This window comes from Poeciliopsis prolifica, unplaced genomic scaffold, assembly GCF_027474105.1.
Source record: "Poeciliopsis prolifica strain line A6 unplaced genomic scaffold, Auburn_PproV2 SCAFFOLD026, whole genome shotgun sequence".
In the NCBI taxonomy this organism is placed as follows: domain Eukaryota; kingdom Metazoa; phylum Chordata; class Actinopteri; order Cyprinodontiformes; family Poeciliidae; genus Poeciliopsis; species Poeciliopsis prolifica.
Window position 1 is genome coordinate 5,848,004 of NW_026562401.1, and position 62,948 is coordinate 5,910,951.

A 62,948-nucleotide genomic window follows, 5' to 3' on the forward strand; every position below is an offset into this window, starting at 1 on the left:
ATATACATCATGGTTGTAATTTGAGCCAAGATTTCTTTGCTGTTATATGATTTTATGCAAACACAAGCAGGAAGTCCTAAATATGATGGAAATCTATTCTAAATTACATCTTTTGATATGTTTAGCCTAAAGAAGTACTAATAATAACAAAGTCGCCAATTTTAGCACAAAAGAGAATGTCTAAAATATATGATGAAACATAAACCTGCAGTCAGAGAGTGGTATGTGCTTTGCTGTTTTACAAAGAAGGAAATGGGCAAAAGTTTCAGTTTTAATACATGCAAAACTGCAAGAAAAATCCCCCCAAGACTTGCAGCTGCAGCTGACGTTCTCAAGCAGCTGACATTTTGATTACAATCTCCAAAGAATCTCTTCAAGAAAACTGATCGTTTATATTTTTAATTTGGTGATTTATCTTCGAAATCATATGTTGCTGTGCTTAGTTGGATAAGTTTCAGTGCGACAAAGGTGGGTAGAGTAGTCAAAAATGTTATTCAAGTAGGAGTAGCACTATTTCAGTATCTGAACATCAATCATTTAAAATGTAAATATCACATCATCAAATGTACCAAAACATGAGCTTATGTGAAAATTTTGGCACAAAATGAAAGTAATTTATTTTTGAAAAATTGCAAAGCAACAAAATCAAGCAAATTAAAATTTTTTACAAATATATTTCTTTCAATATAAAATTTATGAACATTTTACAAAAACTGCAGGTTTGTGTGGTGAATTTGTGTTTGAGACAAGTTTGTTCTTTATTAAGTGAAGTTTCTCACAGAATATTCAGAAATTTTACTCAAATAAGAGTAGCGATACTTCATAAGAAAATTACTCAAGTAAAAATAAAAAAAGCACAGCTTAAAAAACTACTCCTAAAAGTAAATTATTTCCAAGAAGTTGCTCCAGTAAATGAGTAAATACAACTAGTTGCTACCAAACTATGTAATTAAAATGTAAAAAATGAATTAGTAGAACTCTTAGTCTGATATTTATTCCAACTGACAAATGTGAACTGACAAGAAAAACACAACAAAGTAATGGAAAATTGTAAAAAATATCAAAATTTCAAAAGTCAATTAAAACAGCTATTTCTGTTTTGTGAATTTAGATCAGTAGTGACGTCACAAGAGGCACAAGACATAAGCTGGCATTAGTAAACTTTACAGTGGACAATGGACTTTTTTGGTAAAATGACAGATCTGTAAGAAGCAGCAGAAAAAGTTGCTACATGGAAGCAAGTTGTAATTAATCCCTGGTCAACTGGAGGAAATATTCATAGCTGAGATAGTAAAACAGATCAAACGGACAATTAGGCAAGTCACAATCATCATAATTCTTCACCAAATTTATTTTTAGGTTTGATATTTAGAGTTTGGCCACTATATTGGTAAAGCACATTAGTTGTCAATTGCTAGCTACAATTACAGTATTTAAATATTGCAATCTATCTTGCACACATGTAAATAGAAAAAACAGGAAAAGATGATGAACTTGAGAGAAAAAAAAGTTTGCAGTGGAAGAGGGGAACGCTAAGCGTCACCAAAAGAAAACACAAGACCCTTTATTTATCTAAATAATGTAGAACACAAACCCACAGATGGAAATTTCAGTATCCTTTCTTTCGCTGTCTGACAGAGTGGGCTGATGCGGTTTGATCTTCAGACCATATGTTTACATTGTGTTTTAATGTGGGTGGTTCAGTTGAGTAGACCATGGTGAATATCTTAGAGAGGCATTTTCTTTGAAACATTTGTTCCATTTTGCTCCTTTCTTTTCTTTTGAACCTGCTCATGTGAAGGTTTCTGCAGACCACTAATTATCATGAGTAGGCCTACTTATATCACAACTTGTTCTTAATGCACAATATACAAATGGAATTTAGTCATTTACTAAATTGGAGATTGTTTAATTTGTCAGATTTCTTTCACTTATGCTTTACTTAATTTATTATGTTAATGTTGAGAAGATTATTAAAACTAACATTTTGCCCATAGAAAACATAAAATATATCTGAATTAAACTTACATTTTTATTCACCTTGTTTGAACCACACAGGCAACTTACAGACCTTGTTTTGGTTATCAATCTGTCACTCATTTCAAAGAGCTCCCTCTACTGGCAGTAAACCATTTTTTATGCGCAAGGATTTTTCTTTTTCTTTTTGTCTTGCGCCGCTTAAACGATTGTACGGTAGAGCTGCGATGCATTGTGGGACAGAAAATAAAGATGGTAGCGGGCATAGAGAGCATGTCGAAGCGACGATAACATATATTTTTATCATTATATCTTCGACAATAAGTATTTACTTCTGTTGCAAAGTGAGAATCATCTGATGCAGGACTCCTGTTGAGCACGGAAACAGGTACGAGTCTCAACGTCGACCTTTACGGAACGTGTTAGCCGAAGCTAATGCTAAAGCTAAGGGTCAATGTAGATTGAAACGAAGCGACTCAGGAAGCTCAGACTGACGACAAACCGTCACTGGGTTTACACTCTGTATAATCTAACCGTATGATTTATTTTTGTCAGAAGACTGAAGATGTTTGCGCTCGGAGGTTTGTTGAGAGTTGGATCGACCTTCTTTCAGTCTGCGGGAACTCTGCTCCTCCCAGCCAGGACCATTTCTACAGGTCAGGACGGCCCCAGTGAACCCACTGCATCCTTCACCAGTTTCATCTCAGAGCCTGTACCTACAAATGTATTAAATGCATTCAGTCATAAACTAACTATTAAGATTAGAATTTGAAGATATAATCATCACCAATCATTAGTTTTTCCAGTTGCACTATCTTAAAATTGTATCATCCTGTCCTGCATACTGATTGCTATAAAAGGTTTAATTGAAATTGGTGTCTTCTAAGGGCCTCCCTTTATGCACCAGGATAGTCTTCTCTATTTTTATGAAGCGCTCCACCAGAGCAGAGCTTAGTAAAAATGGCAACAAGATGAAGGGGTGAAACAATGTAGTGACTTTTAAAAAAGTTAAATATTAAAGCACACAAAAGTTCTTCATAAACCACAAGTCAAGGCAGCAGAAGATTGGTGCAGAGGTATTATTTCTCAGATAAATGCTCCTTCTGATTGATAATCTATGAATTTCATAGCTCGACAGAGCAAGCAAGGAGCAAATAATGAGTAAAACTATGCTGTCAGATGATAATACATGACTGAAAAACTCATTGTTTACCAATGTTATGTTTATATGTCAGGCCTGATCAGGTATTAGAATCCATAAATAGGAAACTCTTTGGTTCTTTTTTATAAATTTGGCATATTTGTTTATATAAGCATTAAAAATTCTTGACTGTTTTGTTTTTTCATATATAAAACTATAAAATATTAAATCTACCGTAAATTGAGCAAAACTGAGCCCGAAGTGATGCCATGAAATAATAAATCTGTGTTTACATTTCATATTAATAGTACTTATTAAGACAGCAGTTATTTTATTTGAGTGATTCTTATGGTTTATATGTTGAAATAATTATTTTGTTCCTACAACTGCTCTTTTTGTATTCAGTTGGTTGTTGGGATTTTTGTTTATTAGCATTTCTGGTATTACAACTAACACATTTTCTCTAATCATTTTGTCTCTATTTGGTTTCTTAAAATACATTAAACATATTTATTTAACAAATTTTATAAACTTGCATTGCTTATGCTTGTCTTATTAACCTTGAAGACATTAAGGATAGAAATGCAATATTAATCTGTTCTTCTATCAGGTTTTGATGCTGTAAATGTAATCCTTGTGGGAAACTTGGTTCTGAATGCAGTAATCTGTTCTTCAGGGACTTGCTGCCAGTACAGGATGAATGCTATCCCTCAGCCTAAACAAGTGGACAGGTGGAACGAGAAGAGGAGCATGTTTGGAGTTTATGACAACATCGGCATCTTAGGTAAGGGATTAGAATAATCTAGATATATATATATATATATATATGTTCACCATAGATGGATTGTTTTAGTTAGCTAGGTAATCTTTAGCAAAATAAAATCTGAGTCTCAGAAGATACTTTTTTTTCAATAAAAATCATCGGTAACACTTCATTTGAAGCGATAAGACTAATAAGCATGACATAACATCTGACATGAACATGGAGTCTTCATGAATGTCTGTCTGTGGTCATGAAGTGTTATTCAATAAATAAAGACACTTGTGATACAAAGTTGATACTTCAAATGGATTTTTTTATTCATAATTTATCAAATATTGCAAAGTTGACACTTTGCACTTTTAATAAAAATTTAAAAACTAATAAAATTCAATAAAGGTAAAAAAAACAACAAAAAAAAACGTTTTACCGAAAGACACTTAATAACGACAGTCATAAACATTCATAAAATATTCTCTATGTTCATGACAATGTTATATCAGTCTTATGCACACCCCTTCAAATAAAGTGTAACTGTAAGAGAAGATGTGTAAAATAAGCAATTTCTGGTGGTGTAAGCAGTATATATATATATATATATATATATATATATATATATATATATATATATAGTGCAGTAGTCTAATTTTACTTTCCTTGGCTAGGGGACTTCAAAGCCCATCCTAAAGACCTCATTAGGGCCCCCTGCTGGCTGAAAGGTTTCAGAGGTAATGAGCTGCAGCGCTTGAGTAGAAAAAAGAAGATGGTGGGAGACAGGATGATGACTCTGGACAGACACAACTTGGAGAAGAGGATCAGATTCCTCTACAGACGCTTCAACCGCACTGGAAAGCATCGCTAACGCTGCAACAAGCCCAACAAGGACTGCCAGTGAATTCATCATATCACTGTGTTATGCTGATCAAATTAGAAAATAACTTGCAGCCATTGTGTACGTTTAGTTTTTTGACCTAATGAAGATCGTTCAAAAGCCTGGAAGTACACCGAAAATACATCATAAGATGATAATTAAAATGGGTTTTTACACTTGCATTCATTTTAAACTTGATTTAAAACACTGGGTTTGTATTCCTTGAACTGTTTCTGTACCCATTTGTGACTTCATCGGTAATTCTGGCCATTCTGCTCCAAATCAATGAAGAAAAATGGACGCATTTTTCCTGACTCTATAGAAAGTGATAAAATTAGGCTGCTCAAAGACTGTCGGTGTCAGCATTTTTCTTACAATAATTGTACAGAATATTAAATATTTGAACTAATGGGGCCACTGCATAATTCCTGTTGGCCTGAAGTCAAGATGCTGCTCCTTTGCAGGTGATTCGGAGTCATTCACTTGTTGAAAGTATTTTATTTGTAATGAGAAAACTTGTTCTCTGGATGTCCTGACTGGTCTTCAATCTGTCATATTGGTGGATTGACTTAATAGTCTGAGAAATATCCCCATAGCATGATGCATCAGCAGCCATGCTTCACAGTGTAATCTTTGGGGACATGTTGTCTCCAGAGATTAGGACACAGAAAACAATTTATCATTTGTCGATCCATATTTGATAGATGTTGACCTTTTTTGATCAGCCTGAAAACATCTGTTTCTAAAAAAATGTTCTCACTAGGTTTTCTGGCATTTGGCTAATAGCATTAGTTTTGGTAATTTAACTGAGCCAAAGCAATAAAAGTTTGGTCTAATTTAAATTCAGACTGTCAGAAAAAAAAATGTGTCTAAATATTTGTTTTCACGTGTTCATCACACATCCCTGAGATTCTGTCTGCTCTGACGTATAGGACATCCCTACAGTCTCATCATTATTTAGTCTGCATATGTTTAAAGAAATTCTAGTTAAAATCCATTCATAGTGTCTTCACTTCTACCTGGCAACAAAGAAATCACAATAAGCTTCCAAAAACTCCTGAACTCCTGATGTTCAGACATTAAAATACAAATATATAAACTTGGCACAAAATAAAAAAGGCATATTTACATGCATGCACACAAGAAGATAAGCTTGATTGATCTGTTGTATAATCTTTTCTGTTCAGTTAGTTCTCCTTTGCAAAAGACTTCAATGGAGCAAACTTGAGTAAGTGAATGAAGGAATTAAAATCATTTCTTAACATAAAATTAAGGAATAGAAACAGTTTTATTATAAGAACATCAACAAAAGTTTGAATTATTCTTTCATATAAGGTGCATGTTTCAAAACTGCATTGACCCTTCATTCTGCAGCATTTGCTTTAGGACCTCGGTTTTCCACGGCTCATTTAATTGTTACTTTTGTTGAATAAGTGGGTCTGTCGAAGTGCACACGGTGCGGATTTAAACAGGCTGGACTTGAGTCAAACAGAGGCAGTTGCGAAGGGAAATGTGATACAGTAGTCGGTGGGTAATTGGGAGAATCCCGGGCCAGGGAGAGGAAAACAGTCGACTCAACACTCCGGTTGTCCACTATACCGCAGTCTGGTCCCGCCGCCCCATCCAACACGGAGAGCTGCAGCACTGCAAAGCCTGAGAGGAGGGACCGGGAGGGGAGCGCAGGGGAAGGGAGGGGTGCCGCACTGTCGTTGGGAGTCCAAGTGAGGAGACGCAATATTGCAGCTGAAACACTTTGCACGAACCAAAGTACCGCACTTCCCCCCAAGACGCGCAGAGAGAGAGAAAAAGAGGAGGAGGAGACGGGAGTCGACGAGAAACAGCTGGTTTCTCATCACTGCACTTTTCTTTCTCACCGATCTTGAAATTTGTTTGTAGCTCTCAGAAGAGGAAACTACCTGCCAGCCAATCAGCGCTGCGTCCTCGATCAGCATCCAGGAGCAGCTCAGCATCACTTGGAAGAGCCGGACGCAGCAGCACCGCCGGGACCCGAATATCCATGGATCCGTTTCTCGGCTGGATTATAATTTAGAAGCGCTCCTCTCTTCGTGAACTCGCGTTGCTCCCCATCTTTCTCCCCCTGCCACACTGTGAGTTATTGCCCGACCTGTATACGTGGCCCGGTATTGCGGTACTTTTGCTGACGGCTTGCAGTATAAATGCATCGCTAGAAGATCTCCACTGCGCCAAGAAGACTCCCCGCCCTTTTCTGAAGCTACTTAAACCTCTTTACTAATTAAAACCTCAGATTTTTTCCCCCTGGATAAGTGCCTTCACTTCTTTTCGAAGATTTTTATTATTATTATTACTTTGGTGTCCTCCCTCTGCTCCCTCACTTCCACCGCTGAGTCAGTTCAAACAGCTGCATAGAAGATGTGAGTATTAATGCGGATTCTCTTTTGCGTCCTTTATTTTTTACAACAATGCAAAAGAGCGTAAAAGCGGATCCAGATAAATATTTAATCAGCTCTTTATCATTTGTGTTTTTTTAATCAATATTGAATCAAAGCGGTGCTGTTTTATTTCTCTCTGCTGTGTTTTTTTTTTGCTGACGCATGTGAAAATTGTCGTCACATCTCTTAAATGATGTAGTAGAGTTGGACTACTGCCACAGCTAATCCTCCAGGGATTTAAACCCAGTTGGTTTTATGATGTTGCATTCCAAAAATCATCTTGTTAAACTATTTAAATTAGCATTATTTTTTTGTTTGCTTGACTCAGAAGCGGAATTATTGGAAACAATGTACAATAATAATACTACTACTACTAATAAAAAAAAAATACATTCATCTTCTTCCTGGGACCATTTGGACATTTTCAAAGATTTTATTTATTTATTATTCCCTGAGAAGCAGAGACGCTCCTGAGGGGGGCGGATTCCTGGGAAGGCAACGGCCAACCTTGTTAAATTGCTGACCATCCCCACTGGCTCTACAGATTTTCTGTGTCCTTCCACCTTTAAATATATGTCACTATTTTCCGGTTCTGCTCTCCCACCCACTTTCCTGTACTTGTAAATGATAAATGACAACAGCAAAATAAAATTCCTGAAACACAATGTGACTTTTTGGTTTCGATGTCACCCCCCCTGTCTGGCCTGCCCTTTAACCACAACCCTCTGTTTGATCAGTTTCTAATCTTGCTCTTGTTTTTTTTCCTTGCCTTGTTTTTTTCTGCCTTCCTTTTTTTGTTCTCTCTCTTTTTATGAAGAGTGTATCGAAGTTCACTAGAAATCACATTTCGTTCCTCAACTGAACAAATTCTCAAGATTTTTTTTTTAGATAAAAATTTTTTTATTTTATTTTACAATGCAGTTCATAAGACTCTGCTCCTTTTGTTAACATCACTCTCTTTGTTTTCTGGTCCACTTTTTGAGTTATTTTTGTTATGCACTTACCATTTTTCAGGGCTTTTAACATAAAAAACATGACATTTACTATACACTTAGGAAAATGTGACATTTAATGCAATATAATGCATTTATTGCAGAAAAGCCCAAAGCTCACATTCTTCTTCCTGATCTACGGGAGCTTAGCCAATTCATTTTACAGATAAACTGACCAATAATATTACAGGCATCCAGAGTTTTAACACCTAAAATATAACATTCCTCCATCTACTGCTTTGCGGTTCTGATATTGTGGTGATGATTGTGGCTGAGTGCGTTATAGAGTTCAGTCTATTTTGTTGTTCACTGTATTAAATGAGCTGCTGACGGCATTCTGACCTATTTTATAACTCAGATTGATTTTCCAACTGGGTCTATATATTTTAGTGGTTTTCTCTAAACTTTATCTTACATAAAACACACATCACTAATCTAGTTGAAGAGGTAATAACCAGGTTAATAATACATGAACCAAGCAGAACCAAGATGAATGAAAGCTGAGTGATTTCAGTAAATATTGACTTTTCAGGCTCATTCTATGTTCAAACTTGACCAATATGTTGCTTAAAAATAAAGATGAACTTGTTTTTTTATGTTATTGTAGTGGAAAATATATTTATATATATTTATATGACCAGTGGTTGACAAAATAAATAAGAAATGCTCCACTTTCTCAAACATAAATAGTGAAACCAGAAACAAAGCACACATTTTGAAGAAGAGGTCTTAATTTTTATACCTTTAGATTCATTATGTGGTACCTAAATCACATCAGAATTGAGTGATCTAAGTGTTTGTCTTTAATGCAGTCTTTCTTTTGTTTCCAGGTCTGCCCCAGATGCTGCTGCCCCTCCAGCTGCTGGACCTCCAGGCGCTCCTGGCGCCCCCGGGCCAGATGGAGCCCCAGGCGGAGCGCCACCCGGCCCACCCAACACCAGTAGCAACCGCAGGCTTCAGCAGACACAGGCCCAAGTTGAGGAGGTGAGATAAACTGAGGTCCCAAACCAGTGCAGTGTTACTTTTTTAATTAATCTGAAATGTTAAAAGAAATTTAAAAAGCACTCAGTCTATCCTTTGTGATTTATTGGATCAGAGGAACCAATTTTCCTTCCTCTATCAACCGTTTAATCCTTTCTGTTCCTGCCAAATGCTGTCTCATTGTCGGCTCTAGGTGGTGGATATCATGAGGGTGAACGTGGACAAGGTTTTGGAAAGGGACCAGAAGCTTTCAGAGTTGGATGACAGAGCAGACGCTCTCCAGGCCGGAGCCTCCCAGTTCGAAAGCTGCGCAGCCAAGCTAAAAAACAAGTACTGGTGGAAGAATTGCAAGGTGGGTGCATTTAAGTGTCTCATCACAGAGAAACTACTAATGTCTGAGTCAAGCAAATGCGCTCAGCGCTCTGTTTAGAGGAAGACATTGTAATCTGTTAATGAGCTGCTGTTGAGGACGGCAATGACGCCTCAGGGAAAAATGGAGGAAAGACGTCTGCTACTGAAGAGTTTCACTGGAAACTGGATAGATTACATAAGTGAACCATAAAAAATACAAATAGTGTATTGTTTTTCTTTTATTGAGTTGCTCAGGTGGTGTTTTGATCTGTTTTCAATCAAATAACTAAAGAATTTTGTCTTGTTATCCTTTTTAACAGATGATGATCATGATGGGCATCATTGGAGTCATTGTGGTTGGAATAATATTCTGTAAGTACAATATTGTTTTGTTTTGGTAATTTAAGTTAAGAGATTAGTAAAATCTTCCCTTTTTAATTTAAATAACATAATGTATCTTACTAAAGTACTAAACATTTTTACAATTTTATGTTAAAGTTGCACATTTCAATGGATTTTTATTGGGATTTTATGTGACAGACCAACACAAAGTAATGCTTGATTGTTCAGTATCATAAGACAGGAGGATACTGACATGAAGCACATTTTCATGAGAGAACAAAACAAAACAACCCAGGAAACCAAAGTATTTAACTAGTTAAGTGAAACACTGAGTTCCTAAAACCCCACCTGACTGAGATGTTTTTGACCAATAATCACTGGAACATTGACCAACATATTTTATGTGTATTGATTATTTTGATGATGGTACGTGACAAAATGTCATGTTTGTTATTGGTTTCCCAGTTGGTGACTAAATGATGTTTTCATGACGTTTTATTTTTGTGTTTTTTCTGATGTAAAGCACGTTGAGCTGCCTCGTTTCCTTGTAGTGTACTTTATAAGTAAATGTGATTGAATGATACACACAAAACAAAATGGAAAAAAGACAAAAACTTCACACCTTTTAAAGACTGCCTGAGTCTTGGAGGAAGCAGTGAAGAAGCAACTAAGAGAAAACTTTCGACAGATGAATTATGAGCAACAGGCTCCACAAATCTTCTCTTTGTCAAAAAGAAGAAAGCCATGTGAAGTCCTGTTTGCAATTTTTCAAAGCCATGTTGGGGTCACAGCAAACAAGAACCTTTTAATCCACACGCAAAACATGTCATGTGGAAAACCGACAGCTCAATTAACTAAACAGACCACAGCAGTGGCAGCATCAAGCTGGTTGGAGTTGATGAGAAGGTGGAAGGAGAAAAACATTTGGAAAATCTGGATCACAAGCTGCTAAAAGCTCCAAAAGACTTGAGACCACTGTCCTGCAGAATAAGAACCCCAAACATTCAACCAGAGTTACAATGGAAATGTTTTGATTGAAGTATATTCATGGATTAAAAGGGCCCAGTCAAAGTCCAGAGCTAAATCCAACTGAGTTGCTGCGAGATTTAAAAGTGAAACTCAGAGAAGCTCTCCATCCAATCAAACTGAGATAAAAAAAAAAAATCTGAAATACCCTCAAATATCTGTAGCTTTGGCAAAAGATGGTTCTACAAGTGTTAATTCAGACTCAAAAAACACATTTCACATTTTTATGTGTGAAGAAAATTGAAAATCATGTGTCATGTTCATGAGGTGATGTAGCTGTTTGCAGCGTTGGTGGGTTTGAATCCTGTCCAAAGGCTCTTTCTGCATGGAGTTCAGATTTTCTCATGTCCAGCATAACCTGCCTCTGATCAGGTCACACTGAACATACACACCGTCCCCCTCTGACCGTAGAGCTTAGACACATCACTTCACATCACTCTGCGCTGGTCTTTCACTTGAAATCCCAATTAATGCAGTGTGTGAACTTTTGAAGATAATTTATTTTAATTAACGCTACTTCACCTTATTTTGCTTCCTTGATCTATTATCCATCAGACTAATGGCTGCCTCTTCCTCCTTCATTCGCAGTGTACTTCTTCTACTGAGCACCTCCCATCATCAGAGATGAACTCAAACCTAAGGATAATGTTATAGGGGAGAGGAAAAAATGAAACGCCACTCCTCCCTTCTATCAGCCTTTCTTCTCTTCACACAGTCTTCCATTGAACCATCCTGCACTCAGTCATGTTCCTACGTATGTGTTTCTGCTCTCTTCGTGCCCCTTTCCCCACCTTCTTTCTTGCTGCTTTCTCTCGGTCTTTCTCCAGGAGGTCTCACTCACTCTCTCCAGTCTGTGCACCTCATGTATTATTGACGGCTGCAGCGGGCGGACGGAAACAGGGAGGAGAAAAAGAAAGAAGAAGGGAGAACGCAAACAGAGCTCAGAGAAATATAAGTGGAGATTGAACAACAGTTTGCAGTCTTTCTACTCCAGATACGCCAACGCTTGATCATGAAATTTTTGATTTAAAGAGACCTACATTTGTACATTGATACCGACATGCCAAACTAATACCCTCCTTTCATCATAGCGCTTATTACTAACATGTTAGATTAAGAGTCAAATCATTTCTGATGTTTTTCCACCTGTGCAATTGTGATCCGCCACTCTGCAGCTTTTACCCAATTGGATTTCACCAGTAATTTATTCCATTTTCTGTTCAACTTTCTCTCACACTAGTCTCAAACTTCTGCAGGGATGATAAGAACGGAGAAATGCAAAAAAGGGGGGAAAAAAGTCTCTGTGAAACGTTAAGCCAAAAAGAGGTGATTCAGGAAAAAGAAGTAGGAGTTTAGTAGCATATTTTCCTGCATACATACATGCAACTTGAGTCATAACCTCCAGGCAGAAAGTGATGAGTCAGTTTTGGGATTTTTCTATCTTAGGTGATGGCAATAGAGTCATGTACACAGAAAGGCACATGAAGCGGCTACTGACAGACAATCTGCACGCCTAAAGGACACGAGGAAGACCTCTCCACTCTGAATGGACAGAGTCTCAGCCATAGACAGATGAATGTGTAGCGTCGCATTTTGAGCAACCTTCTATTGAGAGCGGAGCAGATGGAGTGTTTGTTGTTTTCAGAGTGGGAGAATGAGAGAGGACAGAATGAGGATCCCCCAGAGCCGCCAGGCTGCTCCCCCTTCACTCACACAAAACCAGACTCATCTGTCACCTGCAGTTCGATAACAGCCAGTAAGAGGCATTTGTTTCTAACCTGCATGGCAAACAGTATCCATATTTGTGTGACCTGTGTATCTGCCATTTCTCAATCTTACTGCCGATTGTATATTTTCTTTCCTTAGTGGTTTCAAGGACCTGTGTATAATGTTTTTCTGATCAGATATGTACTGCTTATGCAATGTGCAATGCAACAATGCTCATGAGTTTGCCAAAATGTGTCACTTGCTTTGAACAGAAAAAAAAAACATAATCCTCAACACTGCAACCTACCGCTACTGTAGTAAATCATTTTAGGAATCACATAGAGCTAATATAGGAGAACCACTGTACATACATACAAGTTTATGCTCCAGAAAATGTGTTTATATCAATAGACTGTTGGTTATTCGTGGAATTCCTTTTCTTTTCTCTGAATTGATTTTGAAAGTTGTGAAAAGAGTAAATAATACAAAGAAATTCATGAGAAATATGGAGCAATGCATAACTGTAGCACCAGTGATCTGCTGATATTGTGCAACAATATTAACAGGTGATCATCATACAAATAGAGATTATGTTTTGTGAATTGAACATAGGATGAGAGATGCAACCAAATTTTGCAAAAAAAAAGTCAAATGCATGTTTACCACTTTTGCTGATGCCAATAAATAAATCATGAACTGAACTGCATCAAACTGTTTCCTGACTCTCCTCATGATTCTTCTAAACACAGAAAAGATTTCAACTCACTGATCAGTATTCACGTGTGAAGTCAGTGAGAAAAAGCAGAAAACGGATCAGTGAGCTCCAGCCTAATGCACCTTTAAATTCATAAAGCTTAGACACAATGATTATGTTCAGTGTTAATGTTTGCAGTTCTCAAAAGCTATTCCTAATTGTACTTGAAATAGTAATTTCAATTAGTAATTATCAATCAATCGACTGCTTGACAACTACAAATATTTTTCTGAAATGAGTAAATTAGCAAGTGAAGATTTTTTTGTCTCAGTAAATAATTTTATTATACTTTCATGCTCTACTACAACTTTTAATTCAAGTTGTAAACAAACAAAAAAAATCTCTTGACAGAGACAAACACCGTTACCAATGTTGAGTCATAAAAACTTTATTTTCAAAGACAAAATAAAGTGGAAAAAGTCAATGTTGACAAACAAAAAGAAAGAAAAACAATGAACAGCTGCAGCATTTAAAACCACAGCATCACAGTGGAAAAACCATAATTGCGCCATTCATTCCTCCTGAAGTGCAAAGAAAAGTTGTAAATAGAAAAAATCCTGTATTTCCTCAGTTTGTACCGCATCTTCTTCCTACTTGTAATTAATTAACATATTTTGTTCCCACAGTGAAACCCAAATGAAGTGGCATCAATCCTGATGTTTTTACCACTTTGTGTTTCATCATTAAATGTTTACTGACTGAGAGACTTTAAATAAAGCTACCGATTCACAGCCTCAGACAACTGAATTAGCTTCTTGGTTGAATAAAATTACTTTAAATCTATTTTGGTCAAAAGCATAAATAATCTATAGAGCAATGCCACAATGGAGCTTAAAAAATACAAAATTTTAAAGGTAATACAGTCAAGTGTCTATAAACGGTATTAAAAACAACCTGATTTCAAAGAGGCTTATTGTAGGCTGTTTTTGTTGGAGTTAAACAGATATTAAGTTTAAGTTTAACCCCAGGAAAGATGTGAAAGGTCAGATTATTTGTCTTGAATGGAAAACTATATTTGAGATTCAGATTGGTCTTCTGGTCAGACAAAAATAATGAAACTTCAGTGGTTCATTTCTGAGAAAATGTGTTTTTCCTGCTGAGATTATCAGTATATCACAACAAAAAGAAATTAAAGATCTGAGGTTGCTCAGTGCATCATGACAAGAAAGAAAATAATAAAAACCATACAGCAACTGTATGAAAATTATTATAAATTAATGTTTCCTACAAATAAAATATTTCAAATTCAGCAGACAACTATAAGACCTGAAAATGTTTACCTTTACAGAAAAAAAAAATAATAATTCAAGGCTCAGCTTCAAGTTAAGATGACCAGAGTTTCTTATTTCATGACCTGATAGAAGAAGAGAACAGTGACAACGAGGAACCCGAGAACCCACCAATAGGAATCTGTGGAGAGAAGACACAGAGTACGAACTGTTTTCAAGACAGAAGACAAATGTGCAAAAATATAAAAGCTTTAATCAATGTTATTGAATTAGGTGGACATTTACTAAGTTTGATTCCTTGGAAATATAATCAAGTGACAAAAAAGTAAAGTTTTTATCTTGGAGAGAAGGTTTGTGAGTTTTTTTCTTGCACTAAAACAATCTGAACAGCCTGTCTGAGAAATCTGACAATTGTTTTACACTTCTATTTTTACTTAAAAAATTTTTTATTTCATTCTTAGGTTTACAAGTTAATGAAATCACATGACATTTTGTTCAAACGTTTTTGTTATTTGGCAAAGAAACATACCTGGTTGGGCATTTTCGACTACTATGCTGATGTAGTGTGGCTCGTCCAGAGCTGGATGGGTCACCCTGCAGGTGATCTTGGTTCCTGGAGAAAAACTCGGGAGAATGGTTACATGAGAGGACAGGGTAAACGTCCCGTCCCCGTGCTGCCGATGGCTGCTCAGAGAGCCCTGGTTCGGAAAGAGTTTTGGCTCAGTTTCCGACGGAGGAAGGAAAAACCACTCCATCTGCAAGGCAAGGAGTACAGAGCAGCAAATTATGACCTGTAATCAGGAAACCACTCTTTTTATTGGCTCACTTGGTGTTCTTTGATGAATGAAATGCAACAAATTACTGGATAAAGAGGATTGTGTGTTCTTATTAGATCTGTACCTGAAACTAAAGTTGGTTTTTTTTCTTGATCTATAAAACATTAAATTTCTTGTGGTCAAGAAAAATCTAGATATTTTAAAGAAAGACTTTTGGAAGTGTTTTCATTCTTCAATCATCATCATCATCAATTTGCCAAGTATATGACAAACTTTTAAAGCAATTTTTTGGGACAAAATACTTAAATATTTATTTTGAAGTGGAAAAAAAAACTCGTTAGTGTCATTGAAAGTGCGAGGATTTGTTTTTTTTAATCCACAAACGTTCCGTAATGTTTTATGTAAATTCCGTAAATTCATGATGATGAACACAAGGGGGCGCCAGGCTTCCATCTACGTCTCTAATTGAGGTCAAAACACAACTAATTAGCACCAAGCTTTAAAATCAAAATGCTGTTATTGTATCAACTCTCACTGGAAAAGAAAAAATCTAACCGTAAAAATGTAATGAAAAATGTATTTATTCAGAACTTATATTTTCCCAAAAGTGAAAATATTGCACACCTAAAATAATTTGTCCACAGATTTCAATGTGGAGCATTGTTTGTTTTTCTTTGTTTGGTCACACTGTTTTTCCTGATGCTGGCCTAACCAGTGAAAGGTTAAATTAAGTTGTAGCTTCATCTCTCTGCAGGAGTTTTGTCTAATAATTAGGGATTTATTTGTGAGATTTTTTTATTGTTTTGAGATGGGGGAAAAAAAATAGCAGCTTTGGTGTATAATGTTTTATATCTATCTGAGCTACTTGATAAGACAACACACAACAAAAAATCTTTGAACAGCAAAAAGACAATTAAAACTGAGCTTTTATTATTTTGTTCTAATTTACATTTAATTATTATCGCTCTCATAAAAGGAAACTCCAGGTTTTTTGCAGGTTTTTTCAAAGGGTGCTAATTAAGCAAATTTAATAATTACGTCTAAAAACAGAGCTACTGACCTGAGCGTCTAATGGATAGTATTTAGCACAATGACAGCTCAGTGTTTGTGGAGAATTTTTATTCAGAACCAGCTTCTCCTCCGACAGAGAAACCTGCGGCGGTTCTAGGAAGAAAATCAACAAGAGGGAAAAGTTATAAAATAATCAAAAGATTGACTTCAATGGATGCTTAAAATAACAGTAAGATCAGAATAGAGGAAAAACGTACGAATGATATGGAGCTGAATGACCTGCTGGGCGTGGAAATGACCCAGATTGACGGTGCAGATGTAGGTTCCTTCATCGACGACCTTCAGCTCAGTCAGAGTCATGGAGACGTTTCCCTCACTGAGGAGCAGAGCAGCGTCCACACTGGAGCCGTTCCTCTCACCGTGAACTGAGCGCAGAAAATCAGACACAGATATGACAACTTCATACAAAGTTATCCTATCAATGTTAAATGGACAAACTTGGATCTGCAGATTTAGGCGGAAATAAATGTTTTATTGTAACTCTGAATAACGTTTTTGTCCTCAAAACTCCCAGATCCTTCCTTTGCTGTGTCATTATCAATGTTTTTGTTTTGTTTTTTAGTCTGCAGTAAGACTCAGTATTTGTACAATATTCATTCATTGGCATTATTTTGCATTTCTATTGAAAGTAAAAGCTTTAAGATTAGTTCAATATTATGTTGTGAGTCTAAAGACGTTTCTAGAAGTCTTTTAAAAAATTTTGCCTTTGCGAAGAGTTGTGTGAGGTGATAGTAATAAATATTCAGGTAGATGCAATATATTGCTTCACCACATTAAAAACTGTGTGCATATCAGAAAACCTTTAAGATTTATGAATGATAACATGTTTCCAGAAGCAGTGGACTGATTTCAATGCACAGACCAGCAAGGCAACATGCAGTTAACTACGCCTTCTTGATATAAATTCATTTCTACAACACTCACTGTAAAATCTGTTGCGTAAAACGTCATGTTAATACGACACAGTGAGTTGTCAGCGAGTTACTAGTCTATACTATCTGTGCTCCTATGTATAATATCTAATATATAATAAAATCTCTAAAAAGCATTTGCATAAAAACAAAAAAAAGTATAAAACACAGAGATATTCTTTTTATAAAGTACATTTAAAAAAAAATATAGAATCCTCCATATTTCACAACATTAACTTATCTTCATCTCACCAGTTCTAGTATTTATACAATTTATGATAAAGTTTTTATAAACAAATCCCTCCTGGGGCCTGTTTATTCTTGTTAATACTCACCTACAGTGGCCTCTTCTGTGTCGTCTAGTTTTGTCTTCATTTCAAGAACTTTCCTGCCTCTCCCTCTGTGCTGCAGACGCCATTCCAGGCCCACTTCTGGCGCTAACGGCGTCTCCTCCTGCTTGAAGCCGCAGTTGAGGAGAACATCTCCTCTCAGAGGAGCAGATACAGAATTTATGTCGGAAAACACCAGGAATATTACTGTGACAAAAAAAAGGCAAAGAAAGCAGGAAAAATATTAAGAAGAAGTTTTGTTTTGTTGTTATTAGATGCAGCCCTGAACCTTGTATTTTACCTTTAGTCAGCAGAGTTCCTGACTGGCTGAGAGGTAAACTGAGTTTGCTTTGTGTCAAGGTTGTCTGATCTTTTTCAACTGGTAATGTTTGAAGAATGAGCGATGTGCTGAAGTCAAGCCCCTCCACACTGAGGGAAACCATGAAATATGCTGGATCAGAGCTTTCCTGAAGTCCTCGAGGAGTGTAGCGACTAATTTCACACATCACCTCCTGCTCATTGCAATCTGCATGGAGCAACATGCCTGCATTGGGGATCTCAGGCGATGACACTGGAAGGAAGGAACAAGAAACGTTGAATACAAACTGAGCTGATTTTACAGTGACTGAGGTTGAGATGTGTAGATAATAAACGGACACCTTTGTTCTCAAAGAGGATGAGGTCTGGATCAGGGACTGAGGGCGGGACAAATGGAGTCAGTGTGTCAAGGGATTCATCGGGTCCCACTGGGACGTCTCGAAGGACGAGAGTGGCTGGAGTTCGGGAGAAGAGAGAGCCGCCTCCCATTCCACCCATTCCGACTCCCTCCTCCACCAGAGAGCAGGAAAGAACGACGTCTGCAACCCCATCAGCTGGAAGACAAACATAAAAAAACAACTTTAAAGCTCAGAAGTGTTTCAGCTTTTATGTAGAGTATTATTTGTTAAAATTATCACTACGTCATGACAGATAATTTGTGAAAATATCTAGGTTCTCTCCCAGTACACCCAGTTTTAACTCCAGAAATACACCAGTCAGTCAGAAACAACCAATCAGAGCCCGGAGGAGAGTTTTAGCGCTGTCAATCATGCATATGTACACCCCTTGCGTTTAGCTACACTACAGCTTATTTACCTCGACATGGCCTGCAACAAATGCTAAGGCTAGTTAGCATGGCAGACAAATGGTCTCATTTGTTTCTTCGCCATTAGTACATTTTGCAGCAAATACATGAGTTTGATTGACAGCATAAAGACATTCCTGCTGGTTCTGATTGGTTATTTTTAACTGGGAGAGGTGCATTTATTCAAACACCAATAGTAGCACAAGAAACTCCCGAGGTTGCATGGCTCATATTATATTGCCACAAGATTGTTTCAGTTTTAAATATGAAAAAAAACAACATATTTTTGGAAAAGTTACATACCAAAAATTTCAAACTAAATGTTGCAAAACCATCCCAGTATGACTTCCACTGGAGACCCTCAGGAGTCTTGTGAATGTTGGAGCCTTCAGGTTATGTAAGCTGCAAGGAGGGGCCTAAATGCATGACCCAACTGTTTCACCCTATTGAAATTTTGGGTCATCTCACCATCATCTCAAACATTTTTTGTTCCCTTAGAAATTTTTCTAAACCAGTTTATCTTTGGGACACAACATCCTTGCTACTGGTCCATTAAAACATAAACGATCTACAACGATGCTTAGCCAGATTGTACATGTCGAAGTGAATAACAGGGCCGAAAGTTTTCCAGCAGCAGATTCTCCAAAACATCTCACTGCCTCAGTTGTTCACATTCTTCCCATAATGGGTGTTGGTGCAAAATGTTTGCCAAGATAAGTGACAAACAAGCACCCAGACCAACCGCCTGGGTGTTGGTCCAAAAATTACACTTTTGGACCACTTTTGTGCTCCACATTTATTTTATTTATATATGTATCCTCTCTTTTAACATTTGCAGACTGGAAACAACCCAAACCCTCAAGATCCTTCTGTTTGAACATTTTTTCTGCTTTCAATACATCAACCTGGAGGATAAAATCTTCATTTGATGTCAAGTATACTCCACCCACTAACAGGTGCCAGGAAGAGCTTCACCCGTCTTACTCCCTGATCAGTGTGTCAACAACCTTGTTCTGTTTAGTATGCACATCTGTATTCTAATTCTTTTAACAAGGTTTTTGTTGTCATGATCAATCTCTTTGCTGCGAGATTGATCGCAGCAAAGATTCATTCCGTAATGAATATTGTTTAATTTTGGAAAAATAAACAAATGAGTTTCTTGCAACACATTTAAACAAAAATAGCACCGTCTTAAAGTTGGGTATGTCCAACAAAATGCAAATGACGAGAAGAAAACCTGTGAGCAGATTCAAGAGAAAGTTTTCTGTTTGCTATTTAAAGTCATTTGTTTGAATAAGAATATGTCTTACCATTAACGAACGTCAAAAACCATCCGATAAATATCACTTCAATCATCTTCATGGAGCAGGAGATCCGTGTTTTGTTAAAAATGAAATAAAAGAACAAGTCACAGCACTTTCACTTTTGATTTCAAAAAGCTACGGACGCGTCATAACGATGGTCCCTTCTTTGAACAGCAGAGAGCTTTTTGACTCCCTCTTCGCCCCATCTGCGATATTCATTAACGAGATATTATTACCGGTAATAAAAAGAAAATAGAAATAAAGTCTTTCTGTCGGGGCGGATGTGCGTTCAGACGACCTAACTTGAGCATGCGCAAATGTGAAAACATGGCACCAAAAGTGAAAGTGGACTCAGAGGCTCGACCAATCAGAAACTATCGCAATTAGAGTCATGGGTTACTATGGTAACAGTGTCCACGGGTCGTTCGTGAGTAAAAAGAACTAAACCGATGAAGACCAAATGAACTCAGTGGCGCCCCCTAGACGGAGCCAGAGGAGGAACATCTATGAGTTTGTGTGTATATTTATATTTAGTGTATTTACATACAATTTTTCTCAATTATTTCAGTTTATTTTTCACAACTCCCCCATTGTCCTTGCCTTCCCTGAATTGAACGACTATTGCGAATCTGATCATATCTAATCATTTATCTGTAAGTATTGCAAAGGTACAATGATGTGGTAAATTGTGTTTAACTGTAGTTAAACTAAATAGCAATCACATCTTGACAAGTGATATGCAAATAAGGTATTTGGTGTAGATTTTGCCATGGTAAACAATATTTAGCTGAAATGTTACTCTCATCAAATGTACTTTTTCTGCCTACATCACCAACAGCATTCCTTTTGTTAAGCTACATACATAAATGAAGAAGAAAAAAAAACATGGCGTCATCAGTGCATGTTTAATTTTTCAATACAGAAATCAGTTGTACAAATGTTCAAAACTTTCTCTTTGGTTTAGAGATTTGCTTCAGCAGAAATGAAGTAACATCTGGGAATATCCTGAACATTAATTTAATTTAACTTCATTTTTTTAAGTAGATAGAGCAGAATCTTTTTGTCAGTGTACTTCAAATCACTGCTGGTCTCATGGCTTATGAGCAGTATTTGGTGTTTTGAACACAGTAAAGATGACAAGATTGTTTTTGTTGTGTGATGAATTAAAAAGATTGGCTCTTAGTACGTAAGCAATTTATTTTCTGAAAACAATTGTATCTTGAACAAACATTTCTTACCTCAATACTATGTAAATTTGTGTAAAGATAATAACTTGAATTTTTATGGTTCACAGATTTCAGTTGTCTTAAATTTATTTCACCATAGATTCGTTTTTCTCTGTGTATATAGCTTAAGTTGTTATAGTGCTTCAATGCTTCAATGAAGCTTCAATAACCGAATGCTTTCAATTTTCCTGCATGATCTTGTTAATCCAGTCTACATAGTTTGCCACTTTGGTATAAAATCCATATGTTCCTTTCTGGCCACATTTGATCCCCCAGCTGACAATCCCAGCAGCCCAGAATCGTCCATTTTCAGATTGCAGAGTGAAGCCACTTCCACTGTCACCTTGGCAAGAGTCCTTCCCGCCATCAGGAGTTCCAGCACAGAACATGTTGTTTGTCAGTTTTGGTGTCTGGCTAGTAGGTTTTCCCCTCAAAGAATTACTGCATCTTTCCTGTCCCACCACTGGAATATGTACATACTTCAGCTTATTTGTTAGATAACGCTGGTGATTGCCTTTGTCTGTAATGCCAAAGCCAGATACCAGCCTGAAAAAAAAATGAAGGGTTCACAGAACAAAAGATCAGTTATGTAAAAGAGATTTGATATTTTTGAAATTATGTTGAAAGCCTACTGTTTCTTTACCCGATCATTCCCGTGTCATATGTGTCATCCGCTGATGGCAAACAGAGTGGCATTATTGCTGCTTGGAATGTGATCGGATCTTTAAGTTTTATCAAAGCAATGTCGTGGTCAAAGTTTAAATCGTTTGGATTATTATATTCAGAGTGAACATAAACTGCAGTTGCATTCAGGGACAAATTTTCAGTAATTTGGTTAACATCTGTAATTCCAAGGTAAATCTACAAAAAACATAAAAGAAAAATAGTTTTTCAAAAAACATGTTAGTGGACAAAATCAGAAGATTACACAGTATTACTTACAGATATAGCCTCAGGAGGTGCTACTTGTTCTTTAGTTACAACCACGTGAGCTGCAGTCAAAATCCAGTGATCTGCTATGATCATACCTCCTCCCCTGTTGCTACCTACATTTATTAAAGCTTGCCATGGGATGGTATGATTTGCAGCATCATTTCCTCCAATAATCCTCTGAAAGTGATTTTCAATTTGTTTTGTCGGTCGACCACAAACTGCATAGGATATAAGTTTGTAGTTATAAAGAAAACATAGTGACATCAAGATGTGCTTTGATGTTTTAAAAGACCAAAAGTGATACCTGGTAGGCATGCTGGTCTTAAAATGACATCATGGTTGGATCTCCACTGTCTATCCGCTTCGCAGGTGAGAGAAACTAAAAAGAATAAAATGTTATATAAGCTTTATAAATACTGAGACTTATTGGTTACTGTTTGCATCTGAAAGTTACTAATTTCATGGAGTCCAACAACCCTCACCCATTATTGAAAAATCAAAAATCCAGCTACTTTGCAACAAACATTTTTTTTGTTTTGTTTTGTTTTTTTTTCTTTTGCGGCAAGATAACAGTGTATGTGGCATTTTTCCCTCTTCAACCTTCAAATATAGCTGCGGTCTTTCAAAATCCTGAAAGATTCTGGCTATAATTTACATAACTATTTATAAATATAGGTTGGCTTTGACCTACATGCATGCAAAATGTCTTTCAGGGGGCCTGGCATCGCTGATGCATGGCAGCCTCGCTTCTGTCTGCTGTGTCAGCAATCTATCTTTATCTTACTGAATGTGGAGTGAAGTGCTTTGTGGTTTGTAAAGGGTTGTACAAGCACCGGCTATTTACCATTTTACCAGCCATGGCAGCTTATTGGAAGCATCTAAATCAGTAAGTTACGACTGTATAGTAAAATCTTACCATTATTGCCACCATATGGTGTATAAAATGGTTCATTGCAGTGATACTGAACAACAGAAAGATATTGGTTCTGGAAGCCAGACAGGAAGTTAACTCCCCCATTCAGCAGGGGTTCAGGTTCTCCACAATCAATTACTGTGGCAGAGAAAAAAAAGATTCAACATTTGTCAGCAAAACATTTATTATGGTTATTCACACTTTCATTGTTGGACATGATAGATGAAGCTGACATACTGTGGCATTCAGGCAGTGGGAGATGCCACTCTCCGTTGCTTTGGCACATGGTAGAGAAACTCTTTATCTCCACACCATTCTGACCAAGAAAAAAGTGACACACATTACATTGAAACATTGTGGTGTTTAAAATGTAATTTAAAAGAAGTGCTTAAACTTACCATCATTAGTTTGTATCCTTCATCACAGCGCACAGAAATATAATCTCTGTAGAAGTACTCGGTTAAGGAAGGGGTGACCTTTCCTCTGGCGACTTCACCAGGAGCTGGACATGTCACTCCTAAACACACGAGGAACAAAAATGTGTGATCATTGGCATGTTCGATGTTCAGACGCTCTTAATTTTCTAATTTCCTTTCACCCCCTCACTCTGTGTGCTGTAGTCCAAGCTCCATCCATTGCTTTGTCCCTGATTATCAATATTGTAGTCCAGCTTGACAATGTTTGAGTTTGTGTTTATTAATCCTGGGCTTGTTCCCCCACACAGCTTCTTGGGATTTCTGTCTGGGGTGATCACCTTATAGAAAGAAATGCTCAAAGTTTGCTGTTGCATTTTGGAGTTTTGTTTACATCTATTAATCTTACTACAGCTGGTTAAAGCTGATTCATGTTACCTCCAACCAGTGATGGAGACATTTTGGGCCTTCCTCTGTGTCCACACTCTCAATGTGAAATTTGTCAGAGAAGTTAAGTGAGACAGTGAAGCCGGACTCCACAGAAATGATATACTGACAGGACAAAGCATCTGGCGAGGGGTTCGGATAACCTGGACTCATCAAGTGTCCTTCTAGCTCATCGAATACACCGCCGCCACAGGACACTAGACACAAGAAAAGTCAGTGAAAGGTTTGAGCATAACCACAATGTGGAAGGAAAGTGTTACATGGGATTCATTTGATTGTGTGAAAAGGTATCTTACGCTCTATCATTGTCTCACAGCTTGAAGTCAAAAGGGGAAAAGTTTCAATTTTTCCATTACTTTGAGAAACTGATACAACACTAATTGATTATGGATTTCTCTTTTGATTTTATATCCAAGAGGCAACAGAGTACTGAAAACTGGTTTTAGATTTACCCTTCATGAGCAAATGCTCCATTCTCTGCATTAACCAAACTTACACATGCAGGTGCGTTGGTCTGAGCGTAGCTCATAGCCATGGTGACAAGCACAGAGATATGACCCAAGTGTGTTGAGGCAGATCTGAGAGCAGAGTGGACCTGATCCGTCCTCAGGTTCTGGTGCAGAGCATTCATCTAGGTCTGGTGAAATGAAATTATCCATATTGTAGGTATATATTCGAAATTAAAGATCTATTATTTATCACATGAGAAAATTTCCAAAACACACCTTTTGCTTGGTACTGAGCAGAAAATCCCACATTCTGGTTCCGGTCCGGGTTGTAGTCATCAGACTGGAATATCAGGGTGAGTCTGCTGCCTGGAGACAAAATGGGCTGGTAGCCGGGGTGATGTCCATCTGCAGAGTTCTCATTGCCACAAAACTTTCCAAGCACCTTTTCATCATATAGGACCTGCAAAATAAGATCTGAAATAAGATGAAGAAATACTACCCATAAAACTTTATTTAAAAGTACATAGAAACAATTGCATGTTTAGTTGATTTCATATTTGTTTCCAGAAGTAAATAATAATAATAATAATAATAAAACGGTTGTAGGCTGAATTCTGATTAGAAATAAGTGGCTCGCACCAGTGGTGGTGTGAATCACTATGAATATTTATTGGTTGTATTAGTCTGTGAAGCGAAATAACCAGGAATGCCTCTGCTGCTTGATATTATTGGTTGACTCTTCACAGTTTTCATAAAATTTAGCCTGTTATTTCTCTAGCGTTATACTACTAGGTGATCATGCATAAGTCTGACATTTTTCACAGTTTTGAGTCTGATTCAGCTGTTGACACTTATTTAATGATTAAATACTGTATATTTTGCAAGTTATAGAATAGAGTTTTTACTTGCAGCTAATTTAACATGTTGTTAAATTAGAACTTTTAGAACATTTAGAACATTTCGTCTAATAAGCTAGACGAAAAGTGTTATATTATCCTGGACTTGTAGTCATTTTTCTACCTTTAGTGTTAAGGTACAGTATACAGCTTTCCACTGAATCAATTGAACATCGTCCAGTACAAGGACTACAAAGGGAAATCTATTGGTACATGAGCCCCATCAAGAATTATTTTCACCAGCCACCACTGGTGAAAATAAGAAAAAAAATAATTGAGAAAAAAATAAACATGAAAAAATAAAGATAAATAAGAAAGAGTCTGCAAATCAGAAATTATATTTCCATGATCATATTGGAATCCCAACTCAGAAAATAGTTTGATAACACTGACTTTGACATGCATTAGTTTATTAAACTAATCTTCTACAAGAAAAAAGACTGTTAGGTCCAAACCAGTGTGTTCCTTATAATGTTAAATATTTTGCAAAATGTGAGCAATTATCCTCACATTTTGAGCATAATTCTGAAAGTATTATATTGCTCTGACTGTGATGGAATCGTAGTAGCAGCCTTCAGAGGCCTCAATGTCCAGATGTGTGAAGGTCAGGACGATCTGGAAGCCCTCCGGCACGCTGATGTCCCACTGCTTCTGCAGGTTGGGGGGATAAGGCAGAGGATACTGGGGGGAATGGATCTCCCCGTACATCGGAGGGTCTGAGTCTGGCAGTGGGACACACTCACACACCAACACATGCAGAAACCTGGAGACGTGTACAAACAAGAGGTCCGTCTGTTTAATCAGAGTGTGATGATCTGAGCCACTGGTCCAAAGTCGATTCAAACAGAAAAGTGCAAAACACAGTAACAGAATCAACTAAAGCAGATGATACATTTTATAGCTGAGAATATCTATGGCAATGAGTCAACCATCTACCTGTTATGAAATGGCTTTCAAACATGAGTCATAAATATTTTGAAGTACAGGAAAACAATCAGATATTTGCATTTTAGAGACATTTAGAATCAAGACAAAAAATTTGGACAAAAACAGGTTAATTCAATCATAACTGATTTTTCACAAACATCCTTTAAACTCACCATATGATGAAAGATGTCCATCTAATCTGGAGATTGAATATATCCATGCCAGAATTGTTCTAGCTGTGCACCAGCACAAGTCTGAGATACAAGTGAAACATTAATGTCATAATGGCTCCTGTTTCAACTATTAAGCAACCCACTGCACTAATGCCAGGAATACCCCATGTTTGTCTTGGCAAAAATCAAGTATGGTTGTTTTTTAACAGATAGCATTTTGTAAAAATTGTGATTAGAATTGGATATGGCATTGTAATAATTTATAAATTGTGCTATTTTAGATTATGCTTTGCTATTCTTTAACTGTAATTTATGCATCTTTGGCTCATTCATTAGCTGTCATAAATAATTCCTCCACCAGAGGGAGGTATGGATATTTTTTCAGCATCGCCCCTTTAAAGAACAAGTCAGTAAATGTTTGGTTTTATGTCATAACTCATCCTAATCCTAATCGAAAGTTTTTGTTTTTCAGCTATGGGAGAATACCTCGAATAAGGACACAAAGTACATAAATATTTCATGCAGAAAGAGCCCAAACTGGGACCTTAATACTGCAATACAACGTTGCTAAACTCATTTTAGAAGAAACACACAAACCACAATATGAGGGCATTACAATATTTGATGGTTTAAATGGATGAGGACATTTTTAGCATTGTATAAAAAAACACATAAAAACTCTTTAGAGAACACAATGATCTCCCACTGCTTCTCCAGGTTGACGGGATAGAGCTGAGGACACTGGGAGGAATGGACCTTACCTGAGTCAGGCAGTAAAACACACTTACACATGCAGAAACCTGGAGACAAACAAGACTTCAATCTGTTTATCAGTTTGATGATCTGAGCCACTGGTCCAAAGTCGATTCAAACAGAAAAGAGCAAACACAGCGACTAAATCAATTAAACCAGATGATACAGTTTATACCTAAGTAGATCTATGACATCTATGTCTAATACAGTATGCTTGAGTGAGAAATTATTTAAAGTAGAATAAAATATTCAAAGTAATTGCTTTAATATTAGAGACTTTTATAATTATGTGGGGAAAAATTTATGTTAAAAGCTGTTTTATTCTGTCATAGTTTAGTTTTTTTTAAATCTTCTAAACTCACCATATGATGAAAGATGTCCAACCAGTCTTGGCATTGAATATGTCCATGTCTGAATTGATCCAGTTGTGTACTAACATCATGTAGATACAAGTGAAACATTAATGCCAGAAATGATGGCGTGTTTATCTTGGCAAAAATCCAGTTCATGTTTGACTGTGAACAGCAAAGAAAAAAATATCATAAAGATGATATTTTGCGAATAATATAACTATGTTATACGATTAATAACTGTCATGTTTCATGCTATTTTAGATTATGTTTTTCTGTTCCAATATTGGAGACATATTTGGCTCATTCATCAGCTGTCATAATTAATTTCACCACTAGATGGGGGTGTTTATAATTTTTAGCATAGCCTCGTCAAGGAACAAGTTTGTATATAAAAACACTACGCTAGTAAACATAAGTTTGTTTTTTTATTATTATTTATAATTATGCAAACCAAGATGTTAGATTTGACGCTTCTCTTTTCTAACTACATTTCCCACAATCCCTCTTCACAGAGAACATAAGCATGGTTTCAGTTCACGCTGTGCAGTCCGACCATTTTATTTTTTTATTTGTGACAGGCTGTTCTTTATCACAGGAGTACTTTTTGTTAATGTAATGCACGTTATAGAAGTCTTAATTGTAATGTTAGATCAATGTATGAAGGATCATACCGACGCCTTTTTGATACTTAATTAATTCAAACTTAGTTATTGCCTCCAGTAATTTGATTTTGTCAGTATAATTCAGAAACTATAATTTACAATTCTGGTGATTTTGGCTGAAAATTATTGAGTAACTACAAGAGTAGTTATTCAGTTACTCAGTAGTAACTACTGCTGAATATCAGATTCTCACAGGATGATAACAGTTTGGTTAGTCATATGTACTCTGTGTATAATTGTGTTAGGAAATTAATTTCATACTAAATGGTATAATTTAAACACGTCATGAAACCATACAAACTAGAAAAATAGTATTTTGAATGGAAATAGTTTGTCTGTATATATGTCATTTTCATTTTAATAAAACTTCAGTAAAATTGGAGGATAAAAATCTGGCAGTGTTCAAGTAACTAATGTTTTTTGGGATTCTGCTCCACACTATTATTTTTTTTGTCTGTCTGTGGTGACTGAAAATATTCCAAACAGCTGATTTTTCATTTGAGTGAGCAATAAAAAACTATTGTAGCCTTAAGTAAAATGTAGAATACAAACCTGATGAATGACTTTTAAACATAAACGTGTGATAGAAGATTTTAGCTGGTTTCAACATAATGTGTTTGAAACCTCAGTTTACCTCAGAACCAGAAATCAGCCCCATGCTCAGGCAGCAATAATGAAAAACAGTTAATAATATGTCACTGACAACAACACCATAAATGTAATTGTTTATTGGCACTTACATGGCAAAACTTAAAAACTTATAAAATATGTAATCACATACATTACAAAGCATAATATATTTTATCCATGTAGAAAATATACTCATGATATAGATTTGTGACTATAGGTCATATAAACAATGCTAATGTTTGAATATTTGATTTCAAGAAATTTTAAAAATTGGTTAGTATCAATAATTTGATTACCCCTGATCAATGGTTGTTAATTGTGATTGAGACGAGTGTTATGTTTTGTTTTTCCTAACTCTTTGTTTCATTTTTCTTGATCTCATTAATCCAGCTGACATAATTCTCCACCTTGGTGTAATAACCCTTCTTGTCACCTGTTGCACCACCCTTCCCACAGGGAGAGCCCCATGACACAATGCCAATCAGATAGTGGGGGCCGACGCCTGAAGACAACATGGGTGAAACAAAAGGACCGCCACTGTCTCCCCTGCAACTGTCTGTCCCTTTTCCTCCAGCGCAGAACATGTTGTTAGTAAAAGTCATGGCTTTGTTAGAAAGGCGAGGTGTTTTTCTACACTCAGTGAGGGACATAACGGGAATATCAACGTGTTGTAAGATATTTGATGTACTATTCCATTTCTTATCCTGAAATGAAGCCCCCCAGCCAGACGCTGTGCCTTGTTCTCCCTCCATCACACCTCTATTTACTTCTGGCAAGCAAATAGGCAGGAGGTTTGGGCCAAGCTTCACTTTGGACCTGAATTTTATCAGAGCTATATCATTATTAAAATTTGTTTGACTTGAGGCTCCTCTGTAGCTGGAATGCACTATGACTTTTTCAACTGGAATGGGAGATACATCAGTTCTTGTAGTTCTTGTTCTATCTATCAGTCCACCATAGACTTTAATTAATTCTTTTGAGACGCCGTTCACAACGTGTGCTGCTCTGACGGCCCACTGATCGCTTATCAGCGATGCTGCTCCGGAATTTGGCTCTGTTATGAGAAGCTGCCATGGTATTTCTCCCAGCATTGCCGCCTTTCCTCCCAAAATTCTGCCTGTGCTTGACGTTTCTGGCATTCCACACACTGAAATGCACAAAAGTCATCAGTAAAGCAAATTAAGTTATTTAGTTCAGATGATACAGCTTATACCTAAGTAGATCTATGACATCTATGTCTAATACAGTATGCTTTAGTGAGAAATTATTTAAAGTAGAATAAAATATTCAAAGTAATTGCTTTAATATTAGAGACTTTTATAATTATGTGGGAAAAATTTATGTTAAAAGCTGTTTTATTCTGTCATAGTTTAGTTTTTTTAAAATCTTCTAAACTCACCATATGATGAAAGATGTCCAACCAGTCTTGGCATTGAATATGTCCATGTCTGAATTGATCCAGTTGTGTACTAACATCATGTAGATACAAGTGAAACATTAATGCCAGAAATGATGGCGTGTTTATCTTGGCAAAAATCCAGTTCATGTTTGACTGTGAACAGCAAAGAAAAAATATCATAAAGATGATATTTTGTGAATAATATAACTATGTTATACGATTAATAACTGTCATGTTTCATGCTATTTTAGATTATGTTTTTCTGTTCCAATATTGGAGACATATTTGGCTCATTCATCAGCTGTCATAATTAATTTCACCACTAGATGGGGGTGTTTATAATTTTTAGCATAGCCTCGTCAAGGAACAAGTTTGTATATAAAAACACTACGCTAGTAAACATAAGTTTTTTGTTATTATTATGTATAATAATGCAAACCAAGATGTTAGATTTGACGCTTCTCTTTTCTAACTACATTTCCCACAATCCCTCTTCTCAGAGAACATAAGCATGGTTTCAGTTCACGCTGTGCAGTCCGACCATTTTATTTTTTTATTTGTGGCTGTTCATTATCACAGGAGTACTTTGTTAATGTAATGCACGTTATAGAAGTCTTAATTGTAATGTTAGATCAATGTATGAAGGATCATACCGACGCCTTTTTGATACTTAATTAATTCAAACTTAGTTATTGCCTCCAGTAATTTGATTTTGTCAGTATAATTCAGAAACTATAATTTACAATTCTGGTGATTTTGGCTGAAAATTATTGAGTAACTACAAGAGTAGTTATTCAGTTACTCAGTAGTAACTACTGCTGAATATCAGATTCTCACAGGATGATAACAGTTTGGTTAGTCATATGTACTCTGTGTATAATTGTGTTAGGAAATTAATTTCATACTAAATGGTATAATTTAAACACGTCATTGAAACCATACAAACTAGAAAAATAGTATTTTGAATGGAATAGTTATGTTGTCTGTATATATGTCATTTTCATTTTTAATAAACTTCAGTAAAATTGGAGGATAAAAATCTGGCAGTGTTCAAGTAACTAATGTTTTTTGGGATTCTGCTCCACACTATTATTTTTTTTGTCTGTCTGTGGTGACTGAAAATATTCCAAACAGCTGATTTTTCATTTGAGTGAGCAATAAAAAACTATTGTAGCCTTAAGTAAAATGTAGAATACAAACCTGATGAATGACTTTTAAACATAAACGGTGTGGCAGAAGATTTTAGCTGGTTTCAACATAATGTGTTTGAAACCTCAGTTTACCTCAGAACCAGAAATCAGCCCCATGCTCAGGCAGCAATAATGAAAACAGTTAATAATATGTCACTGACAACAACACCATAAATGTAATTGTTTATTGGCACTTACATGGCAAAACTTAAAAACTTTATAAAATATGTAACTCTCACATACATTACAAAGCATCATAATAAATTTATCCATGTGGAAAATATACTCATGATATAGATTTGTGACTATAGGTCATATAAACAATGCTAATGTTTGAATATTTGATTTCAAGAAATTTTAAAAATTGGTTAGTATCAATAATTTGATTACCCCTGATCAATGGTTGTTAATTGTGATTGAGACGAGTGTTATGTTTTGTTTTTCCTAACTCTTTGTTTCATTTTTCTTGATCTCATTAATCCAGCTGACATAATTCTCCACCTTGGTGTAATAACCCTTCTTGTCACCTGTTGCACCATATCTCCCACAGGGAGAGCCCCACGACACAATGCCAATCAGATAGTGGGGGCCGACGCCTGAAGACAACATGGGTGAAACAAAAGGACCGCCACTGTCTCCCCTGCAACTGTCTGTCCCTTTTCCTCCAGCGCAGAACATGTTGTTAGTAAAAGTCATGGCTTTGTTAGAAAGGCGAGGTGTGTTCCTACACTCAGTGAGGGACATAACGGGAATATCAACGTGTTGTAAGATATCTGTTGTACGATGCCACTTATTATCTTGAAATGAAGCCCCCCAGCCAGACGCTGTGCCTTGTTCTCCCTCCATCACACCTCTGTTTACTTCTGGCAAGCAAATAGGCAGGAGGTTTGGGCCAAGCTTCACTTTGGACCTGAATTTTATCAGAGCTATATCATTATTATAATTTGTTTGAATTAAGGCTTCTCGGTAGCTGGAATGCACTATGACTTTTTCAACTGGAATGGGAGATACATCAGTTCTTGTTGTATCTATCAGTCCACCGTAGAGTTTAATTGATTCTTTTGCGACGCCGTTCACAACGTGTGCTGCTGTGACGGCCCACTGATCGCTTATCAGCGATGCTGCTCCGAAATTTGGCTCTGTTATGAGAAGCTGCCATGGTATTTCTCCCAGCATTGCCGCCTTTCCTCCCAAAATTCTGCCTGTGCTTGACGTTTCTGGCATTCCACACACTGAAATGCACAAAAGTCATCAGTAAAGCAAATTAAGTCATTTAGTTCAGAAGTAGTTAAGCAGGCATTCTCCTACCTTCATTGCATTTTGGCATCAAGGTCCACTCGCCATCGGCCTTACAAGTGCTTGTATCTGAAAGGTATAAGGAACCACATTGTTTAAAAACAAGCAACACCAGATATACCACAGTGTGGGAGACTCGCATAATCACCATGTCCTTCCAGCGTGTAGAAGTTTGAAGTGCAGTAAAACTGGATCTGGCTGCCATACTTTGTGTTTTGATCCTCTGGATTCACCAGCTGAAGGATGCTGTCATGTCCAAGATTCGGCCGACCACAATCCACAACTAGAGCGGGAAACAAAAATCACCACGCAGAGAGGCAGGACGTTTAAAATGAGTAAGAAAAGATTCAGGAGAAACACAGATTGGTTTTAGTCCCACTCACTTTCACAGGCGTACAGGGGAGCCCATACACCGTTACTCTGGCAGGTTGTGCTATACTGTCTCGATAGATTGCCAGGGGCCTGTTTCACAAAACGAGAACTTAACAAATATTGTCTGGGGATATTCTAACTGTTTTAGGGTAATTTTGATCTGCTGAATCCAAAAAATCACATTGGTTCAACTTTCTGAAGATACTTATAAGATTAGGAAGCTGGGATACAGTGAAGATGGCTGATTACTGCTGGACTCTGAAGAGAGACACACCTGCTGCTGAGCATAAGAGGCGTTCGAAGAAACTGAAGTCCACGCACTATGAAGACTTAATGTTCAATTTACCTTATCAGTGTTTGTTACTCAATTTACAGAAATGCAAGCTTGGATCTTTTAATTAATACACTCTGTTAATAATTGTTTTTTTCCTAAAACCTTTTTTGGTTTTAGGAGAAATTTTAATGGAAATGAATCGATAGACTTACAATAATGTCATCAATTTAGTCAGAAGATCAGATTAGATTAAAAACCTGACTTGATTGAGAAAAATGGATATTATTTTGGGATTCAGTGCAAAACAGTCCTAATTCAGTTGAAAAAACACAGAGAACTTCCAAAAAATATTCTTTTGTAACCAGGTGTTATTTGAGGACTCACTGAATCCACAACATAGCCAAGATCACAAGTTACGGTCGCTGATTCTCCCCGATGATATTCTTGTTTCAGAAGAGTCATGTTTGAGTTTGAGGTCAGAGGTCGACAGACCTTATCTGCAGGGAAGAGCAGTGATTTTAGATATACTAAGGAGCCTTTTGGGAGGAACTGTATTAAAAAGGAGCTGCATTACCTCTTGTTCTGAAGTGGAGATTGAAGCCCTTGTTAGTCCCAGACCCGTCAGAGATAAAATGGATTTGGACGTGACTCGAGTGAGTGAGAAGAGGAGGAGGTGGGGGTTTGTTACCACAGAATGGACCCAAAGTCTCAGAGTGAGTCTCAATCTGTCAAGCACATCAACACAGTGCATGTCTTAAAATGTAACATTCTCAAACACCTGATAAAGCATGCAGATACACAGTACTACTATTAAATCTTAAAACATTGTAAACGTCACAAATATGTTTTCAGTGAGAAAACAAAACACTTCTTGCAGCTGAATCTTTGCAGCAGTTTTGCACTCTGTTCACTTGAACAAGCTTTGTTTGGGTTCAGAGGTAGGAGCATTAAAGTTGCACCGCTGAATACTGCAACATCATTGACCTCAAATCAGCAACCTCACGAGTCTAAAGTGAACCATGTGCTAGAATCCCTCAAGTCTGCTGCTGCTGTGCTGTTGCTGCCGCTGCTGCTGCTGCTGCCGCTGCCGCTGCCGCTGCTGCCGCTGCTGCTGCTGCTGCTGCTTAGGAACCTGAACTTCGTGTCTGTATAACAAATCCCTTTAAATCTGGACTTTGGTCTGACTTTCACGATTTTGTAAGGTACACATAGGGTGACCTGATGGTATCTGAAAATGCGGTTGTCTGTGTAAAACACAGAGGCGTGGGTGTGATGCTGTGCGGGTCGTTGATGGTAAATAGTTTTTTTTTTCAGACTCCAACACCTAACCAGCATGGTAACCACAATATCCTTAAATGACACATCATTTCAAGCTACTTCGGAGGAAATTGACCACTGTAAGATGTGAGTTTTACTCTACAATGAAGCACAAGCAAATGTTAGTGTCATAATAAAGGTATAAAACATATTTTATATTCTTTACATTTTATTTGCTTGCTTCTTTACCATAGAGAGTTTCATAATTTAATAAGTTATTAGTAGTTAAAGTCTATTTTATTGTATTTGTGGATTTTCCCGTGGAACCTTTTTTGCACATACAAATCTAAAATATTAAAGAGAAAATGAAGCTTGGGAAAGTGAGATACCTATTGCTTCACACACTGTTTACAAGCAGCATCTTCATCGGTGCAGTCACATGATAGTGAGGCCAATTTAAATTTTTAGTGATGTCCAAATCTGCGAGTTAACAGTGATAGAATAATAAAAATCTAAATCTATAAGAGTGAAACTAGTTTAAAAAAAAAAAAGAAGTCAAACCCCGGTGCATCAAACAGGATGTCGTCTGGTTGATTAATCCAAGTTTTCAACACTTCAGTCTCAACTTCCTCTTTTTTTATTTTTACTGTGCAGGGAGTATCGCTTCAATAAATAAATTTAAAAAAAAAAACACCTTCCTGGAGGTTTTGAGAACTGTGACTCGACTCTCACCCTCAGCTCATCCATGCAGTCTCCCTCAGGGCTTTGCTCCACATCAAAACCCTCGGAGAAGTGCAGCTCCAGCTGAAGGTGGTCCTCCACAGACAGGGTGTATTTACAGTTGGCATTTTCTGCATACTCTCCAGGCCAGAAAGGACTGGATATCTGGCCTCTTTTCAGCCCTGACAGGTTCTCACCACAGTCCCCTGTATTTAGGATGACACAAGCTCATTGCCAACCTGCTCATCGCTTTGCCAGAGAGATTAAACCTGACTAAGATCAGCCTCCATTTCTTCCAGACCTTCCACTTCTGCTTCTCCTATTTCCAGTTCTCACTTCGTGTTTCGCTTTTGTCCTCCTCCCTTTGTCATGTTAGACATTGACGTTGGACAAGGACACCTCTTACCCGCACAAGTGTGTTTGTCCTCGTCCAGGTGGTAACCATGACGACAGGAGCAGCGGTAGCCTCCGATGAAGTTATGGCAAAAATGAGTGCATTTGTTGATTTCCTCATCCTCACACTCATTAAAGTCTGCAAAGTAAAAAAAAAAAGACCCTGAACATCTTTAAGATATGTTCGTTAAAGTATTTACTAAATATTTATATTAAACATTTATTTTGATCGTCTGACTGAGACAAACATGTTCTGGAATTTTATGTAATGTCTGTCCTTTGTGCTCCAACTATTAGATTTAGGTGGAAAACAGACTGAAGTGGAAAGGCCCCAGAATTTATTTCTCTTTTTGTCTCCGATTCGATAACAATAAAGTCACCACTTTATGCTTCCTACTTTGTCTTAAAGCCTGGAAAGTTATAAAAATGTACTTGTAGCGTATGGGCAAATATTTCCAGGCTTAATTTATCCTCCAATAACATAAAATATAAAAAAAGAGAACTTCTAGAAATTCAGTTTTTTTCATTCAGCAAAATTTCTACTATATTAAAAATTTCTCTGGATTGTCAAGGTCAAACAATAGTGGGACAAATTTTTCTTTTTATTTAAGTAAATTTATTTAAAATGTACTTTTTCTCATGAGGTGTGGTTGGTTTGGATTTATTTTTCAAAGTAAATAAAATAAGAATTTGGTAGCTAATTTGTCTATTTATTCAGGTTATCTTTGGCTGATGTTAAAATCTGTTTTATAAACAGAAACATTCTAATTTAGCAAATTAGAAAATTGATTCGAATGAGGCATATTTTTGTTTTGAGGCATTTACATGATGAAAATGAAAAGGTAGAGTACACATGAACTAATTTACATGTACAACGAAACTGTTTCCAGTTCAGTTTTGGCAGCAGTTACTCGTTGTCTGAAAATAAACCTGACCTTTATCTGAAGTGCATTAGGTCACCTGAGCTGGACACGAAACAAGCTAAAAACATTTGCTGAACGTGGAAGTACGGATTGTTTCTCGTTCTCACCCTGAAGCGTATAAAACCCTCTGAAGCCAGTGTGTCTCTTGGTGTTGGAGTAATCGGAGTGAAACAGAAGAGTGAGGCAGCCGCCAGGGGAGGAGAACAGCAGTGGATTCACCGTCTCATGAAGCTCCTCATAGTCTCTTTCCCCACACAGAAGAGCTATCAGGTTCCCATTTGATGAGATCTGGGTGCAAACACGACAGACAAGATATTTTTATCAACTTATTCACAGCAGTTTTCTGCAGTAAGAGATGAAGGCGTCATTAAGCCTGACCTTCACAGCATCATTTTCACAGTCTTGGCTGTTCTCCAGGTCCAGGTGGATCAGTCTGATGGAGACGGTTTGACCTTTGGGCGCGCACCTGGTCCAGTTTAAACTGGTGTGAGGCAAATACCCCTTGGGATACCCAGGAGACTCCACCCATCCCAACAGCGTGGAATATGAGGAGCAGGGCAGCAGAAGAAGAAAGAGACTGAAAGAATGTGCAAATATTGCAAAGGAAATATCTTAATTACAAAATCTTAGATCATAAAAAATTAAAATGATAATATCCCAAACCATGAGTTTCAGGGAAAGTTTGGTAAACTTTCTTTGCCGAAGAACATGTTTTTCTGTGAAATGTAACTCCAGATTAATCACAGACAATTTGAACATTTATGAATTTTTCCATGTAAGTAATAAAACAATTAATCGCATAATAAATTGAAACAAGCTCAATTATTTTCACTTGCATCATAAATATTTTTTCTCTTTTCTTTCCCTTATCTTACGAAAACCTGGATGACTGAAGTCTTCAGTCTGATGCTTTGGTCTCAACTAGCCTTTTTGTTTGTTGTTTGTTTGTTTACAGAGATTTAGTTGATTTTATTTATTGTTTCTGTTGTCATATTTAAAATATCTTCCAGTTCTGGTGTTAAATGTTCATTGGAATTGTAAATTTATTGCTCTTTGTGAATGTGTATCTTTGCACTATTATGCCATTACCGTCAAATTCCTTGAAAATGGTCTCAAAAAAACAATATGATCGTTTATCACAATAACTTGTAGGACAATTTATCATACTGAAAAATGCATTATTGCGACAGGCCTAAGCAAATGTTTTAAAGAAAATGCAGGTCTGGAAACTAGAATAACTGCTTGACAAGTTATTGGCTTGTGCTCACAAACCAGCCAATCCAGGAGCTGCATTTATTTCCCTTGATGCTGATTGGTTGTTTCCCAGGAGGAAGACTGTAAATGTTAGCTTTTACAGTAGAGCTGAGACAGTTTCCATTGTGCATATTAATGTAAATTTGGTGTTTTAACTCTTTAAGTCTTCTTCTAACTAAGTATCTGCAGATTTTAAATAACAATAGCCAGCTGTGGTTCATATGAACAATAAAATTATTATTTTATTGTTCAAAAGTCTTGAACAATAAGACTTTTGCTTCCAAAATGTTACCAATCAATATTTCTGATTATTTTATGGTTCTTTTCCTGTGTTTATGCTTCAGTACATTAGAGCAAGGAATCATTCAGACACAGAGATTTCTAAACTGAAGGGATGAACAAAGGTCGAGTCTTCACGTAACACACAACTTGTAAATTTATGAATTTAGACATTTTTCTAATTTCTTAAGCTGAAACGTTAACGGATATCAATGATAACTTAGCACATAAAATTGTATTTTTGCCTCCAGCGAGATGATTTAAGCTCCTTCCTCTGTTATCTTTCATTAATAATTCACTGTTCAACATGTTTAGCAATGTTAGCAGGCAGGAATAATGGCTCTATTATGTTCTTTCATACATGTATGCAAATTTTCAAGATAAAACTCACCTCTTTAAAGAACTAAATTAGTGTTCAGTGGGTCTACTGTGTAAAGTTAATGGGAGAGGCTAAAAAAAAAATTGCACAATAGTATCTGTTGCAAAATGCTGACATCTGGTAATTATTTGATACCGTTGCATTTTTCCACGCAGAACTGTGGATCGGTATCAAACTGCAGGACTTTTCGTCTTTGCTTTAAATTTGATCTGTGGAGCATTTCAAGAGGAACCATGCTGAATGTCATGTTGACATGCCAGTTACAAAGAAAAAATTAATTTCAGGAAGTGCTCAACCGAAGGTTTGCAGCAAACACCACAGAGGTTGAAAACACACGTTGTGAGGAAAAAGAAGAACTACGTATCTGGAGAGACTTTGTGTTGCCAACTCAATATCAATAAAACCCAGAACGGAAGAGCTGCTATCACCATTTAGTTATCTATAAATTAATGCAAATGCAATGAAAAGTTGACAACAGGTGAGAGGAACAGTCACTTTCATGATGAATCACTTTCCCTTATGCAGGAAAGAAGGTTCAGACGAACAGTTTTATGATCCACGATGCTACGTTTACTTCTACAGTGTATCTATCATTTCTGGCATCTTTAAAGAAAATAACACTCAGATTCAGGCAACTAAAACGGCTACATTTTGGAAGAAATGCTACAACAGTAGCTAAAAAATTGTCAACTAAGTATTAGCAAAAGTTTTATTAGGACTCTATTTGTCACTGCCAAAAACTGCAAATCAAGTGACAGAAGAGAACTTTTGATGAACATTTTTATTACTTTTGCATATTCTGACAGAAAAACACAGAAAGACGCACAACAAAATACACAATTAAAGTGCTGATTACCACATGTTAAACTATTTGCATTTATAAAAATGTAAAAATCCCACCTTAATCTGAACATGGCAGCACAATCCTCAGATGAACCGTCTGTATTCCTCCTTCCTTTTTTCCCCTCATTAATTTACTCTCTGTTCTCATCCCCCTCCTTTCCCCTTGCCTCCCCTCTTCCTCTCTCGGTTATAAGTTGCACCGGTAAGCATTTATGAATCTATTTAAGTACAGCTGTGTTTGTAAAGTGATGTGAAAGCACAACCCCCCTCAAATTTCCTCTTATATCTTTACAAAAACAAAAAAGTACTTCTATTTTCAAGCATGAATTTTATCTATTCAGATCTTTAAATTGCAAATTAACTTTGAACTGAGCTCAATTTCACCAAACGAGCTCTGGCCTCGTTGCCACGAAACATATAAAGTCTAGAAATAATTTAAGTAGAACCTTTCTGGCAACATGAAGGGGCTAAAAGACCAAAAAAAGCAACACATTGTGCCATCATCTAAGAAATAAAGTCAACAGTTGTAAAAAAAACAAAAAAAAACATGCATGTACATACATGTACACGCGTACGCAGTCTTGCACTGCAGTCAACAATGCAGAGTGGCAAACATGAAGATTGAAGATCAGAAAGATTAGAGAGCTCAACAGCAAATTTATTTAAAAAAACAACAAAAAAAAAAACAAAGCAATGGACGTTTCAATAAGACCAAGGTAGTATGTACATATTGGAACAGTGAATTATTCTTATACCAAAGCACAACTAGCTAGTTAATATTTCTAAATTAACATTTAAAACAAAATCACTTCTTTGAAACCTGAAAAACTAAACTTAAAATTCAAGCACAGTGACTAATTGTGAATAATTGGTGCTTTTTATGATTATTAATCTGAATAAAAAAGTCTTCTTAAATCTTGTAAATCTATGCATAGCTATTGTTTTTACAAAAGAGGAAGACAAGATTGAATTGTTTAAAAGTGTTTGTGTGTTCGGTTCAGTATTATGATGGGACAGGATGAAAACTGCATTGTGGAAGAGTCCCAAAGGTAAAACTACAGCTGACAAAACAACAGCACAAAAGGACCATCTGACAAGAAAACAACTGATGATCCTCAGGGCCGTTTGAGGGAAGAAACCAAGGAGGAACCATTGTGCAGATTGGGTTGGATTGTGCAGAAGGACAATGATGCAAATCTGCAAACCAGCAGGTTTACCTCCCGAAGGCAAAATTAATATTTTGGACTGGCCTAGTCAAAGTTTGAACTTTAGCATCTTAATTGTGGCTAAATTAGAAAAAATCTACAAAGAAGATTTGGCTGAAGTTCTTCAACAGCGACGTAAAAGAGTCATTTCCAGTCATCGGAAAGGGTTGATGCAATGGTGGAACAAAGTTATGTTTCACTGTTAACGACTTTTTACACAAAACCTTTTTTCCCCATCACCAAATTAAATTTGTCACCTGAAAACAACTTTTCATTTGATATTAAGCTTTGTTTGAGGATCTGAAATTGCTCAGTATGACAGAAAAGCAAATCCATTTTTCAACAGCCTGCATATTTACTGTAATGAGGTGAAGACTGGGGCAACAGGGTGAGAGGAAAACAAGCTGGCCTTGAAGTTTTATCTCTGCTGCGCTCCAGCTCTGCTTTGACAAAGGTTCGTTGATAGCAATAGAGGCAAAGCAAAAAGAAATGAGTGTACACAAAGAGAGGAAATGTCTCATTGTATCACACAGCGCTCGGCACACACAGTACCTTTGGGTTTACAGCTGCGGAAACACTCACAGCGTTCACACCGCCAGAGAGAGAGAGAGAGAGAACCAGGACCGGAAGGAAACGAGGACCGACACAGAAAGACGTAGAGACGGAGGGGAAAACGGCATATGAGGGTCAACGGGGCTTTCCATTGTGTAGGATCAGAAAAAGTAGGGAGGGAAAAGAAATCTGCTGCCAAAGCCAGATCTTACATGACAGAGCGAGGAGCGTGAGTCAGAGAGACGCAGAGTTTCACCAGAGACCGAGGCTGGAAACCCAAAGCTTGAACTTCTACACTCAGGAGGAAGACTGTGATCAAATGTGCTACTGATGGCAAATACAACCTGTGAACAAAAGAAGAGTAAAGATGGACATTGTTGTGATCTATGTCCTGCAGGTCAGTGAATCAGCCTCCTTTTAGAAATCTTATAAAAAACAAAGCTTGTTGCAGTTGTTACATCTTTGCTTCTTTCGACTTTACACAGGAAAGTTCGTAGCTGAAGATTGTAACGCCACAAAAGAAACAAAGTGTAAACCTTGTCCTGAAGGGTCTTACACAGAGCACCGAACTACCTGAAGAAATGCATTGGCTGTAGTTCCTGCGGTAAGTCACACACATTTAGAAACAGCACATATGTGAACCATTTATCTCTTGTACTTTTGTTTACAACCTTTAGAAACTACAACCAGCTCAGCCTTATTACTGTGCTCGGAGAAAAAGTTACTGGATCCTTACTGATTTCTTCTGTTTGCCCTTTTGTCAATGCTTCATATCAAACAAAAGTGACTATTAGATGTAAAGAAAAAAAAAAAAAAAAAAATAGTTAATAAAATGGTCAAGGAGGAATTTTGACTCACCTTCCTTGCAGAATTGTTACATTCAGCTACATTTGACAGTTTGAATTGCTTGTTTAAGGTCACAACAGTCCAGACTTTGACTAGGCCATGCCAAAATGTTTATTCATTACTTTCTCAGAGGTGAACTTCTGAGAAAGTTCACCTCTGAACTTTCTCAGAGCTTTGCATCATCATCCTAGCCCCGGGGTCAGCAACCTTTTCAATTCAAAGAGCCACTTTTGCCATCGATACTACAAAATTAAATTTCTATGCAGCTGAAAAAAATAAAAGAAACTTTGAATCATAATGTCACTTTTTCTTATTGATATTATGATCAAAACATGTCTTAATTGGTTTTTAAGAGCCAAAGAGCCGCATACGGCTCAGGACCCGCAAGCTGCAGACTCCTGACCTAAATCAAGTGTTTTTGAGCTCAAGGTCATGAACTCATTGTCTCCTTCAGAGTTTATTTATTTTTGCCTGCAAGGAGAATTCATGGTTTCAGTCAAAACAAGTCATCCTGAGACAAGGAGGAAAGCAGCTCCAGATGGCTGGTATGCGGTGTATTCTGAAAACTTGTTGGTTTACGCTGTAAGATGCACACTTTCTCACTTTTGTCCAGACTGTCCCAGATTTCAAAAAGTTTTGGGAGGTTCTTATTTTCTTTTCAACCCTGGATCTCCCCCACAGGCGCCATTTTCACCCAGCTTTTTCCCTTTTGTTGATTCACGATCTCTGGTCATCAATACCTGAAGTTCTCGAGACATCTTAAGTTGTGGATGTTTTTTGGGTCTCCATTGTTTAGCATCCTGGGTGTTTAGCATCCTGGGTGTTTAGCATCCTGGGTGTTTAGCATCCTGGGTGTTTAGCATCCTGGGTGTTTAGCATTGACGCTCTCATGGAGTGATTTCTGTAGGTTGGGAAGCTTCACCCAAACTGTTCCATGTTTTCTCCACTTGTGGATAAAGTCGCTCACTGTGGTTCCCTGGAATCCGTTTCCAGACTCATTCATGTGAATAACTTTCCTTCTCTTCTGTTCTTAAACATTTTCTTCTTCAATCAGAGATCTTTTATCCTACTTCATGTTGTCAGACACAACCCATTTATAGGTGATTTCTTGATTGTATGGGTCTAGCAGTAATTGGGCTAAATTTTATATTTATGTAATTTTCAAATTGGGCCTTGCTGATTTGGATAACTTCTTCCCTTGGTACATAAATTAATTTTTGTAAAAATGTCTTTTAGCTACCAGGTTAGTTTGTTACATGATCTGAAAAACTTAAATGTGACCAAATAAAGGGAAAACAGAAGAAATTGGTAAGGTTGCCAGCAGTGTTTTTCACACCACTGCTAATTCCCTTAGCAACGTTGGAACATCTTCTCCTTAAGCTAATTTGAAAGTATCTACAGTGTGAAAATAAAGGAAGGAAGCTGCCTGGTGATAAGTTTTAGTGCTGACAGTTTCTACTGTAACCTAAACACCCACACACACATTCTCAGACTGGCTTTAAACACCTTCAAATCACAAATTAACAGTAGAAAATCTCTCCTTTTCAACCTTATAGTTAAAAATAGTCAAATAAAGAGCAGCTGCACGGATAAGAAGAATACAGTTTGTGAGTGTGAGCCAGGTTTCTTCTCCACCCGTGAAAACGTTGATCACTGCGATGCCTGGACTAAGTGCCCTGTGGGTGAAGGAGTCAAAAATAAACGTAAGTTTCAAAACAGATCAGCCTGCTCTCTTGCAGAGATTCTCATCCCTGCGTATGATAACTAAAAAACAAGACGGCTCGGCCTTTGACTTCTCTTCACAGCCACTTCTACAAACGACACAGTCTGCGCTCCGTGTGAACAAGGGACCTACAGCAACGTCACAGATTTCTCCTCACCTTGTCAACCGCATTTCAGGCAAGTCTGAACCCCTTTTAGTTTCTCATCATGTCAATAAAGAAATATTTTATTAGTTGGGTGAAAATAATCAGACACAGCTATAATTCACTGTGGGAATAAATCATTCATTTATTCCTTTATTATTGCTTTCAGGTGTGAGGCCTACGGACTACAGGTGAAAACTCCAGGAACCAAAACAACAAATGCCGTCTGTCAAGAATGCAAATCTCGTAGGTCCACCTCTCTAGATTTTGACATTTTGTGCATTATTTTTGACTAACATGTCTGAGATATGATGTCGGAGGGCTTAGCGGATGTGACTCTCAGGGATCCGGTTGAGCTTGAAATAGGAGAGGAAGTGGAAGTGGCATGAAGGGGAAACCATTTTATGCAGCGGTTGCAGTTTGCTTGACTCTCACAAGAGACACAGTCCTTTGATTTTGAAGGGTGAAATCACATTTAGGCAGTAAGAATAAATGCATAAATAACGTTCTTTATTGTACAAGAATTTAAAACATATTGTGTGTGGGTAGAGGGCAGAGTTTGAAATATCTTACTCCTTACTGAAGGTGTTGTATCAAATGTGAATGTGTTTATGGGGGAGGTACAACCTTAAACTTGAAATGTTTGGCTCGATGCATGGAGTACGACAGCCTTTCTACTCCTGTCGCTGCTTTACGGACACAGCAGAAAATAAATTTTTTACCATCTCAGGCGCAACACATGGCTGGTGTAGCTCACTGTGACAGAACAGAGCTGACCCATTACTTTAATAATCAAGTAATCTATTGATTACCCTGATGATTATTAAAGTAATCGAATAAAAGAAATTGATCAAATTAAATATTGATAAATGCTGACATAACACCAGTATTAATATCAGATATCAACATCGGCCCAAATTTATATATTTGTGCATCCTAAAAATTACTTTTCTGTAGCTTAAAAAATTCAATTGTAACAACAGTTGTAGCTCATGTTTTTGGACAAAAACTATGCAAAAATTCAGTTTAACATTAAATCAGCAGGCTTGCATAGACACATAAAAAATTCTATACTCCAGTGTTTATGTGTTCATCTTAAATCATATTTATGCTACATTAGAAGAGATCAAATTACTCCTTAAAAATAGAGAAAAACAATTTTCTGGAAGCTCTTTCTCTCTGTGTTGTCGCTGTGCCCACATTTCATTAAATCGATTGAAATTGAAACTCAACTACATGCCAGTCACACGTCTCTTGTTTTTAGAAGTTGGGCATGTGGAAACCCCATGGCCAGGGGGCTTTTTTATTTTCTAAACCTTTAAGTTTCTTTATTTTTATAAGCTGCAACAAAATGTAGATGCAAGGATGCTTTGATAGTATTTCCCATAAACAGATAAAATGTTATACATGAAGGGAGTTACAAATATCCAAATGTTTTTAGGCAATTAAAACACTGAAACTCGTATCTATTAGAATAATTAGTTCTGCCAATATGTCATCTTTGTTGCCGTTTTTCATGTTTAAAGCATTTTGATCCTCAAAGAGATCAAGGCGTGTCTGTCAAATCCTATGTTCTCCTGCCTTTCCCATTTTGTAGAATGACTTTGACCTAGTATGAGGGTCACATGAAGGGAAAATAGAATGGTGGACATTTTTCTCTTTCATTGAGAAAACAGTCAAAATTCTGTTTTGTAATTAAAATAAAAATAATCAAAGTAAAGTGAAATAATACATTTGAAGAAAAAGGAAAACACCAAACATGCATATAAATGTGCATCCACAATTTATAGCTAAAATAAATTCTTTGTTATTAAATCTTACTACAAAGCGTAACGTTTCAAGCTCATTTAAGCAAAAATAAGGTTGCTGCTTGTCAACTTTATTGTTGATGTATTTTTTATTTTTTTGACTTCTCCTCTAATCTTAAAACTGGTAAAAGAAAAAAGAAAAAAACTTTCTCACCCGGGGTTATGAACCACAGCCGCAAAAACCAAACAAACATGAATTAATGTGTAAATAATCTCAGCCCTGCCACCAAGGGAACAATCAATGGTGTGATCTATGAATCAGCTCATTTTCCAGAATAGTTCAGAGTCATAATCTACAAACAAATCTGCGATTACAGGGTATGGCTGCTCCTTGTCATAATTATGAACTGGGGAAACAGAAAATACAGGTTTGCTAACTTTGGTCATCTTGGAAAGTACATTAAAAAAACATGTACTCAAATTAAAAGTTGGATTTTTCAACATTTTTCAATGGGAGATGATGCAACAGCAGTAAAAGTAAAAGACTAATTTCTTCATTCATCTTTGCATTCACTGAAATAAGCTGCGGGGAGCTTTGTAGGTTTTTGTTTTTTTCCAGTAGTTTTACTTTGAGACATGAAAAAGGATTCAACGTCCTGTTTTTTTTTTTTTTTTTGGTCTGTTGTTGGTGATTAATTCAAGAAAACGTCAAATAATGATGACTGGAGACCAGCTCCCCCACACTCCATCTTTCCCTGAAGTTAAGCCACTGCTCTGACGTAAATTGTTGCATAACCTTAACCATGTTGTGGTCCCTCTCTGTGAATCAGAGTGTTGCTGGATCCTGCCTGCATCCCTGTGGGCCGGACTTGTTCTGACTATTTTGGTCGTGGCAGCGTTCCTCTTCTGGAGAGCAAAGCGCAGATCCTATAGACCGGGTGAGTACGAAACAACACCCATGTTGGGAGGATTTATTGTTGTTTTTCTCTCTACACAGTGGTTAAAAATAAATCAGAAGAGGCGAGCTGCTCAATCGCAAAAACTGCAGTGAGACTCGCTTGCTTTGAAGTCACACAGTTGAAGGTCATAGAGCTGTGGTTATGGGAAATTACATTTTGATCGCACATTTTTTTTACATAAACAGAACTTCAATGTTATACCTCTGAGTTGTGTTCTGCTAGATGTCACACAGAAGCAGCAGATCCAGCAGATAAAGCGACTGAGTTCACATGTGTTTAGTAAAAAAAAAGGCTGAACAAAGATGACGAGCTCAATGGAGAAACCACATCCTGTACAGTTTTAGCTTGACACAGTTCTTTGGTATGATGTGACGCACACTTCACAGGCAGCCAACTCATACTGAGATGGCTGGCCTACGTATGTGGCATGATGGTGTTACCTATTAGTTTTTGGCTGACACTAAAATTTAATTGGCATTTGCCTATTTTCCATTTAATCTCTATGTTCATACAATAAGAGGCTTTTATCTTCTGTGTTTTCACCCAAACTGGATCTCGCTGCTCTTATCAGATGCAGTAAGTACAGCTGCTGATAAGGTTCACTGATGCACACTTCTTGTTTTTGTTTTTTTTTTGTATCATTGCATGTCTGTGCTTTCCACATGATTCAACCTGTGTGTCAGTAGACGTCTTCAAAAGCTTCTTTAGGAGAAATTGCAGAAATACAAAATTTCCTCTTCATTTACAGGGTCATATCAGTTTCAGTTTTACTCGAGGAGATTCAGAGAATTTCTGTTTATTAATGAAGAATTTGTCAAGATGCAAATTTACATATTTTTGTTCCTTAAAAAAAAAGTTTAATCTTATTTTTTGAGAAACGGTTAAAAATGCAAAACGCTGCTCAGTCTTATAATCACAGCCCAAAGTGAATGTAATACCAACCCGTCGATGGGCTTTTTTGGACACATCAAAACATGAAGAATAGTTTTAAGGACGACTTAAGATTATTTGGTTAGAGCAATTAAATACATAACACTAAAACAGTTTTCTTGAATAAACTTTTAAAAACCCACCTTTGAGTTTAGCTCAGCATTATTTCACCTAATCATTGCAGAGCCACTTAACATATTTTCTCCCAACAAACAGTTTTTATGTTAACCTGCAGAGCAGAAAATATTTTATTGAGGCCAGAAATGTGGATATTGATGTAGATAAATGAGCAAAATGTTGTTGATAATTTAATTCATACATACAATATGAACATATTAAACCTGAAGAGTGGATGATTTACAATTTCTTCAGCAGGAAAATTAGATATTTATTTATTAGGCTTTGATAATAAGGAGTATTTGTTAATTAAAGTTGTCTAATGTCAAAATACATTGTTAAATAGATAGTCAAACTGATGCAAAAAGAAAAACACTGGAGTTACAGCTCCATTTTTGATGGTTTTCCACAAAAGCGAATATGTGCATAAAAAATGAAGTTGTTGCTTTGACTGTAGAAATGGATTTTAGCCATTTCTCCTAATTTATGAAGCCTAATAATCTGCTTTAATGAAGTAACATGTTCTCCTGTCTTTTCAATCTTGAAGAGCGACTAATAGAAATGGATCTACACGTCATTCCATATTTATAACGAAAGGAAACAAGAAGCAACTTTTATGCAAAAAATATTTTTGTTAAAATTTTTAGGACTTTTTAATGGATGTCACTCATTTCAGGGTCGGGAATTTTGTTAAACTAATTATTTCAAAACTTGGGTCTCTTTAACTCTTGTGTAAGTGGAATCAAATAATAGAGAGGCCGAGAAGAAGAGTAGACCGGCTAAGAAGAATGAAAACTCTAGAAAAGACATAAAATGAGAACAATTAACACAAAGAAGCTGAACTATAAAACTTCAAAACAAGCGAAAAGGTCAAGACTGATCTAAGAAAACAAAATCCAAAGTGCAAAGAGCAGAACACAAGAAAAAATAAAGAAACTAGCACAAAGGAATGAACTTGAACAGTAATGAAACAACCAAGAGAAACCAAACATTTGTCGTAGCTCCAATTACAGATTCAATCAAGATTAAAAATATCATCTGCAAGAGTTTAAAGAACATTGTTGAGTTTTTGACATTTTTACTTGTAGTGTTGATAAACATCATCTTTACAGTAGGTGAGGTGAATGACTCACACTGCGATCAGCAGTTAAGATTGTCAATTAAATTTATCTCCGATTTGTTTCCTCTCACTGAAACCAGACAGCGAGAGGTTATGACAACCACGTAGCCTAGACGTGAAGTTTTACATGCCATGCTTGTCTCTGTGTTGCTATAGATACATGATTGTAATTTTTCCACGCTGAGTGTGCAAGACTGCTGTTTTGACTCAAAGGTTACAGAAACCTTCCTGAAAAAGGAAAACCTCTGCAATACGTCGTCTAAACTTGTAGTATCGGTTTAACATTGAGTCACTGAAAGCTGCCTTACCTCTAAGCATGTTCTATAAAGTAATCATATCGGACAGGTGCTTTTTTTAATTTGAAGGTGACGCAGTCTAACCCCTTTTTAGGAGGGAATTTTCAGGACACGTGCGTCAATGTGACAAAAGGAAATAAAACAAAGTCTCAGGTTTGTGTAGGTTCATGTCTGTGGAGAAAACCATGAATGGGTTATGCAGACGCTCATGAAGCTCAGAGCTGCCTGTGTGGGGATGAACATATATAGAGGGGAAAGATCGACCTGATTACCATATTCAAGACTTTTTTTTTTAATTAGAGAACAAATCTTCTGGAACAGCAAGCACATCTCACAGATAAAGTCATTTGCATTGTAGAGAAAAACCACAAAAAAACACCACAAGATGTCTGTGAAAATGTTTCCTTATTGACAATCAGAAGGAGACACGTTGCCTGTAAGTTCAGGGGGTTCGCCACCGGATGCAAACCCCTCGTAAGCCTCGTGAGCTGAAAGTCAGGGGTGCAGTTCCCGTAAGCATTCAGAACCAGTTTCTCCACAGATGAAAAGAAAACACACCCATGTGTCTGACTCTGTCTCGGTAAACAGTCACAGAAAACCCACAAGCATAAAACCGAATGTTAATGTCTTTGTTTAGCTCTCAATTAAGATGAGCTGCATGCAGAGAGGGATTTTGGCTTCATGTGCATTACTCTAAAACGCTGACTCTGTTAAAACAATAATTTTCTTCAAAATATCACAGCACTCCAGCTGAGATTGTATTTTATTTTATTTTTTAAAGAAGTACATCGTTCGGATAAAGACGATTATTGAAATGAAAGGTGGATCAGTTTCAGATCAATCTCACAGCATCAACTCTTGTCACGTTTGTGTCTCACTTGTTCTACTTTGTTGTTTAATCTGCATCAGCAGGTTTAACACAGAGCTAAATGATGCTGGAGTTATAGCGCCACCTAACGTGCAACCAGCAAACTATTTCCTTGTTTTATTTAGGAAATCAGAAGCATTGCATTTCACGTGAACTGTTTGATCAGATTGTTGTCGGCATGTTCGAGGCAGAATTGTTTGATTTTTGTAAACGTCGTTGCAGTCAAACGCAGTGTTCCTGTCAGCATGGTGACGGTCGTTGGCGAACCGGTCCTCGCTCCACCAGAGCTGCTGTCTCACTGCCAAGAGAGCTGCACAGACTGCAAGACATCCCCTTTCAACTCAGGTAAATATATGCACCAAACAGAGCCATTCAGTAAATTACATCATTATTAAAAACATTATTTGTTTCATCGATTCACAAAATGAAACATTATCAGTTAGATTGATGTTTTCAAGCCTTCATTTCAGTTAATTATGATGATTTTCCAATCATGGCTAATAAAAACACAACATTTAAAATTAGAATATTAGATCTGACCAATAGAAATAGGCTTAAAAGTTTCTATTTTCAAAAGGTTCTTTTACCTTGAAAAATGAGCCTCACTGGAATAAATCCTGATATTTATTAATCTGTCTATATTACTATAGAAAAATTGATGAACAAACAGAACAAGTAATACAAAGTCTTATTTTCCCGAAGTTTAGCGTTTCACTTCAGTCATTAACTTTTTTTTCTGAAATTCTGACCCACTTTTTAAATGTTTCCTCTTCCTTCACAAACAAGCTCCTTTCGCAAAAGGTCATAACCTCTTCATCAGGATTTCTACTGTCAGCAGATTAGAAATAAAAAAAATGAAGAGCCCAAACATACTGACATACTTTTATACAAATAAACCCCTCAAAGAATAAGATTTCTGTCTCCTGAGTTTGTTTTAACCTGAACCAACACACAAAGCAACTCAAACAAAAGTTGGTGGTTTTTCATTTCAAATATAAAACCACCAAACAAAATATTACCTGTATTTATTTGTTAATCTGCTAATAAGATTTGTTGTATATAATGCATCTTTCTACAATTAGAGGTTAAAAATAAATACAGTTAAGAACAAGTAACAGGGTTTACCCCAGTGTATTATAAGCCTGGCGGGCCACCAGGCTTAACTTGTGCCCCCACCAGGCTAAGCATTGCTTTTGTTTTTTTTAATCTTTTTAAAATGTTTGAATTTTTTTAAGACTTTATAGTTGGCGTTCAGGTATTAATCCTCCAGTATTTTGATAACACATAATTATCAAGTGATATTTAAAAATTTCCTGTCAACTTTAAACATTTTTTAACTCAAAAATATGCTCAGTTTTTGTTTTTTAACAGTCTGGTATGCAGATATACTTTCAATATATGGCGTTATGCTCTCATCAAAAATATAGAACATAATTCATCAAACATACTTTTCATTCAGGTCACTTTAAAAATACATTTAACATGGATTTATTGGTCTGATGTAATCTTTCTCGTTTTAAAGCTTGTTTCCACGTGCAATAAACCAAAAAAAATCATCATAAATTACTGAAATAAAGGCTTGAAACTTAACCTTTGTGAAATTAAACACCTCTGTGAATGGCGTTTAACTTTCAAATAATATAATTTATCTAATATGAATAATTGTGGAGGGTTTTTTGCTGATAGTTTCTCTTTTCTTGGTTTAAATTAATCTCATGATTGATTCTGTCGTTTTCCTCAGATGACGGTTCGATCATTCACAGCATGTCGGACAGCTTGGACATCAGTACTCCCATAACTCCGCTGAAGCCCTCCGTCTCTTTCATTGAACCCGAACAAACCAACGGGAGCTCGATATTCCCCATCAGCAGCACCTTCTGTAGGTCGTACTCGGAGCCCCAGGAGGACGAGTGGTGTGGGACATAAAAAAATATAATAAAATACAAGAGTGGGACACTGACGGAGCCACTGCTGGCTCAGCGATACATTTCAAGTACTGTTTGTAAACCTTGACAAGATTTTACTCAGTAGAGTTCAGCGTGGCTGATAGTTTGCTGCCACCTGCAGGACTTTGGTGGGAACTTCAGTTTGTGCAAAGAAAAATTCTCCTCAGTGAAAACAGCAGATTCTGCTTCAGAAGAGGGATTAAGCTCCACATAATTGGAGAAAAAAAAACCCTGATAATTACAGTTGAAAAAAAACACTGTCTGGAATAGATTATCTAAATCTCTGCCATGGACTTTATTAACGTTCTCCTTCATACAATCCCAAACAGACTGAACTGTAATTACATATCAGCACTTGATGAAATGAGAAACAGAGATATGAACATGCATGAGGCACTAAATGAAGTTTGTTTTACTTTTCATGACCCGTTTCTGTAATAATACGATTTTGTTCAAAATTCAGCCAAGACCCAAAGAGGCTGTGAAACAGCAAAAATGGCTCGTCTAAATATTATGATTAATATTAAGCAGTACAAACTGCAGCTTGTCTGTTAAATCTGATGCATTTTTTACATGAATAAATGAGATTAATCTTTGTTACAAAACTCCAGGAAGTTAATCTTTCAAATGAATGAAAACATCTTCCTATTCCTGATTATGAATCCTGAAGAGTTCATGGTGAAAGCTTGGACTCACTGACAGATTAACATTTCTTCATATTTTCAGATATTCTAGACAGATGGTTCTGTTAAACAGTTAGAAGCAGCCAATATCGTACCTCAGGCAAATATATTTAATGGCTTTTTCATTTCATACAAACCCAGATTTTGTTGGTCCTGGAAGATTTAGCTAATGGCCCGTCTAAGAAAGGAAGATGTGAACTTCAATCCCCTTAAAACAAATCCAACTTTGAAAACGTTATGGTGAACTTTACAGCTTCATTGAGATGTGTCGCCTGCACAAAAATCCAAAATAACATCTTTTATTTTGGAAAACCAGCTTTAATTTTGATATTTCTTATTTTGTAAACTTAATGGCCACCTTTGTTTAGTGCTAAAAAGAAGAGAGACTGGTACATAACGAAACAACTTTAACAAGATATTGACCTAAATTATTTTAAAATACAAATTAAAGAGGATTCTTCAGATTATGAAAATTGTGCTGTGAGCAAAAACAATTCAATTTAAATAATTGAATTAAAATGTAGTAAAATAAAAGACCTTTATCAATTTTAGATCGAATTTATTTGCTCAGGAACAAGCACTGCTTTTGAAGATAATAAACTTCAAACGCAGAGATTTTGAAGTTTAAATAACTAAATATAGACTTGCAAAAACTGTTTCCTGTTTTTTATTACCTTCATGTTAGCATTAAACCATAAAAAGAGATGAAAGCTGAATTTTAAACAGCCTAATTTTTCTATAAATTAGTTACTCTGACTGAGATCAGGGATCTCAAACTCCAGGCTTCAAGGGCCGCTGTCCTGCACGGTTTAGATGTGCCACAGGTACAAAACACAGGAATGAAATGGCTTAATTACCTCCTTCTTATGTAGATAAGTTCTCCAGAGTCTTGCTAATGACCTAATTATTATATTCAGATGTGGTGCAGCAGAGGCACAGCTAAAGGTTGCAGGACTGCAGTTTGACACTTCGGCCCGAGATCATTACAGGGAACACTGCCTCTTGCCACCATTTCTTATATTAATAATCTGATTTTTCCAATTTACTTCACAATGCAAAGATCCAACAGTCTGAATGTTCATAAAATAACATTTCCTAAAGCATTTGAGACTTTGCTGTTGTAAGAGGCTAGAAATCAGTTTTGGTCTCGGCCTGCAGAACAGATGTTAGTTTCAGAGTCCAGGTCCAACTAATCTGGATTAATACTTAATAAAGATGAGACTTAACTGCAGCAGTTAAGATATTGAATCTTTCTAACCTTTAACAGAACCTTGCTTCTGACACCCTGGACTATTTCTTCAGCAATTAGTCCATTAGCTACAAGAACAGTGAATGTGTGTTAAGGCCATGTTTTAAAAATTGGAAAATGAGAATGAATGTCTGCATTTTACCATTTGATGTGTTGTCTTGATACTGTTGAGTTGGAAAAAACTACTCAGCTTTTTTATTTTCTTTTTTTACAACTTTGAAAGCAGAGTATGATTTTTTTTTTCTGAGATGAACTCTTATTACATTTGTTGGATCACTGAAATGATTGTATCTTTGTATCTTGCAATGTAGATTTTACCAATTTCAACCACAGATTTTTAGTATTTATAACAAATAAAACATGTAAAGATATACTGTAATAGTACCAGACATTATTAATTGTCTTTTAACATAATGAAGATGCAAACGCAAAACATGACAAGTGTAAGATATGCTGTGCAATACAAGGAAACAACTTGGGGATGTTTACATGTTCTTTTTTGGGGGGCTCTTCAACTGTCTAAATACCATCACACTGGATATATGGTCAACAGTGTTTATACTGTCATTATGATCTTGAAGAGTTTTATGACTGTAATAAAAGTGCTATAGACATGATTCAGTTCTTGTACCGTCTACTTTAATACCAAGCTGTGTTGCAGCAGATTTTCAGCAACTTCAATCGGCCTTCTGGAAGACTTGCTTGGCAACGATGCCTTGAACTCTCATCTCCTGCAGAGAAGAAATGGAAGAGATGGAAGAGATGGAAGAGATGGAAGAGATGGAAGAGATGGAAGATTGAGGAATAGTCAGCAAAACAGGAGCTGCGTTTCCATTCACCACAGAATTGCACAATCTGAAAATACGAAAACCAATCTGCTGAAAATGAAAGATGATAGAAAAGTTTTAACGTTGGGATGAAATCGTTTTTCAGCCGAACAAAAGTACCGCAATGGAAACACTTTTTTTCACGTCACACCAGTCACGTGATCAACAGTGACAAGACACCTGGACATTACTACTGACGAGGACGAAGAAGTCGACAGGAAGTAGTAGGAGGTAGTGGTTTGTTTCTGCTTTGCGTTTTGAGGGGGGGAGAAAGTGTCCGATTACAATTTCCCTCAAACGCCGCATAGCAGCTTGTCACTCCAAAGGTTGAATCAGATGTCAACGGCTGATAAGCCTGCCATGATTTTTAAGGGCTTATCACGTAAATTTAAGCTTATTTACGTGTGATTTTAATTTCATTTATTATTCAATAGAACAACCTAAGATGCAAAATGGTGGGGGGGTTTTTCTACATCAGCAGAATATCGACAAAGATGTTTGCACGTTTGTAATGGAGAAGCAGCTACTTCGGCAGCTAAATGAGAGATACTCTTCACTTTCTGACCCCTTAATCTGTCACCCTCTCTTTCACCATGCACTCATCTTTTCCTCCCTCCCCCATCCCTCCTTTTTCCACCAAATTGTCAGTCCCATGCTGTTCCCCTCTCCTTCTGGGTTCAACCTCTAAAACCCAGCAACTTAAAACTTGATCCTCACCGGCATTTCTTTCCCAACTCTCTGCCAAGCTTAGCGTCAACAACGCGTTGTTTTGTCCTAACCGCAACAAAGGCATTAGCAGAACAATGCTGATTGTCTGAAATTCTTCAGAAGATTTTAATCTATTTAGGGAATGAAACCCTGTTAGGAAACGATGGTGCTGCAATGAATGAATAACTTGCCTTGTTTGCATGACTTCCTTCATTATGCATATCAATGGCAGCATCATTTTTCCTTTTCAGGATTCAACTTTCCTTGTTCCGGCTCTTTCCTCCGTCCCTCCCCCACATCCTCACCAAATGGAGCTTGTTGCCTTCCAGCCAGTGGGTCCAGCCTCGTCCCTCTTTCTCTCCTCTCTGTACACAAACAAGTTTGTCTCCTTCCCAGCTCACTGTAGTCTGAAAACAGAACACAAGTTGGTTAAATCTCCTAAATTATTGCAGCTATTTACACATAAAGAGGGTCCAAAGTATTTGGTTCCAGTCCTGGTACTGCTTTCTGCAGCTGATTGGCACTTTGCAAATGTCAAAGTATTTAATTGGGATTTTTAGCAACACAAATGAGAAGTGGACATATTTATTTGCCGAAAATGTAAATCTGATATATTCGATATACATAATACCTACTACAGCTGCAGGTTTGGTACATATACTAGCTTTGAACATTTGAAATGCAATGCGTGGCATAAAACATCATCTTAAACATGGCAGTGGCAGCATCATGCTATAAAAGCCTTATTTAAAGTTTCCTTCACATCATTTAGAGCATGAAGCAAACATATAGCCAAATGGGTGCATGAAAGATGTTTGACCTGAAAAATAAAAAAAATTTTATCCCCATTGAGAAACATGATGGTGGTAGCATCATGCTGAAATTATGCTTTCTGACCCCTTATTTTCTGCAACAAGGTCAGAGAAGCAGGTTAGCAATTAATTATTTTTTAGGAATCCATAAAACTTCAGATTATTCTGATGATTAACTGGATACAACTTTTTTTTCATTTAACCCCTTAAACCTTTTTTATTCAATATTAGAAATACATTAAAAAATATAAATGAACAAATAAACTCATTATATGGGATTCCCGAAAATTGTATGTTTCTCAATTCAATTTGTTTGAATCAGAGACACAAAAGGCACTAAAAGCTGCATTTCCAAATGTTGCAACTCTTTGCTTCCACTCCTCAATTTTCTGTTTTGTCACACAAAGGATCAAGGAGTTTGAATAAAAAAAACTGTAAAAAACAGACTGTGGTTCCAGTAGCAGGGGGATGATTATCCTGAGGAATTTCACACACAAAGCAACATTTCAGCAACAGATGAGGTCACAGACACGCCCAGACACACACCTGGCAGGTACGGCCGTCCACAGGTCCCAGGTCCTCCGTGAACTCTTTCCCGATGGTAAAGTCCATGTTGAAGTTCTTGAAAGTGGTGAGGGTTCTGATCTTCATGGCCCCCGTGGCCGGGTCGTGGGTGATCTCCTTAGTGGGTTTCAGCAGACAAACAATCTTCCTCAGGGCGAAATTAATATCTGAGGGCAGAAATGTTACCAGAGCTATTAGGGACATTGTCGATAGAAAAATAAGGAGCATCTCCCTGCCATTTAAAAAGAAAATAGAAAAAAAAAGACATTTTTTTGAAAATCAAAAATTTGCCAGAAAATACTTTTGATCACAATCTCAGAAATAAAAATATATATTTCTGAGTTTCAAAAGGTGAACATTTCAGAGAAAACTCAAAATTTTTTAGCTTAATCTCAAAAATTCCCAAAAGCATGTTTCAGAGATTAAGTTTAAGATTTCTGAGATTTTCTAACAAAATTTGACTTTTCAAACTATTTTTGTCCAGAAAATTTCTGAGATTAATTCCAAACTGAGTTTTTTGAGAAATTTTTCAACTTTTAAAAACGATTTTTATAGACAATGTTTTACTTTCCAAACCCAGAAACGTCTTTGCTTTTCTAGAAAAACATTTTTATAGCCATTTCTGTTCTTTTCAACCTGATACATTTTTTCTGGGATTAATCTCAAAATTTCAGATTTTTTTCCCCAGCAAACTTTTGACTACTCAAACGCAGAAATTTATTTATTTATTCTTCCAAGAACATTTTTGACATTTATCTAAAAGTTTGAAAGATTTTCCAGCAAAGTTTAAACTTTTCAAACTTTCTGAGTTCTCTAGGGAAAAATTACTGTTTTTTTTTTTTTTTTTCTTAAAATCTAACTACAAAGACCATAATCCACCATTGCATATGAAAGCATTTAAATTCAAATTGCATGTGTGTTAAAGAAGAGCCTTGTGAGTGAAGAGCACAAACACACTGCGTGAGTGTGTGAGTCCGGGGGTCATGCAGGGGACAAGATGGTGATTTCATCCCACTAATGTGCTGCTGTCTGTGAATGAAGATGGTCCCCATCACCAAATCAGCCTTTAAACATTATCCAAGCAGATTATCTCACATGCAACATGAAACAAACACACGCACCTGATTAAAATGAAAGCAACAACAATGGTGAAATAGTATCCGCTTTGTTTCATCTTTGATGTGAAAATATTCATAAAAACATACCTAAAGCTGCCAGATAGGTGTCCATATTGTCCTGCTCCACCAGATGATACGTCCCGGAGTAATTGGGTTTGGACATTTTTTCCTGTTGCTCCTTGTGAAACTTAAATATGTGCTTTTCTTTGTTCCCGTTTTTTTTTTTTTTCCTCCAATCGAGCCTCCCTAGTAGATATCACTTTCTCTTGCGTAACCTTCCGCAGAAGAACGCTTTTTGGACGGGTTTGTGCGTAAAAATGAAAAGTTTTTCCCCCCCTGTTGAGCGGGATTGAAGGACGCGGTGATGTTCTCAGCTGAACCAAAGCTGAAGGTCTGCAGCGACTCTAATCTGCGTTAAACCTGAGCAGAGCAACGCAGAGACTTTAGGCTGGGAGTTATTTGCATGCAGTGGGAGGTTCATGCCCACTTTTTTAACTAACACAAGGATGACGCTGCGTTCAGGCGAGCTGGGAAATTCGACCCCTTCACAAAAGGGTTGCTTGTTTTTACGTAGAGGCAAACGAAAACTGCTTAGTAGCAAATGAACAGCATCCATTGATGACAGACACGCCACATAAATTATTACATTTTCTACCACCACGTCGCTTCTGGTGCCGACTCCCCAGAAATCTGAAATCGTTTCCCAGTTGGCTCTAAATGAGGCAGAGATGCGACTTAAGGACATAAATTAGACAAATTAGATGATCCTTTAATTTACTTTTCTCATAAGGGAGCTCAAGCTTTCCACTGTGTGCAATAAACTAGATTTCTATGAATGAATTTATGCAGTAGCATGCAGACCTTTATTGCAGTTGTTCCAGGTGTTAATGACCAGGAAGCTGACCAGTTTTCTTCTAACTTTGACATGCACATGTGGCTTATTGTCTTTTTCCAGGCAGGCAGATTCAAGAGATCAAAGTTCTTCAACAAACGTGTAAAACACTAAGAAGGAAGATTTATGACCTGAACAAACAATGTAGTGCAGCATCCAGCTGTTTTCTATTGGATTATTTCAGCTCACATCAGCCTGTCGGGTTTCTTTTTTCTTTTGCTTTTTTGCATGAGCTGTCTTAGGAATCTGTAGATCTATGTTTATTTACTGGAGCAGCAGAAAAATATATGATGTACAAAAAAAAAGTAATTATGTAAACTTCTAAATTTGGAGAAAGTAATCTATAAATGCCAAGGTGGAAAGACGTCAGCACTGATCTTGGGGAACCACCTGCTTAGAGAGACCATGGATGTCTGTTAAGGTCATGACCCTGCAGCAGCTCCACATCAGACTTTATGTACCTCAGTCAGCAATTTAAATGTCAGTTTAAATGACAGTCAAATTATAAAAAGACTCAACAAGGACGGGTTGTTTGGAAAGGTCATAAGAGTGGAATTCCTTCTCTTCTAAACAAATATGGCTGCAAGACTCTGGTTTGCAAATTTTTTTTTTATCTTTTTTTTCTTTCCGAAGAGTTTTTGCGGCGCTATTGGCTCGTATTTTCGACAGTAGGCAGACAGGAAGGAGGGGGGAAGACATGCGTCGAGGACTGAGGCCTCCAAATGTGGGGCATGCTAACTCCTGCGCCACCACAGCACGCCCCTGGTGTGCAGATCTAAAAAAGAACAACTATTAGAAAATGAACTAAAGAAAAAACAGAGGAATTCCTTATTTCAACTGTTAAGCATGGTGGTGGAGTGGTGATGCTTTGGGCTTGTTTTGCAGCTGCAGAACCTCGTTAGAGAGACATTAGGGGTAGGTTCTCATCAAATCCCATTTTGACAGGTACCTTTGACCTCTATTTACCCCCCCCCCCCCTACACACACACCCCCACACACACACGCACTCTGGCCTCTTCTTTATATCTGCATTCATGCGTTTTGGATTCAGATTTAAAAGAAATGCATATAAAACACCACACATTCAGTTATTAGGTATCAGACTTTAATTAAAGCGTAGGAACCAGAACTTTCAACAAATTATTGTTGATAAAAACTGTAGAGAACATTTTTATTTATTTATCTTTTATCAGAGATTGATTAGATCTATCGATAAGTCGAAGTGAAGCGGGACCATGAACAAGATTCCTCACTGTACAAATAATCTGTTAAACAAACAGACACCATGTTTGTTTGTTCAATTGACTGAAAAAGGTTTTGTGACCTCTGAGCAGCTTAGTTATTCATAAACAAGTGTGCAAAGTTCCAATTATCCAATTATAAACATGCACTACATCCACACTGACCCAGTTGGAGCTCTCAGTACTTGGCCGGCAGATTTGATTGATTTTTTTTTTGTTTCATGGATGGTTTGCTGTTTTGTTTTGTTGGGATTCTCCAGCTCCTCTCTTTAAAACATCTCAAGAAATCAACATTTATTTTTTGTGTTTTCCCAGGAACAAGGAGGACGTCTACGAGAATCTGTCGAAAGGAAAGAAAGATGTGAAAAAATTAAAGTCTGAGAAGAAAACTGGATCGGTGAAGAAAAAATAGACGACACGGGATCAAGGTTTCTTAGTGTCATATTTATGCAGGCATGTTTTTGTTAAGGTAGTGGAGACCACTGAATATAAATTAACTGTTAAAAACGATATTTCATAAAGCAAGTGAGTGGTTGGATTATGTTTGTTGAAAATAAAAGCAGAATATGCAGAACGTTACATCAGGAATAACTTTTTTTTTTAAATAAAACTCTTTTTGATGTAATGGGGACCTGTAGAAGGAGTTGCCTTTTATCATTTAATGTTCTGTTTCTAATGCTGGAGTTTACAAACGAATGTAAAGATAATAAAACATAAATTCAGAAAAACCTCAAAAATGTGGAGTTTCAGTTATGTTCATGCATTGAAATTGTCTTTTTATTGCGCAGGTTTTTAAAGTCCCACCATGACACTGCAGTCAGGCTGAGTTGTAAAGTAAACCCTGAAACACAGCGACTCGTCTTGTTTCAGTCATTTTCCTGTTTTCCTACAAATCGAATCTCGACTTTAATCTGTGAGACACACTGACCCGAGATTCGAACCTAAAATACGATGGCAATCGTAGGAGTTCACCATCGATTCAACCACAAACTAACGAGAGAGAGACATTAGGGGTAGGTTCTCATCAAATCCCATTTTGACAGGTACCTTTGACCTCTATTTACTCCACCCCCACACACCCCCACACACACACACACACACACACACACACACACCCACACACCTCCACACACCCCCACACACACACGCGCACACACACACACACACACTCCACACACCCCCACACACACACGCGCACACACACACACGTGCACACACACACACACACACACACACACCCACACACACACACGCACACACACACACACACACACACCCCCCACACACACACACACCTTCCCCCTCCCTCCCTTCCAGATGTCAGGATGTACCCCTCCTTAAATGAACATTTCTTAGACATCTATTATTCTTTGTTTTCTTGAAAGCTCCTATTGATTTTTTCTTTTTTAAGAGTAATACCAATACAACAACAGTTATTTAATCAAGAAAAATGTATATAATTATATACTATGCCTACTGAAGTTTAAATAGATTTGGAATGGAGATGTTGCTTCTGATTCTGTGTCTGTGTTCAGCCAGGCCTACAACTGGAGGTCTGAGCTGCGACACGCAGGGCCTGCGAGAGAAGGAATGTACTAGTTGCATACTTGCAAACTTTGCAGGATGCAGACAGAATGATAAATTAGCCACCTCGGGGGAATTCAGAGCAAGGCCCCCATGAATTCCCTCTCCTGAACCCTGGTGGTTTTCATGAGACACCAGACCTTACTGACTACTCATATTTAAGTTTTTTTCTTTTTTTTTTTTTCTCAGTTTATCGCTCTTTGTCTAAAGAGTAATTACCTTCAGTTATCTGTGAGCGACACACACGCTTTAAAACACATTTGAAACTCATAGATTTTCTGTAACACTCACTAGTGTGATACATTTCAGTAAATGTTCTCATTTGTACATGTACTTCTTAAGAATATGTGACTGTTTGTAAGCAGGCCAACGGGAGGTTATTCAAATTAGACTTTTAACTTTCCTTGGTTAAAGAATTTGTCCAGAATTTTCCAAATTTATCCTCGCATCATTGTAAATGCTACATTCGTTCAATTTTTTTTCCTGCTGCTGAATCAACTGATCTTCCCAGAGCTTCATGCTTTCTCCAAAATAGTAAACGCCGGTAGAAACACATTTGAAACTCATACATTTTTCTCTGTAACACTCGCTAGTGTGAAACATGTCAGTAAAAGTTTCTCATTTGTAAATTTATTTCTTAAGAATATGTGACACTTATTAAACAGACCTTACTGAGACTACTCATATTTAAGTTTTAGCTTTCCCTAGAGTTGAAAGTTTTTTTCTCTCTTTCTTTCTTTATTTTTTTAACACTGCACAACTACGCTCCGACATGGTAAATTATTTTGTTACCTTTATCATTATCCACTACTTTTGTCTCTAACTTATATGCTGTATGTTTCTCGGCCCAAATGATGCTTTTTTCCTCCATCCATCATTTTACACACTTGAGTGTGTTCAGTAACAAAATGTAGTTGTTGAATTTTCCATTACTGAAGCTTATAAATGATCAATGTAAACTTTCAGTCTGTATTCAGATAGTGAATACAATTCATATTATTTAGATTGGATGTTTTAATGCATGCACTTGGATTTCTATCGATTTATTGAATAATAGTCTGCGTAAATATTTATCAAACTGAATGGCCATTCAGGTTTCATATAATTTTTTTAGTTTGGTTTTTGTTGCACAACTTCAAAATATGCTGGCTATCAACCAACCATTCAATCAGTGATTTTTTTCTTTTTTTTTTAAATAACCCCTCTCACATCTTCTGACAACTAGCCCCAAGTTATAATAACATTAACTAAGTTTTGCTAATGGTGCACTTTACCTAAAAACAAATATTAAAAAAATAAAACATCACTACACAGCCCCTTCTCCCAGAGCTGGTCACAACATGGTGATTGTTTTTTTTTTACCGTTAAAATTATCTACAGCTTTTGTTCCTTGCTTCTCATGATGCTA

General features: G+C 36.9%; 6 protein-coding genes across 7 annotated transcripts; 3 read left to right on the forward strand and 3 right to left on the reverse strand.

The window, feature by feature from the left end:
- Positions 1-2,188: 2,188 nt before the first annotated feature.
- mrpl51 (mitochondrial ribosomal protein L51) lies at positions 2,189-5,100 on the forward strand. Of its 2 annotated transcripts, none has more exons than XM_055047858.1 (4): positions 2,189-2,365; positions 2,533-2,633; positions 3,795-3,902; positions 4,544-5,100. In XM_055047858.1, the coding sequence occupies exons 2-4, from the start codon at positions 2,543-2,545 to the stop codon at positions 4,738-4,740; spliced, it is 396 nt and encodes a 131-aa protein (XP_054903833.1). In that variant the 5' UTR covers positions 2,189-2,365; positions 2,533-2,542; the 3' UTR covers positions 4,741-5,100. The 2 variants fall into 2 exon arrangements, with proteins under 2 accessions (XP_054903833.1, XP_054903834.1); XM_055047859.1 differs by having other exon boundaries at positions 2,536-2,633.
- A 1,345-nt stretch (positions 5,101-6,445) lies between these two features.
- LOC129371494 (vesicle-associated membrane protein 1-like) lies at positions 6,446-13,260 on the forward strand. Its single transcript, XM_055048096.1, has 5 exons — positions 6,446-7,142; positions 8,983-9,136; positions 9,327-9,485; positions 9,805-9,856; positions 11,441-13,260. Coding segments are annotated over exons 1-5 (384 nt in total). The 5' UTR covers positions 6,446-7,140; the 3' UTR covers positions 11,458-13,260.
- Positions 13,261-13,691: 431 nt separating this feature from the next.
- Positions 13,692-20,433, reverse strand: tapbpl (TAP binding protein like). The gene is made up of 8 exons (XM_055047603.1): positions 20,063-20,433; positions 18,289-18,501; positions 17,931-18,200; positions 17,636-17,836; positions 16,587-16,754; positions 16,379-16,482; positions 15,072-15,297; positions 13,692-14,723 (listed from the first exon to the last, which is right to left on the reverse strand). The coding sequence occupies exons 1-8, from the start codon at positions 20,112-20,114 to the stop codon at positions 14,656-14,658; spliced, it is 1,302 nt and encodes a 433-aa protein (XP_054903578.1). The 5' UTR covers positions 20,115-20,433; the 3' UTR covers positions 13,692-14,655.
- Positions 20,434-20,942: 509 nt separating this feature from the next.
- Positions 20,943-39,556, reverse strand: LOC129371499 (uncharacterized). Its single transcript, XM_055048100.1, has 25 exons — positions 39,468-39,556; positions 37,034-37,232; positions 36,763-36,943; positions 35,746-35,871; positions 35,352-35,545; positions 33,937-34,087; positions 33,747-33,859; positions 33,100-33,178; positions 32,865-32,999; positions 32,729-32,785; positions 31,867-32,652; positions 29,187-29,333; positions 27,140-27,194; positions 25,883-26,096; positions 24,714-24,897; positions 24,485-24,625; positions 23,980-24,185; positions 23,735-23,882; positions 23,527-23,645; positions 23,366-23,444; positions 23,132-23,266; positions 22,520-22,594; positions 22,225-22,433; positions 21,926-22,143; positions 20,943-21,828 (listed from the first exon to the last, which is right to left on the reverse strand). Exons 1-25 carry the CDS (start codon positions 39,479-39,481, stop codon positions 21,462-21,464), a joined length of 4,332 nt encoding a protein of 1,443 aa, XP_054904075.1. The 5' UTR covers positions 39,482-39,556; the 3' UTR covers positions 20,943-21,461.
- Positions 39,557-41,534: 1,978 nt separating this feature from the next.
- On the forward strand, positions 41,535-52,106 carry LOC129371500 (tumor necrosis factor receptor superfamily member 5). The gene is made up of 8 exons (XM_055048101.1): positions 41,535-41,564; positions 42,468-42,558; positions 43,570-43,716; positions 43,819-43,912; positions 44,048-44,124; positions 46,457-46,564; positions 50,139-50,261; positions 51,658-52,106. The coding sequence occupies exons 1-8, from the start codon at positions 41,535-41,537 to the stop codon at positions 51,840-51,842; spliced, it is 855 nt and encodes a 284-aa protein (XP_054904076.1). The 3' UTR covers positions 51,843-52,106.
- A 2,305-nt stretch (positions 52,107-54,411) lies between these two features.
- On the reverse strand, positions 54,412-58,280 carry rbp5 (retinol binding protein 1a, cellular). The gene is made up of 4 exons (XM_055047604.1): positions 57,911-58,280; positions 56,688-56,872; positions 55,635-55,736; positions 54,412-54,525 (listed from the first exon to the last, which is right to left on the reverse strand). The coding sequence occupies exons 1-4, from the start codon at positions 57,984-57,986 to the stop codon at positions 54,472-54,474; spliced, it is 417 nt and encodes a 138-aa protein (XP_054903579.1). The 5' UTR covers positions 57,987-58,280; the 3' UTR covers positions 54,412-54,471.
- Positions 58,281-62,948: the final 4,668 nt, after the last annotated feature.

Excerpts from the sequence above, each read along its gene's own strand:
- rbp5 (XM_055047604.1), bottom strand. The coding sequence starts at position 57,986 with ATGTCCAAACCCAATTACTCCGGGACGTATCATCTGGTGGAGCAGGAC. Across the intron at positions 55,737-56,687 it reads TGGACGGCCGTACCTGCCAG|ACTACAGTGAGCTGGGAAGG; the intron begins GTGTGTGTCTGG and ends TTCTGTTTTCAG. Across the intron at positions 54,526-55,634 it reads AAGGCAACAAGCTCCATTTG|GAGATGAGAGTTCAAGGCAT; the intron begins GTGAGGATGTGG and ends TCTTCTCTGCAG.
- mrpl51 (XM_055047858.1), top strand. The coding sequence starts at position 2,543 with ATGTTTGCGCTCGGAGGTTTGTTGAGAGTTGGATCGACCTTCTTTCAG. Across the intron at positions 2,634-3,794 it reads AGCCAGGACCATTTCTACAG|GGACTTGCTGCCAGTACAGG; the intron begins GTCAGGACGGCC and ends TCTGTTCTTCAG. Across the intron at positions 3,903-4,543 it reads TGACAACATCGGCATCTTAG|GGGACTTCAAAGCCCATCCT; the intron begins GTAAGGGATTAG and ends TTCCTTGGCTAG.
- LOC129371499 (XM_055048100.1), bottom strand. Across the intron at positions 27,195-29,186 it reads CAAGAAAAATGAAACAAAGA|GTAAGGTCCATTCCTCCCAG; the intron begins GTTAGGAAAAAC and ends TGCCTGACTCAG. Across the intron at positions 24,186-24,484 it reads AGACCAACGCACCTGCATGT|TGTCCTGTGGCGGCGGTGTA; the intron begins GTAAGTTTGGTT and ends TCTTGTGTCTAG.
- LOC129371494 (XM_055048096.1), top strand. Across the intron at positions 9,137-9,326 it reads CACAGGCCCAAGTTGAGGAG|GTGGTGGATATCATGAGGGT; the intron begins GTGAGATAAACT and ends TGTCGGCTCTAG. Across the intron at positions 9,486-9,804 it reads ACTGGTGGAAGAATTGCAAG|ATGATGATCATGATGGGCAT; the intron begins GTGGGTGCATTT and ends CCTTTTTAACAG.
- LOC129371500 (XM_055048101.1), top strand. The coding sequence starts at position 41,535 with ATGGACATTGTTGTGATCTATGTCCTGCAG. Across the intron at positions 41,565-42,467 it reads TTGTGATCTATGTCCTGCAG|AGTTTATTTATTTTTGCCTG; the intron begins GTCAGTGAATCA and ends TGTCTCCTTCAG. Across the intron at positions 44,125-46,456 it reads CTGTCAAGAATGCAAATCTC|AGTGTTGCTGGATCCTGCCT; the intron begins GTAGGTCCACCT and ends TCTGTGAATCAG.
- tapbpl (XM_055047603.1), bottom strand. The coding sequence starts at position 20,114 with ATGAAGATGATTGAAGTGATATTTATCGGATGGTTTTTGACGTTCGTT. Across the intron at positions 17,837-17,930 it reads AGGAACTCTGCTGACTAAAG|TAATATTCCTGGTGTTTTCC; the intron begins GTAAAATACAAG and ends TTTTTGTCACAG. Across the intron at positions 14,724-15,071 it reads AGTCGAAAATGCCCAACCAG|ATTCCTATTGGTGGGTTCTC; the intron begins GTATGTTTCTTT and ends TTCTCTCCACAG.